This window comes from Pristiophorus japonicus, chromosome X (assembly GCF_044704955.1).
Source record: "Pristiophorus japonicus isolate sPriJap1 chromosome X, sPriJap1.hap1, whole genome shotgun sequence".
Lineage (NCBI taxonomy): Eukaryota > Metazoa > Chordata > Chondrichthyes > Pristiophoridae > Pristiophorus > Pristiophorus japonicus.
Genome location: NC_092010.1, coordinates 33,682,590 through 33,754,678, shown reverse-complemented (window position 1 = coordinate 33,754,678; position 72,089 = coordinate 33,682,590). Strand labels below are relative to the sequence as shown.

At 45.2% G+C, this 72,089-nt stretch overlaps 1 protein-coding gene across 1 annotated transcript; it reads left to right on the top strand.

Annotated features, from left to right (window-relative positions):
• The first annotated feature begins 15,973 nt into the window (after positions 1-15,973).
• On the top strand, positions 15,974-47,148 carry pa2g4a (proliferation-associated 2G4, a). The gene is made up of 13 exons (XM_070869543.1): positions 15,974-16,096; positions 21,854-21,982; positions 23,381-23,486; positions 25,260-25,329; positions 31,665-31,757; positions 35,042-35,105; positions 37,425-37,503; positions 38,919-38,997; positions 40,115-40,248; positions 40,460-40,554; positions 41,702-41,829; positions 43,801-43,860; positions 45,836-47,148. Exons 1-13 carry the CDS (start codon positions 16,012-16,014, stop codon positions 45,899-45,901), a joined length of 1,188 nt encoding a protein of 395 aa, XP_070725644.1. The 5' UTR covers positions 15,974-16,011; the 3' UTR covers positions 45,902-47,148.
• Positions 47,149-72,089: the final 24,941 nt, after the last annotated feature.

The window sequence follows — 72,089 nt, the reverse complement described above, 5'->3', positions numbered from 1 at the left end:
GAACCTGTTCCAATGCCCCAGGAATTTGAATCCCTCCCTGCTGCACCACTGCTCAAGCCACGTATTCATCTGCGCTATCCTGCGATTCCTACTCTGACTAGCACGTGGCACTGGTAGCAATCCTGAGATTACTACTTTTGAGGTCCTACTTTTTAATTTAGCTCCTAGCTCCTTAAATTCGTCTCGTAGGACCTCATCCCTTTTTTTTTACCTATGTCATTGGTACCAATGTGCACCACGACAACTGGCTGTTCTCCCTTCCTTTTTAGAATGTCCTGCACCCGCTCCGAGACATCCTTGACCCTTACACCAGGGAGGCAACATACCATCCTGGAGTCTCGGTTGCGGCCGCAGAAACGCCTATCTATTCCCTTTACAATTGAATCCCCTATCACTATCGCGCTCTCACTCTTTTTCCTGCCCTCCTGTGCAACAGAGCCCGCCACGGTGCCATGAAATTGTCTGCTTCTGCCCTCCCCTGATGAGTCATCCCCCTCAACAGTACTCAAAGCAGTGTATCTGTTTTGCAGGGGGATGACCGCAGGGGACCCCTGCAATACCTTCCTTGCACTGCTCTTCCATTCCCTAGCTGGCTGTGGACCCGTCACCTGCGGTAAGACCAACTCGCTACACGTGCTACTCACGTCATTCTCAGCATCGTGAATGCTCCAGAGTGAATCCACCCTCAGCTCCAATTCCGCAACGCGGTCCGTCCGGAGCTGGAGGCGGATACACTTCCCGCACACGTAGTCGTCAGGGACACCGGAAGTGTCCCTGAGTTCCCACATGGTACAGGAGGAGCATATCACGTGACCGAGCTCTCCTGCCATGACTTAACCCTTAGATACCCTTGAATTGGCAACAACAATGTTAACAGCTTACTTACTGATATAAAAAATAAAAAGAAAAGCTACTCATCAATCACCAGCCAATCACTTACCCCCTTGGCAGTGCCGTCACCTTTTGATTTCTTTCTACTTCTTTTTTGCCTTCTCTCCCTGCTGCAGCTGCACAAGCTAGGCCTTTATAGGCCTCACCAACCACGCACTCCCGCCTCTCGGACTGCTGCCGCTGGGCCTTTATAGGCCTCACCAACCACGCACTCCTGCCTCTCAGACTGCTGCCGCCTCTCGCTGCCGTTGGGCCTTTATAGGCCTCAGCAACGCCACGCACTCCCGCCGCCTCTCGCTGCCGCTGGGCCTTTATAGGCCTCACCAACGCCATGCACTCCCGCCTCTCGGACTGCCACCCCTCACACTCGCCCTCATCCTAGTCCAATCATACCAACTAACAACACACAAGGGTAGGCACTTGCGTGTTTTAGAAACATAGAAAATAGGTGCAGGAGTAGGCCCTTCGAGCCTGCACCATCATTCCCTCAGTACCCCATAGAAACATAGAAAATAGGTGCAGTTGTTCATGTAAAGTTTCTGTTAATGTGGTGTCAAACATTGAAACTTTTATTTGCAACACTTTGCGTTCTAGGAGAGATCTGTGTGCACCTTTGGAAGTGGCTTAGTGAGTTGCAGTAAATGGTGACACATAATGTAACCCCCCACAATGGTGATCAATGTGAAAGGAATGGTTTGGACATTGCAGGGATGCTTTATAGTGTTGGTGTGGAGTGGTGCCAACCTGGTGCATCATGTGGCAGCCAGGGTGTGCAGCGTCCAGTGAAGTAAATGTGGCCACGGTGAAGCCATCCCTGGCATATTGGGCAGCAATATGGTCGGGTGCTGGTGTCCTGTGCAGCTTGCGGAGAAGATTGGTGCGGCTGGGGTGCCTGATGATGCTTGTGTTGGGGATCATCGTGGTCAGATTTTGAGGGCCAAGGTGACAGAGTGTAAATGTTCCCATTCTGATGAAGTATATACCAGTTAAAGGTGAGAGAGGTTGCTGCAATGAGGTGAACCTGGCTGGAGAGTTTGCTGCAAAGACTTGCGGCCTGCATAAAGCACAATCTGTCTTTGAAGGGGAGAAACTAGAGTGTCTCTGGGTTGGAAAGTGTGTAGGTGGAAATTGTGAGGCTTTATACAAGTTTTAACGCTATCAATCAATCATCTGCTTCAGTGGCCACTCAACCTCCGCCTCAGTGAACAGACGGGTCCAGGAGCAGCGTGAAATCCGTGGGCGACCTGGTAAAGTTGAAAGGTGAGTAATGCATCACTTTTGAGGGCTTCTAAACAAGCCAATGATTGGCTCAACTGCCTTCCCCCGTCGCTGCGTGTCGGCTCTGTTCAGTGCTGACGGACCCGACATTTGGGGGGGGGGGGGGGCGTCAGTGGGCGCGACAGCGGGATCCCGACCCACTGTCAAACAAAAAACATTTTCCCACCCAACCAGTCACCAAACGCGCCCAGTGACACCGCCCCCCTCCCCTCCCCTCCCTTCCCCTATGTGTGGATGTTGTGGTGAATTGGGGTAGAGCTGTGTGAACTGTTTTGGGAAGGTGGTTGTGTGGTTTTAATTCAGGGGTTATGGGCATTGACCAGAGACGGGATTACAGCACGGGGAGGGTTGGTTATGGTGTTTGGGAGCACCGGAAAAAGGGGTACCATGGTCAGTGAGGAGTGGAAGAGGTTGGGGTATGGAGGCACTGGGAGGAGTCCTGTGGGGTGACAAGACAAAGAGTGCCAAGGTGTGAGAGCACTGGGAGGGGTGCTGGATTAGACAGTTGTGGGATGATAGACTTTTGATGTGGCAGTGCAAGGATGGCAACAACAGGCCTGTTGGAGCATTGTGTAGAGGGTGCTGGGTGTGGGAGTAAAGAAAATGGATTTATATAGTGCCTATCACCTCAGGACATTCCACAGCACTTTACAATCAATAGATTACTCTTGAACTGTAGTCTGTTGTTATCTCGGGAAGCACAGCAAGGTGCCACAACCAGCAAATGAATAAACTATCAGTTAATCTGTTTTTAGTGATGATGATTGAGGACGCCGGGAGAATTTCCCTGCTCTTCTTTGAAATAGTGCCGTGGATCTTTTACGTCCACCTGAGAGAGCCTTGGTTTAACATCTCATCTGAAAGACGGCATCTCCGTCAGTGCAGTACTCCCTCAGTACTGCATTGGAGTGTCAGCCTGGATCATGTGCTCAAGTCCTGGAGTTGAGCTTGACCCAGAACCTTTTGACTCATAGGTGAAAGTGCTACCCACTAAGTCAAGCTGACACTTGAGGTGGGAGGGAAGTGTGGGCTGCCACTGACAAGTGTGATGATATAGGGGTTGGGGAAATCAGAATACAGGCCAGCAGTAGTTGGAAGCTTTCTTCTCCCGTGCTGCCAGACTTTAGGGCCCCCATCTGTCCAAAGTTGCCAGATTCTGGGATCTCTACAGTTCTCCCAGACCCCAGGATGCCCCTACTGCCATCAGATCCCCCTCGCAGTGTTGTCACAGCCTCAGCATCTACACCCGTCCCTCCGTCCTCAGGCTAACAGCCTCGGGACTCCATCCTAGTCTTGCTGTATCCCAGAACCATACGCCCACCCTAAATCTTAGCAAAGCCCCGTCAGAAATACCCTCCCTCGGTGAGCCAAAACCCACCTTCCAACCCCATGTCTGCCAAATCCGAGGTTCCCCTTCTCAGTCCTGTTAAACGTCCATACTTTCACACCAATTCTGCCAAATCCCAAGGCCACCTCCAAAACTACCAAAGTCCAGGTCCCCCATAAGAACATAAGAATTAGGAGCAGGAGTAAGCCATACTGCCCCTCGTGCCTGCTCCGCCATTCAGAAAACTCATGGCTGATCTTCGACCTCAACTCCACTTTCCCGCACAAAGGGAATCAAGGGATATGAAGATAGAGTCCAAAAATCTATCTATCTTAGCCTTGAATATACTCAATGACTGAACACCACAGCCCTCTGGCGTAGAGAATTCCAAAGGTTAACAACCCTCTTGCTTGAAGAAATTCCTCCTCATCTCAGTCTTAAATGACCGACCCCTTATCCTGAGACCGTGCCCCCCTAGTTCTAGACTCTCCAGCCAGGGGAAACAACCTCTCCGCATCTACCCTGTCAATCCCCCTCAGAATCCTGCATGTTTCAATGAGATCACCTCTCATTCCTCAAGTCCAGAGTATAAGGCCAATGTACTCAAACTCTCCTCCATAGGACAGCCCTCTCATCCCAGGGATCAATCTAGTAACACCTTGACTGCCCACTGCTGCCAAATATGAGCCTAGATCCACCCTGGTACATCTCTCATAAGAACATAAGAAATAGGAACAGGAGTAGGCCCCCTGGCCCTTCGAGCCTGCTCCGCCATTTCATAAGATCATAGCTGATCTGATCATGGACTCAGCTCCACTTCCCTGCCCGCTCCCCATAACCATTTACAAAAACAAAATAAAGCTCTCTGGGGTAGAAAATTCCAAAGATTCAGCACCCTCTGAGCAAAGAAATTTCTCATCTCAGTCCTAAATGGCTGACCTCTTTTATTCTGAGACTGTGACCCCTGGTTTTAGACTCCCCTGCATCTACCCTGTTGAGCCCTGTAAGAATTTTGCATGTTTCAATGAGATCATCTAATTCTTCTGAACTCGAGAATATAGGCCTAGTCTACTCAATCTCTTCTCATCGGACAATCCCCCCAACCCAGGAATCAGTCTGGTGAACCTTCGTTGCACTCCCTCTATATCCTTTAAGGTAAGGAGACCAAAACTGTGTACACTACTCCAGGTGTGGTCTCATCAGGGCCCTATATAATTGTAGTAAGACATAAGAACATAAGAAATAGGAGCAAGAGTAGGCCATTTGGTCCCTCGAGCCTGCTCCGCCATTCAATAAGATCATGGACTCAGCTCCACTTCCCTGCCCGCTCCCCATAACCCTTTAGTCCCTTATTGCTCAAAAATCTGTCTATCTCCACCTTAAATATATTCAATGACCCAGCCTACACAGCTCTCTGGGGCAGAGAATTCCACAGATTTACAACCCTCGGAGAGAAGAAATTTCTCCTCATCTCAGTTTTAAATGGATGGCCCCCTATTCTGAGACTATGTCCCCTTGTTTTAGTTTCCCCTGAGTGGAAATATCCTCTCTGCATCCACCTTGTCAAGCCCCCTCATTATCTGATATGTTTTAATAAGATCACCTCTCATTCTTCTGAACTCCAATGAGTATAGGCCAATGATCATAGAAACATAGAAAATAGGTGCAGGAGTAGGCCATTCGGCCCTTCTAGCCTGCACCGCCATTCAATGAGTTCATGGCTGAACATGCAACTTCAGTACCCCATTCCTGCTTTCTCACCATACCCCTTGATTCCCCTAGTAGTAAGGACTTCATCTAACTCCTTTTTGAATATATTTAGTGAATTGGCCTCAACAACTTTCTGTGGTAGAGAATTCCACAGGTTCACCACTCTCTGGGTGAAGAAATTCCTCCTCATCTCGGTCCTAAATGGCTTCCCCCTTATCCTTAGACTGTGTCCCCTGGTTCTGGACTTCCCCAACATTGGGAACATTCTTCCTGCATCTAACCTGTCTAACCCCGTCAGAATTTTAAACGTTTCTATGAGGTCCCCTCTCATTCTTCTGAACTCCAGTGAATACAAGCCCAGTTGATCCAGTCTTTCTTGATAGGTCAGTCCCGCCATCCCGGGAATCAGTCTGGTGAACCTTCGCTGCACTCCCTCAATAGCAAGAATGTCCTTCCTCAGGTTAGGAGACCAAAACTGTACACAATACTCCAGGTGTGGCCTCACCAAGGCCCTGTACAATTGTAGCAACACCTCCCTGCCCCTGTACTCAAATCCCCTCGCTATGAAGGCCAACATGCCATTTGCTTTCTTAACCGCCTGCTGTACCTGCATGCCAACCTTCAATGACTGATGTACCATGACACCCAGGTCTCTTTGCACCTCCCCTTTTCCTAATCTGTCACCATTCAGATAATAGTCTGTCTCTCTGTTTTTACCACCAAAGTGGATAACCTCACATTTATCCACATTATACTTCATCTGCCATGCATTTGCCCACTCACCTAACCTATCCAAGTCGCTCTGCAGCCTCATAGCATCCTCCTCGCAGCTCACACTGCCACCCAACTTAGTGTCATCCGCAAATTTGGAGATACTACATTTAATCCCCTCGTCTAAATCATTAATATACAGTGTAAACAGCTGGGGCCCCAGCACAGAACCTTGCGGTACCCCACTAGTCACTGCCTGCCATTCTGAAAAGTCCCCATTTACTCCTACTCTTTGCTTCCTGTCTGACAACCAGTTCTCAATCCCCATAAGTCAACCCCCTCATCTCTGGAATCAACCTAGTGTGCCTTCTCTGAACAGCCTCCAATGCAAGTATATCCTTCCTTAAATACGGAGACCAAAACTGTTGTGAATCTGTAAAGCATGCACTCCCATGTTCCACCACCAGGGAGCGCATCCCCTGACGTCCCAAGGGATTCCAGCATCCCTTGGGAGCACTGTATATAAGCCGGCCCCCAAGGCCTGTTCCTCACTCTGGAGTGTCTTCATAAAGACTGAGGTCACTGTTACTTTAACCTCTTGTGTGCAGTCTCATCTGTGTTAGGAACACAACAACTGGTGACGAGTACACGAATCCAATGCAAAGATGCAGCAAACTGGGCATCCTGGAGAAGTTCTCGGAGGGTGAGGACTGGGAAGCTTATGTCGAACGGCTAGATCAGTACTTTGTAGCCAACGAGCTGGACGGAGAAGGAAGCGCTGCAAAAAGAAGAGTGGTCCTCCTCACGGTCTGCGGGGCACCGACCTACAGCGTCATGAAGAATCTTCTGGCTCCGGTGAAACCCACAGATAAGTCGTATGAGGAGCTGTGTACACTGGTTCGGGAGCATCTTAACCCGAGGGACAGTGTGGTATCGGTTCTATACGTACCAGCGATCTGAAGGTCATGAAGTGGCGAGCTACGTCGCTGAGCTAAGGCGACTTGCAGGACAATGTGAGTTTGATGGCTACCTGGAGCAAATGCTCAGAGACTTTTTTGTACTGGGCATTGGCCACAAGACCATCCTATGAAAACTTTTGACTGTCGAGACACCGACCCTCAGTAAGGCCATTGCGATAGCACAGGCGTTTATCTCAGCACACAAGTGCTAGCAATGTTCATAAATTAACTGGAACTGTGTTTGCGAGCAGAAATGTACAGGGCAGAAACCACGAGTCTGCAACTGCCAGCAGGCCTCGGGTGACCCAGATGACTGAGTCCGCAACAAAGGATGAATGCAAGGCAAGTCACACCTTGTTGGCGTTGTGGAGGCTTCCATTCAGCCTATTCATGCCGCTTCAAAAGGTATGTTTGCAAGAGCTGTGGAACAATGGGGCACCTCCAACGAGCTTGCAGACGAGCTGCAAGCTCTGCAAAACCTGCTAACCACCTCGTGGCAGAGGAAGATCGGTCCATGGTGGATCAAAGCAATTTTGAGCCTAAGAGAGAGGAGGCAGATGCTGAAGTACATGGGGTGCACACATTTGACGAAATGTCCACCTATAATGCGAAACGTAAAATTGAATGGCTTACCCGTAGCCATGGAACTGGACACTGGCGCGAGCCAATCCATCATGAGTAAAAAGATGTTTGAGAGACTGTGGTGCAATAAGGCATTCAGACCAGCCCTGAGCCCCATCCACACGAAACTGAGAACGTACACCAAAGAGCTTATCGCTGTCATGGGCAGCGCCATGGTCAAGGTCACCTACGAGGGCACGGTGCACGAACTGCCACTCTGGATTTTCCTGGGCGATGGCCCCACACTGCTCAGAAGGAGCTGGCTGGGCAAAATCCACTGGAACTGGGATGACATCCGAGCGCTATCATGTCGATGAGGCCTCATGTACCTAGGTTCTTAACAAATTTCCTTCCCTTTTTGAGCCAGGCATTGGAAACTTTTCCGGGGCGAAGGTGCGGATCCACTTGGTCCCAGAGGCACGACCCATTCACCACACGGCGCGATCAGTACCTCGCATGATGAGGGAGAGTGTGGAAATCGAGCTGGACAGGCAACGCGAGGGCATCATCTCCCCAGTGGAATTCAGCGAGTGGGCCAGCCCGATTGTTCCAGTACTCAAAAGTGATGGCACGGTCAGGATTTGCGGCAATTATAAAGTAACTATTCATTGTTTCTCGCTACAGGACCAATACCCGCTACCTAAGGCAGACGACCTATTTGCGACGCTAGCAGGAGGCAAGACGTTCACCAAGCTTGACCTGACTTCGGCCTACATGACGCAGGAGCTGGAGGAGTCTTCGAAGTGCATCACCTGCATCAACACGCACAAGGGACTGTTCATCTACAACAGATGCCCGTTTGGAATTCGGTCAGCTGCAGCGATCTTCCAGAGAAACATGGAGAGCCTACTCAAGTCGGTACCACGCACGGCGGTTTTTCAGGACGACATATTGGCCACGGGTCGGGACACCGTCGAGCACCTACAAAACCTGGAAGAGGTCCTCCAGCGTCTGGATCGCGTAGGACTGCGGCTGAAGAGGTCGAAATGCGTTTTCATGGCAACAGAAGTGGAGCTTTTGGGGAGAAAGATCGCGGTGGACGGCATTCGGCCCACAGCCTCTGTCTTGGCGTCTATCAGGAACACGCCCAGGCCACAGCATGTCACGGAACTGCAGTCGTTCCTGGGACTCAACTATTTTGGTAACTTCCTACTGGGGTTAAGCACCCTCTTAGAGCCCCTACATGTGTTGTTGCTGCGTAAAGATGGGAACTGGGTATGGGAAAAAAACTGCAAGTAATTGCTTTTGAGAAAGCCAGAAACATTTTATGCTCCAACAAGCTGCTTGTATTGTATAACCCGTGTAAAAGACTCGTGCTAGCATGTGACACGTCGTCGTACGGAGTCGGGTGTATATTACAACACGCTAGTGTGGCGGGGAAGTTGCAACCTGTCGCCTATGCTTCCAGGAGCTTGTCGAAGGCCAAGAGGGCCTACAGCATGATTGAGAAAGAGGCATTAGCGTGTGTGTTCGGGGTAAAGAAAATGCATCAGTACCTGTTTGGCCTCAAATTTGAGCTGGAAACCGATCACAAGCCCCTCATATCCCTGTTCACTGAAAACAAGGGGATAAATACTAATGCCTCAGCCCGCATACAAAGGTGGGCACTCGCGCTATCAGCGTATAACTATACCATCCGCCACTGGCCAAGCACCGAGAACTCTGCAGATGCTCTCAGTCGGCTACCATTGCCCACCACGGGGGGTGGAAATGGCACAGCCTGCAAATTTGTTGATGGTGGCGCAGCCCGCAGACATGTTGATGGTCATGGAAGCGTTTGAAAATGATAAATCACCTGTCATGGCCCGCCAGATTAGGACTTGGACCAGCCAAGCTTCTCTGCTGTCCCTAATAAAAAAAACTGTACTGCATGGGAGCTGGGCCAGCATCCCCGTTGAAATGCAAGAGCTAATCAAGCCGTTCCAGCGGCGAAAGGGCGAGCTGTCCATTCAGGCAGACTGCCTGTTGTGGGGTAACCGCGTAGTATTGCCCAAAAAGGTCAGGGAGACGTTCATCTCGGATCTCCACAGCACACACCCGGGTATAGTAATGATGAAAGCGATAGCCAGTTCCCATGTGTGGTGGCCCGGTATCGACTCAGACTTAGAGTCCTGTGTACGGCAATGCAGCGTGTGTGCTCAGTTGAGCAACGCACCCAGAGAGACACCACTAAGTTTGTGGTCCTGGCCCTCCAAACCATGGTCGAGGATCCATGTCGACTATGCACGTCCGTTTCTCGGTAAAATGTTCCTGGTGGTGGTGGATGCTTTTTCAAAATTGTCAATGTGAAATAATGGTCTGGAAGCACCGCCACCGCCACCATTGAAAGCCTGAGGGCCATGTTTGCCACCCACGGCCTGCCTGACATACTGGTCAGTGACAACGGGCCATGTTTCACCAGTGCCGAATTTAAAGAATTCATGACCCGCAATGGGATCAAACATGTCACCTCAGCCCCGTTTAAACCAGCCTCCAATGGGCAGGCAAAGCATCAAACAGCGCCTTAAACGAGTCACAGAAGGCTCACTCCAAACCCGCCTGTGCCGAGTACTGCTCAGCTACCGCACAAGACCCCACTCGCTCACAGGGGTGCCCCTGGCTGAGCTACTCATGAAAAGGACACCTAAAACCAGACTCTCGCTGGTTCACCCCAACCTGCATGATCAGGTAGAGAGCAGGCGGCAGCAACAAAATGTAAACTATGGTTGCGCCACTGTGTCACGTGAAATTGATCTGAATGGCCCTGTGTATGTGTTAAACGATGGACATGGTCCCAAGTGGATCGCGGACACGGTGATAGCTAAAGAAGGGAGTAGAGTGTTTGACTACAAACGACACAATGGACAAATTTGCAGAAAGCACCTAACAACCCACAGCAGATACCACCTTTTTCGAGCCCACAACACACACCCAAAGGATCAACGACACCACCCCAGACCAGGAAATCGAACCCAACAGCCCAGCAAGGTCAGGCTCACCCAGCAGCCCTGCAGGGCCAACAACATGCCAGCCCAGCGAGGGCACAGCCAACACACCAGAACAGACATTTGTACCGAGGCGGTTCACCAGGGAAAGAAAGGTTCCTGATCGCCTCACCTTGTAAATAGTTTTGACTTTGACTTTGGGGCGGCGGGTGGGTGATGCTATGTATCTGAAAAGCATGCACTCCCATGTTCCGCCACCAGGGAGCGCATCCCCTGAAGTCCCAAGGGATCCCAGCATCCATTGGGAGCTTTGTATTTAAGCCAGCCCCTAATGCCTATTACTCACTCTGGAGTGTCTTAATAAAGACTAAAGACTGAGGTCACTGTTATTTTAACCTCCCTGTGTGCAGTCTCATCTGTGTTAGGAACACAACAAAAACTGTATGCAGTACTCCAGGTGTGGCCTCACCAATACCCTGTACAGTTGTAGCAGGACTTCTCTGCTTTTATACTCTCTCCCCCTTGCAATAAAGGCCAACATTCCATTTGCCTTCCTGATCACTTGCTGGAGCTGCATGATAACTTTTTGTGTTTCATGCACAAGAACCCCCAGGTCCCTCTGTATTGCAGCACTTTAAATGGAGAAAAATTGCAATTTGCTTTTCTATTTTTACTGCCAAAGTGGATAACCTCACATTTTCCCACATTATACTCCATCTGCCAAATTTTTGCCCACTCACTTAGCCTGTCTATATCCTTTTGTAGATTATTTGTGTCCTCCTCACAATTTGCTTTCCCACCCATCTTTGTATCATCAGCAAACTTGGCTACATTATACTCTGTCCCTTCATCCAAGTCATTAATATAGATTGTAAATAGTTGAGGCCCCAGCACCGATCCCTGTGGCACCCGACTAGTTACTGTTTGCTGGAAAATGACCCATTTATCCCGACACTCTGTTTTCTGTTAGTTCGCCAATGCTAATATATTACCCCCAACCCCGTGAGCTTTTATCTTGTGCAATAAACTTTTATGTGGCACCTTAAATGCTTTCTGGAAATCCAAATACACCACATCCACTGGTTCCCCCTTATCCACCCTGTTCGTTACATCCTCAAAGAATTCCAGAAAATTTGTCAAACATGATTTACCTTTCATAAAACCATGTTGACTCTACTTAATTGAATTATGCTTTTTCAAATGCCCCATGACTGCTTCCTTAACAATGGACTCCAGCATTTTCCCAACGATAGATGTTAGGCTAACTGTTCTATAGTTTCCTGCTTTTTGTCTGCCTCCTTTTTTAAATTGGGGCGATACATTTGCGGTTTTCCAATCTGCTGGGACCGCCCCAGAATCCAGGGAATTTGGTAGATCACAACTAATGCATCCACAATCTCTACAGCCACCTCTCTCAAGACCCTAGGATATAAGCCATCAGGTCCAGGGGACTTGTCCGCCTTTAGTCCCATTATTTTACCAAGTACTGCTTCATTAGTGATAGCGATTGTTTTAAGTTCCTCCCTCCCTATAGCCCCTTGATTATCCACTATTGGGATGTTTTTCGTGTCTTCTACCGTGAAGACTGATACAAAATATTTGTTCAACGTCTCTGCTATTTCCCTGTTCTCCATTATTAATTCCTGTGTGTCTTGTCCTCTAGGGGACCAACATTGACTTTAGCTACTCTTTTCCTTATGTACCTGTAGAAACTCTTACTATCTGTTTTTATATTTCGGCTAGTTTACTTTCATAATCTATCTTCCCTCTCTATCATTTTTTTCGTTGTTCTTTGCTGGCTTTTAAAAGTCTCCCAATCCTCTGGCTTCCCACTAGTCTTGGCCTCATTGTATGCCCTTGTTTTCAATTTGATACCATCCCTTATTTCACCACAGGATGGTTATCCCTTTTCTTAGTCTATCCTTCTCATTGGGATATATTTTTGTTGCGAGTTCTGAAATATCTCCTTAAATGTTTGCCACTACTCATCAACCATCCCATACTTTAATCTATTTTCCCAGTCCAATTTAGCCAACTCTGCCCTCATACCTTTGTAGTCTCCTATAATTAAGCTTAGGACACTGGTTTGAGATCCAACTTTCCCATCCTCCAAGTGAATTTGAAATTCAACCATATTATGGCCACTCATTCCTAGAGGATCCTTTACTAGGAGATCATTCATTAATCCTGTCTCATTACACAGTACCAGATCTAAGATAGCCTGCTCCCTGGTTGATTCCGTAACGTACTGTTCAAGGAAACTATCCTGGATACTCTCTATGAACTCTTCAAGGCTACCCTCTTGCTGTGTATTCTGGGTTTAAAAAAAAAGGTAAGAGATATATACAATACTCAAGGCTGCTGATTTTGTTTTTCCAGAGTAATGGACAGAATCACGGAATTTGATTCCCAGAATATCAGGCAATAAACACACAATTTGACTGATTCAGCCACTGTAAATCAGTGGCCCTGATACAGGTTGAACCTCTGTGGTCAGGCCCCTTCAGGACCTGACCGGTGCCGAAACAGAGAGTTTTCTGGACCATGGGAGGTCACGCCTCGCCTCGTCTTACTGTCGACAGCACCCGGGCTCCTGTGTGTGTGTGCATGCTGGCAGCCTGTGGGTGGCTCCCTCAGCACTCGCGAACACACTCGCTGACTTGACAGCTGCTCCAGCCAGTCACTGCGCACACTCACTGACTGACAGCCGCTCCCAGCGGTGGTTAATGCGCTGGTTTGGTGCTTTTTTTTTAAAACGGGAGTATTTCCAGACAATGACTAAATGCTGCGCAGCGGCGTTCTCCGCAGCGCATGCGCAGAACGCTTATGGGTCATTGCCCACAACAGAGTATAAATCGTCCTCTCCCTCAGGCCCAACTAATGCCGAACCACAGATGTTTCTGGACCAGGGAGGCCCAACTTAATACATTATGCAGTACACCTCTATTGTTATAAAATCGCATACCCTCCAATTTTTGTTTATTCGTTCATGGGATGTGGGTGTATCTGGTAAGGCCAGCATTTATTGTCCATCCCTAATTGCCCTTGAGAAGGTGCTGGTGAGCCGCCGCCGCCACCTTGAACCGCTGATGTTCGTATGGTAAAGGTGCTCCCACAGTCCTATTCGGAAGGGAGTTCCAGGATTTTGACCTAGTGAAGATGAAGGAACGGCGATAAACTTCCAAGTCAGGATAGTGTGTGAACATGAAGAGAAGATGGTGTTCACATGCACCTGCTGCCCCTGTCCTTCTAGGTGGTAGAGGTCGCAGGTTTGGGAGGTGCTGTCGAAGAAACCTTGGCAAGTTGCTGCAGTGCATCTTGTAGATAGTACACACTGCAGCCACGGTGCGCTGGTGGTGAATGTTTAAGGTATGGATGGGGTGCCAATCAAGCAAGCTACTTTGTCCTGGATGGTGTTGATCTTATGTTGTTGGAGCCGGACTCATCCAGGCACGTGGAGAGTATTCCATCACACTCCTGACTTGTGCCTGTAGATGGTGGAAAGGCTTTGGGGAGTAAGGTGGTGAGACACTCGCCACACAATACCCACTCTTGTTACCACAGTATTTATGTGGCTGATCCAGTTAAGTTTCTGGTTAATGGTGACCCCCCCCAGGCTGTTGATGGTGGGGGATTCGGTGATGGTAATACCATTGAATGTCAAGGGGCAATGGCTAGACTCTTGCTTGTCGGAGATAATCATTGCTTGGCACGTGTGTGGCGTGACTGTTACTTGCCACATATCAACCCAAGCCTGAATGTCGTCCAGGTCTTGCTGCTTGCAGGCATAGACTGCTCCATTATTTGGAGAGTTGCGAATGGCACTGAACGCTCTGCAGTCATCAGCGAACATCTCCACTTCTGACCTTCTGATGGAGGGAGGGTCCTTGATGAAGCAGCTGAAGATAGTTAGGCCTAGGACACTGCCCTGAGGAACTCCTGCAGTGAGGTCCTGGGGTTGTGATGATTGACCTCCAATCACCACAACCATCTTCTTTTGTGCTCGGCAACATCACCAAAAGCAACATCATGGGAGATCCGTTAGTAGTATTTTAAAAACAGTAAATCTCTCTCGTGCTCACTAACAATTTCTGAGTCACTTCCTTGTCCCACATTATCTACAAATTTTTAGCAGTAGATTGGATGATATGCAAATTAATTCCAACTCAACACAAAATACTTTCAGCTGATCTGTAAATTTATTCATTGCTTTAAATTTGTGTCATCTTATACAAATTTCTCCTCGGAATCTGCAGTTAAACATCACCGGTTTGTGGCCTCATTGGCAGTGACCTCTGATCCAGTTCATGGGCGTCTTTGCTGATTTGCAGAATATTAAACCAGAGTTGAATACCCTTAAGTGGCGAGACAATGATGGTTAGAGGAGCATAAGCATCTTGATAATCTGGGCCTGGGTGCCAGAGAAAATGCCCATTTTCAACTACGAATGGAACAAAAGAGCTAAATGGAGAATCTTATGATGACCGAGTCAGTGAATGTACACTAATCGGATTGCACTATTTTAATATCACAAAATGTTTGCAATTTTTTTGAAAACAAATAAATAGCACTGAAAAGTTCTTACTGTAGCAGATCTGGTCCTTTGGTACGACAAGAAATAGTGGTAGTTGAGTTTATGGAACAGACTGTTCCTGAATCAGTATGTCAACTCTAACTCTATTCTTTTAATGTGAACTTATTATGGTAGTCACAAAGAAGCAACATTTGTTTTTTTTTATTACAGGACACGCACACATTTTGATGCAATGTAAGGGACTGTATTGAATATTACAACACAGATTTTCAAATGGGGAGCCAGCCCCTGGTCCCGAGCCTGTGAAGTTGTCAAAGTTTGTATTTGTTGATTTACCAACATATTTTTGTTGCTCTAAAATAACTTTTGGGTATCTGGCTCCAAAAGTTCCCTAGGATTGCATCAGTAAGAGGTTCCCATGAGTGTGTTATATTTGCTCCCACAGAAAAGTTTGGGAAAATCACTGTTAATGGGAAAATAAACGTTTTCATGCCGCTCTGGTAAAGAAGTGACTTGGAAGTCAATTGTCCCTTTGGCATCATTCAAACCATAACGAATCTTATTATTGACAAGAGCAGGTTCCAATTTCCAATCCTCCTGTGTAAGACCGGTGTTCCCCTTCAGCGCCCACTTTCTTTGTTACCGACGGTTTTTTAAATTTAAAAATAACTAACTTTCTAAGTACATAGAACTGTTATAATTTTAAATTGGTCTTACAGTTTGTTGTTTGCTCTCACCGCCCCGTGAAGGCCGTTTACTCTCCGGGGGCGGGAGGGGTGGTGGTGGTGGCGGTTGGAACTTCAAGCTCACAAAAAGCGTGAGGTAAAATCAGTCGACGCAAAGGGAGGTATTGCGCCGCTCTCCGCATGCGCGGCCGGCGCGGCGCCTTCTGGGCGTGTAGTTCCGGAGTTGGCGTTGCTACTGCTGGTGAAGCCGAGCCCGGCCGGGCCGCGGAACTACATCCCCCATGAGGCCCCGCGGCAGCGGCGGCGCGCGCGGGTTGCCGCCGGGAAAGAGGCGGCTCCGGCGGGGCACTGTGGGTAACAGGAGGGAAAGATGTCGGACGACGAGAGCCAGGAGCAGACGATCGCCGAGGACCTGGTGGTCACCAAGTACAAGATGGGTGGTGACATCGCTAATCGTGAGTCCGAAGGTCGGGTTTGATCGGGGAAGGTTAATAAGGCGGCTCCGGGCCACAGCAGTCGGGGGAGGAGGAGGAGCGGGGAGAAGCTGAGGCGGCAGGCCCAGTCTGCGAGCGCTGTCTCTGAGGTAACCACGGCGCTGCCATGTGGGGCACATAGGCAGGGAGCAGGCCTCGGCTCCTGGGGCCCCCTCTCACTGGAGCCCCGCCGCTCTCCGACTGCACTCGATCGATCGGCCGCCCGCCGCCGGATTCGCCCGCCCACTGGGGCAGAGTGTAGCTCGGCAGCCCCTTCAGGAGCCTCGGTCTGTCTGGCCACGAGGAGACGGGGCCAAAGAGCCTGAATCTGGCGCCTTCTGTCAGCCTTTCTCTTTCCCATCAGGCATCAGAAGGACGAAAATGCTCTTTTTTAACGGCGATTTTGAAAGTGTAGAAAACTAAAACTCCAATTTGTTTAATATTTCGATCACATTTTGCTTCGAAGGCCGTTGGTTAAAAGTTTGGGGCCAGAATGTGTAGATGCAAAATACTTTTTCCTTTCTTTCCTAAAATATTTTCTGCTGAAGGCATTGACTCCATGCTGGGGCAAAGTACCCCCCGTTCCCCTGTGAGCCTTGATCGTGAAAAGCCATGGGCTATTCGACCACGTGGATATAACGTGTGCCCCTTTCAGCAAGTCTCTCGATCGTGAACGCCCCAGCCCTGCGATGTTAAGGCGAATTGTCGCACTCTTATCATTGCTAAGATCAACCAGCTCAGCACTAACGCCCCAATTCACCAGTGACCTTCCTTAGTGGTGGAAAATATATATTTAAAAATATATATTGTACGTTGAGTACAAATAATTTGAACTTTCAGCATGACCTATAGTTCTATAAATTGCATTTTTTGTTTAAAAAAATATTAATAACTAAGATAAACCTGGGGCAGTGTTTAAACACTTTTCCAACAAACTGCTCTAAAATAGTTTTATATTATGCAGTCTAATGTTAGGTTCTGCAAAACTGTAAATTTATGTAGAGGGCTGGGATTTAAGACCATAGCTTGGGTTTTTGATGAGGTTTCTTCATTTCGAATTGATGTTGTACATGGACATGGCACATGGAGAGACAGGAACTGGCTGTATGGAATCACAGAATTGTTAACTCGGAATCATTTGAAAGTGGAGAATAAAGTAGAAGTTATTTGAGATCAGAATTGCTTAAGTGTAATTGCTCATTTTGCCAATAAAAGGTGCCCTTATGAATTCTTTTTAATAAAAAAACTAATACATTCTGTACAATACTGTGAATTAAAAAAAACTAACCACACTTGTCATGTTTCAGACAATCTTTCAGAGCTTTTATTTATGCATATGTGTGTTCGAGGGTAAATCACAGGCTTGAAGTTTGTTATAAATTTGTAACCTAATTCAGTAGTTCTGATAACTTAAAATGGTCCTGTCACCCTGACTAGTTTATAAAGTTGTTGGAGCCTCTAGGTTATATTACCGTTTTGTACTGTGCCACCTAACCCATGTATTTTATTCTTTGGGAACAACAGTTAAGCATTTTCTGTTTCTAAAGAGTGAGATTTAAGTGCAAGTTGTTGATATTATTGCAGTTCAGATTCTGGGAGATTGATTCCCTTGAATTTCTTTCGCACATTATATAATAAATTGGCACCCTTGTCCAGTGGTAAAATTGCAGACCCAATTGTTTTATGGGTCTACGATTCTGCTCCCAGGATAAAGGAGCCAAATGTAAACATGTAGTATAAGCAGTAAGTCAGTTCACGGATGCTGGTTTTCCAGAATCTGAACTAAGGAGTGCCTATGTAAAAGTGACTCCACAGACTGCGCACGTCTTGGATTCGATACCCAGTTTGTATGGTACTGATCGCGCCTGAGGTGTTGGAAGGAGTCAACAATTGTCAGTGCCTCTGAGTTAGGAGAAAATTGGTCGGGGTTCTCTTGATCACTATCCATTGACTCTTGTGGAAAGCACACGTGTATGGATATTAAGTAAGGACCAGATTGTTTTCAGTTGTAAAGAGTCCTCCCTCGCCATCAAAGCTCGGTGGGGGGGGGTGGAATTGGTCAAATTGGCCAATGCGAATCATTGTCAAAACATGCAGATGAATAATGGCTATTTGGTTGAGTTGCCATAGGGTGCCAGCAGCAACCTTCAGGAGAGGAGGATGTGAGGAGGGGAAAACGGAATCATTTTTAACTTAAAAGCCACTGTGGACAGCTCCCTTGATGACTGAGTTGGTAATGCACTGTGTAACTGAACCATACAGATCAGAAGGTTCCAGATTCAATTCCTGATCTGTACTCTTTTAACTGATCTTGGTATGGCAGTAGAGATGCTCCAATGGACTGAAGCACCCCTGTTCCAGGGGACAAAAACAGCTGGACTTCCTTTTTATTTGTCACTTCTGTGAACCCTGCTTGAAGTGTTCATGTCTGAATGCCAAATAAGGCTGGTTTGGCCCAGATGTGACACCACCCATGATCAACTAGCTGGTCAGTGTTCGCTGTCTAGTCTTGCATGAAGAGTGATCACTTGGGCAAGTTACTGGAGGACTGCCAATACTTGTGAAACTGTACCCCAGCAGAACGCGGGTGGGGGAGGACTAGAATATTGACAAAATGTAGTCGCTGTACTCAGTAATTGACCAGCTGTTTGTACTGTAGTAACTAGACATTACATTCTGCTGATTAAAGTAATACATGTGCCAATGTTGTTCCATAAATTTTTTACGGTGTTTTAAAATTAAAATTGCTCAACATGCTGCTCCTTTACTCATATTTTGCATAGCAGTAATTCAACTAGCTGGGTTTGAGTTGCTTCAGGAAGACTTATTTTGGAATAAATATAACAGCAATTGGAGTTTAATCAATGCATATGTGTTACAATCCAGTGGTGGATACAGGTGTTCAAGTGACTTGTTTCCAAATGTCATCAAAACCTATTTTTCTTTCTTCAAACATACTTGTTCTTTAGAATAGAAGCTAGGAATTGCAGGATCTATATGGTTTGAGAGTGAAATTTGGATGCAGATGTTAAGACAAGTGTATATCTGACAAATGACTCAAACCAAAATGATAGTTTTTAATGTGGTGGAGTAATGTGCATTCTGTAGTATTACTAAGAACCAGAGTAGAAGTGAAATTCTTAGAGCAAAATATTTGAAAAATACTTTCTTTCTTTTGGGTTGCATTATTTTACCAATGAGTAAGTAAATGTCTGCTGATAGGCCTGTGCATAGATTCAGCTGCAAGGTGGTTTGTAAGAACTGCCCTGGATAATGTCAGATTTACATTTAGTTTTGTTCCCTTCCTTGGGGAGAGCAACTAGTTTTAGATCAGCAACTTTCGGAGATCAAGAAATTGGGATGCAAGGGACCGTGGACCCTGTCACCATGATCAAGCGCAGGCAGCGGAAGGAGCGAGCGGCAAACCAGGCTCCCTGCCCACCCTTTCCCTCAACGACTATCTGTCCGACCTGTGACAGAGACTGTGGTTCTCGTATTGCACTCGTGCTTAGAGTGGAAGCAAGTCTTCCTCGATTCCGTGGGACTGTCTGATGATGATTTATGATTATGATTATTATTATTATTATATGCTTTGAGTGCAATCTAAAATAAAACTGTTGCTGTCTTGGGTAGAAATAGTTTACTACTTTTGTATCACTTCCTCTTTCCATCCTATTGGTACTAACCTGAGTTGATCAGGCAGAAGCAGGATAAGTGCAGCTAAACTGGTATGACTTTGGGGATTTAGTATTTGGTTTGAAACTGTGTCCAGGAGATAGCCTTGCAGTGCTTTGGCGTTGCATTTGGCTGCAGTAGCACAGCAGTTGGCATGAAACCAACTTTTTAAACTTTAATTTGCCGAGCAGGCTGCAAGATCGCCATTACATTTTCAATGTTAATGGGCTGACTGCATAGTTCTCTCCACCAGCATTTTTTTTTTTTAAAGTCGCTGCTATTCTGATACTTGAGCTTATGGGTGCACAATGCTCTGCCTTTCGACCCGAGCGCAGTGTGGAATCAATGATATAGCTTAGTGTTGCAGAATTGCATTTTTTTTTAAAAGAGGTACCACTCTTGAAAATTGTGTCTCGTATTAACTGCAGTATCAGATTTCAGTTGGATATAGTCAGATGGAACGCATGGTTAGCCCCCATGTCACTGTTCCAGATTTCAGCTCTCACTCTGTTGTAATCTAGGCATTGAATAGTACTGGGCAATCGAGCAACTAACTGGTGGAGGAGGAGGCTTCGCGAACCTCCCTACCCTCAACAATGGTAGATCCCGAGCACGCAAAAGACAAGGTTGAAGTGTTTGCGGATGATGCTGCTTTGCCTTCTCCTGAGGTCCCCATCCTTACACCGGTGCCCATCTTCAGCCAATTCGATTCACCCGAGTGCACTGGAAACCGAAAAGGCTGTGGGCCCTGACTACATCCTGGCTGTAATGCTGAATGCCTGTGCTCCAGAACAAGCTGTTCCAGTACAACTGCAACACTGGCATCTACCCGACAATGTGGAAAATTGTCCAGGGATATCCTGTCTGTAAAAAGCAGGACAATCCAATCTGGCCAATTGCTGCCCCGTTGGCCTACTTTCAATCATCAGAAGAGCGGAAGAAGCCGTCAAGAGTGCTTTCAAGCAGCATTTTCTCACCAAGAACCTGCTCCGTTTTTATATATCTACCCATATATCAGCTACTTGGGTGGCCAACCAGTTCATAATTTAAAAAAGATGTCTGAAATGGGAGCTGTAAGATCAAAAGAAAATTCAAGTTTATGTTTTCGCTTCAGAATGGGTGCATTATTTGACTTGTACAAACTTTCTTCCCTGCCACCGTTTCCCCATTGTCGTTTGTTTCCAAGTACCTGTCTTTGAATGTGCAGCTGGCTCAAGCTCTTCTCGGCTGTATCCAACTATTGCATGAGCCACTCTTTTTTTTTAAACGAGAAAAATAATTTTATTTTTTAACAAAAACTTTCCCTTTGCATCATTCCACGAATGGGAATGAGCAGGCTATTCAGAGGAGGGAGTCACATGCAATGTTCCCTTTAATTCCCTTTCATTCAAAATACCAAGCATGTGCAGTTTCCCATTTAAAAGCCGATGAGCTGGCTGCGCGGTAGTTCGAGGGCTGCATGGCCTTGCAGCTTAAAGGTAATGTTGGTCACATACCATCTAAGCCCTTTTAAAATAAAACTACCTGTAAAACTTTCTCCTCTTCTGTGCACCAATTCCCGATAGCTAAGTCCAGATTTATTGTGTGGAGGGAGTATCCTTTATTCTACCATAGCGTATTCTGATGCTCAAAACTGCTGTATTATCAGACCGTTTCTTTTACTATTGACCTTTCTAGTGGCACAGCCAAGAATTGACCAAACCTTTCAGGCTTCTAATTTATAAACAAGTTGATGTGGCTTTAACATGCATAAAAACATTATTCTTTGAAGCTGTAATAAATAATTTCTTTTCGAGTACAAGTGGGGAGTCGTTAGTCATAAAATTATTTGCTATGGTAAGAAGTTTTATCAACTCGTGTCACTGATCTGTGCTTCCCCTTCCTGGCTTCTGAGTATAATTGGTAAAATCCTGGGTATTGTTAGCAGAGCCATGCCAACCTTGAAGGTCCGCCGGTTTGACTTCTGCAGTCTGGTGAATTGGCTTATAGATGTTAAAGCTTTAACTCTAATGAATCGTTGTACTCGAGTGTTGCTATTGCCAACGCACTATCCCTTTGTTGCAGGTGTTTTGAAGATGGTGGTGGATGCAGCAAAGGTGGGAGTGTCTGCTGTAGCCCTGTGCGAGAAAGGGGATGAAATGATCATGGAGGAGACGGGGAAAATTTTCAAGAAGGAGAAGGAAATGAAAAAAGGTAAATGACTCAACACTCAACCCAAATTTTGAGTTCAGCATGGTATGTTGTGTGTGTGAGACAAAGCATACGTTTGAGGTTGTTGGGGTTTTGCATTAATATTTTCAGGGGGTTTTGCTCTGGAGCAAATCTTGTATAAAGGTTGCAGTGGAGGATTTTTGAGGTTCAAATGCAAAAATTGCAGCAAACTGGAAGTTGTGATTATGTGAATTACACTTGGTAATTAGGCTTGTTCTGAGCTGTTGCCATTGCCTCCTCACAGGATGGTCTATGGCCTTTAAGTCTGCTGTATGAATTATGTGATCCACTGTAATACATGCTTAAGCCTGTTTATACTATCCATGTAATGAATGTCATGACTGGTAAAGGGTTCATTGTAATGGACTGGCCCATCACACTGATGCATGGTGTTAACAGAAATCCTACCCATTTTCTATGTAAGGATATCAAGCCATAATTAAATTTGCTCCAGTGATTAATCTTCATTCTGAAGACTCACTGGTGGTAAAAGTGCCTGTGTTCCTTGTCATAGACTAATTATAAATAGATGTAATTGCAAAATATGATCCCTGAAATACTGGTAAATGTCCCATGTGATTAAAAAATGACATTTGACTGATTCAGTCACAGTGAGCTAGTGGTCCTGGCTATAATCTTACCAGATCTGTTTTACATCCTGTCGCTGTCCTTGGGATGTGTACTCTATCCGATGAGGCAGAAAGACCTTGTGTCACGATCACTAAGTAACCATGTTGTAGAATGAACTCAATAGCCTGGTGTTTTCTATTGTCTGTTCAGTTTATACTTCCGTTATCGAATGATACAGCACAGAAGGAGGCCATTCGACCCATCCTTCCTGTGCCGGCTCTTTGAAAGAGAGATCCAATTAGTCCCACTCCCCTGCCCTTTATCCAATTCCCTTTTGAAAGTTACTATTTAATCTGCTTCCGCTGCTCTTTCAAGCAGCGCATTCCAAATCACACCAACTTGTTGCATTTAAAAAAAAAATGTTCTCTATCTGAATCACTTGGATGCAGTTAAGGGGAAGCTAGAGAACACATGAGGGAGTAAGGAATCGAAGGTGATGCTGATGGGGTGAGATCAAGAAGGGTGGGAGGAGGCTCGTGTGGCGCATAAACACTGGCACGGACCTGTTGGGTCTGTTTGTGTGTACGTTTTACGTTGTGTGTCATGTAATACCCTATTGAATCCTTTAAACACCTCAATTTGATCACCCCTTAATCTTCCAGTAAGTAGATGATGTCGAATTTAGTCTCAGCGAGCTCCCCGTGTCTTGGAGTTGTCAGAAAGTCAACACTGTAATGACTGTCTCTTTGTAAGACAGAGATAGATTTAATTCTGGACATGGCTCATGTGTCCCTTTTTTTTTATTTAAAGGAATTGCCTTTCCCACCTGTATATCAGTGAATAACTGTGTCTGCCACTACTCTCCTCTCAAGAGTGACCCTGATTACATCTTGAAGGAGGAAGATCTTGTAAAAATGTAAGTACATTTTCAAGCTCACATACTATGTTTTTGATTTAGCAAAATTAAGTTTCTTTCACAACAAATGTAAAATTATCTCAATTGGATAGACAGCTGAATAATTGGGAGTGCTGTCAGTCAGAAAAGGTGTAGAGTATTTTTATAGAACTTCATGTGGTCCTCCAGTCAGATGGCACTACTGTCAAAAAAAAAAATTAGCACCAACCTTCCTGACTTTGGCACCACTGGCCCAGTTGAGAAGCTCAGGTTGGCTAAAGGAACTCCGATCAAGGATGAAACTTGGGATCTTCCTTGCCTGTGTGGTTCAGTACCACATCAGCTGGTGATTTTGCCACTAATTTTCCCTCCTCCTTGCCTGAAGGCATTGACTCTCTTTGGGGTATGGTTCTATAGCCCTCAGTCACCCTCTTCTACCTAAGCCAAGTGACCATTGGATGTGTATGAGTCTTAACAGCAAGTGTCAGGCATTGGGGATAGGGGAAGGGCCTGATCCTATCCTCAGCTGACATTCATATGTGTATGTTCCAGTAGGATTCACTGGATAGTGAGCAGGAACCTTGGCTAGCTTTTCCCTAACCTGGGTACGCTGAGGCCCCTCGTGTTGCCCTGGCGGCTGATATGGGCTATCTTGCAACCGGTTGCAGATTGATCCTGGGTCTTTTCTGGCCTGTACAACTCAGTTGCTTAATAGCCAAACTTGCTTAATGTTTGAAGCAGTCTCTGTTTTCAGTGCCTTCTCTCTCGTCCCCACACCATTTTAGATTTGTTTTTCTAAAAAAATATATTCTTGTATATTATCTGATCGTTATCACATTGCTGTTTGTGGGAGCTTGCTGTGCGCAAATTGGCTGCTGGATTTCCTATATTACGACAGTGACTGCACTTCAAAAAGTTCTTCATTGGCTGCAAATCACTTTGGGACGTCTGGTGGTCGTGAAAGGCGCTATATAAATGCAAGTCTTTTTCTTTATATAGACGGTGAGAGCTTATAGTTTCATTGGGGAGCTAGCTTTGAGGAGCTAATGAGTCTGACAGTGCAAGGAATCAAATTTAACAAACTCCAGGGATAACTGTTATCTACTCCATTCGTACAGTTGGACTCCGTAATCTTTGCAAGCTAGTTTGCCCTGATGTCATTTGCTGTTTGAGCAAAAGGAAGTTATAAATCTTTTGGAAGATATTTTAAATATCAGCCTGACTCAGTTGGAAGAACTCTTGGGTCAGAAAGTTGTGGGTTTAAGTCCTACTATAGGACTTGAGCACATAATGTAGCCTGGCATTTCAGTGCAGAACTGAGGGAGTGTGGCATAATCAGAGATACTGTCGTTCTGATAAGCTGCTAAATCAAATCTGAGTGCTCAGGTGGGCGGAAAAGATTCCACGCTATTATTGGAACAACAGGGAGTTCTGATCTTGTTCTCACTCGACATTCATACACCCACTTTCCAGCTGCGGTCACTGGTTACCGATCAAGGGTGGGAACACTGCCTGATTCATTTCACTTTATTCTTTCCCTGCCTCCTCAAAATCCATGAGCGCTGAAGCTGATTGTAATGCCCCTACTCCTGCCTCGACTGACGGGAATGACCCTGGGATGTTCTTGGCTTGTATGCTTTCACCAACTGAAATGTTAGAGGAAGCTCTTATTCACCCTTTAACTCATGTGTTTGTAGTAATGGACTTTCAAAGTTGTGAAGGAATAGCACACTCGCAGGTGCAATATTCTGTGTACAAGCTGCAGATGAGATTTATGCACATTTTGTTTTTCAGTGACTTGGGTGTCCATGTAGACGGATTCATTGCTAATGTGGCACACAGTTTTATTGTTGGTGTCAACAAGGTATGTTCATTTTGGGAGCACTAGCACTGGGTTGTAACACGATTTCTGTAGAAGGTATCTTCTACTTGATATGGAGGGGGCTGTTCCCAGCCTGGTGGTTAATGAAGCCACTTCGATTAATGAGATGTGAATCCGCAGTGGCTACACTGAGTTTTTGGCAGCATAATTATAATTTTTTCCCATTTCAAAGTTTAAACGCTCTCGCTGTAAGCTGAAGTAATAATTTACTGCCTTAAATTTAAAAATGTTGTATTGGATTACTTTTTTTTTTAAGGACAAGTCTCCCCTTTATTTTATTTTTTTTAAAACCTTGTTCCGAGCAGGGAGGGCAGATGATCTGTTGCCAAGTCTCTTCCAATAGTGATCGGAAACTCCATTAGCAGGTGAACAGCAGTGGCCTGCCCCCACAAGAAGGGAGGGGAACTAGGAAGATGCTCTTGTCCTCCTCAGAACTTCTCCACAACAGTATGGCCAAGATCAGTTACTGAACACGGTGATGATCATGGGTATAAGTCTGCTTCATGACATTTCTTGGCGCCAGAAACTGGCACTCCAATACGCTCTGCAATGAATTAACACTTTAATAACTTAGCGATGGTTTCAAAAATAAACTGGTCCTGATCAGTGTTCCTGTTGAGCTGCGCAGCGGTCTGGAGGTCCTGCGCAGACTGGCTCACCGGCTTTTTAGAAAAACCATGCATGCGCAAAAATTTGAATGGGCCGCGCAGCCCCCTAAAAATTAGAGGGATAAAACGGCGAAAGCAGCGATGCTATAAAGAGAAGCAGTGAGAGCAGCGGCAAAAGGAGCGGACCTCGGATAAAATGGTGAGACTAGCGGCGCTATAAGGTAGCGGAGAGCAGCGGCGGCAGAACATTTGACGATTTCCAAAATACAAGGAGTGACGTCCCAGGGCAGCATGTAGGTGATTGGTTGGTGAGTATTAAGGTTTTTTTCCTCTCTAAACTAGCTCAGTGGTATAAACTAGGACTGGGCAACTATAATGTACTGTGTTAAATTTATAGTTTAACTAGTTAAACTAATGAATATAACTATAAATAATCATTGAATAAAGACTTTTAACTGATTAAATAAGGCTAGACTGAGATACGGCAGGTTGTGTATCTGGACTGCAGTATGTGGGAAAATTGTGGACAGCGAGACTGTCCGAGCAAACAAATCTGCAGGAGATGTCTCCATCTCTAATCTCTCTGGCTCGAGTCATTGAGCTGGAATGCGAATTGGAGACACTGACACATAAGGAAGGGGGAGGAATTTCTGGACAGTTTTATCCAGAATATAGTCATCCCCCCCCCCCCCCCCCAGAGGAAAACACAGGTTCAGGAAAGGGAGGGTGTGACCGTTTGGAGCCAGGTAGCGGGGATTTAGGAGAGGTTGAGAAGGTGGTTCCGCAGGCACTGGTCCTGTCTAACAGGTACGATGAACTCGCTACCTGTGAGTACAAGGGGAAAGACTGCAGGGAGGATAACCACAATGCAGACCAAAGCACCGTGGCTCAGAAGGCTGTCCAGGGGAGGAGGTGGGGGAGAGGAAGAGAGAGCAGAATAGAAATGTGGTAGTGATAGAGGACTCTATAATTCGGTGGATACATATTGTCCTCTGCAGCCAAGAATGAGAATCCCGAAGGGTGTGTTGCCTTACCCGGTGCCAGGGTAAGGGATATTACACGGCGATTGGAGAGGAACTTGGAAAGGGAGGGGTTAAATCCAGTTGTCATGGTCCATGTTGGAACAAACAACATAGGTAGGAACAGGGAGGAGGTCCTGCTGAGGAAGTATCAGGAGTTAGGCTCCAAGTTTAAAAAGCAGGACCTCCAGGTTTTCTGGATTATTGCCCGAATCACGTGCAAACTGGTATCGAAGCAAACCGATCAGGCAAAGTAACATGTGGCTAAAGGGCTGGTGTGGGAAAGAGGGGTTCCTTTTCAAAGGACACTGACACCAGTTCTGGGACAGGAAGGAGCTATACCGATGGGAGTGGCTCCATCTGAACTGGGATGGGACCCATGTCCTAACGGAAAGGGTAAATAAGGAGGTGACAAAGGCTTTAAACTAGTGAGATGGGGGGAGGGATCTACAAGAAACTTAACCAGTCTAAATATAAACAAGCCAGTCTAAATATAAACAAGACAGGTAAAGAGAGCAGAGGAAAGAATATAAAGTAAGAGAGTACATTGATGGCAAGGAAATAAATAGAGTTATAGAACACGAGTCTAAAAAGATAGTTAAACATAACGTGAGAGGAAATCCTATTAAAAAAAGGAGTTAAACTGTCTGTACAGCAATGCACACAGTGTCCATTATAAAACAGGGGCGATGAAGGCAATCATGCGTTGCGAGGAACCAGACATGGGGATTACTGAGACGTGGCTACAGAAAAATAAGGATTAGGATTAAACATTGCAGGGTATGACCTATTTAGAAAAGATAGGGAAAAAAAAGGAGGTGGAGTAGTTGTACTTATTAGGGATATCAATGGCAGTAGAAAAAAGTGACGCAGCTATCAACAAGACAAAAATAGAATCCATATGGATAGAGATAAAAGATAATGAAGGATAAATCACACTCATAGACGTCGTCTACAGACCACCCGATAGTGGAAGGGAGGTGGAGGAAGAAATATGCAGACATTAGGGAAATGAGTTTTTTAAAAAAAAAACAATAATAGTCATGGGGGATTTCAACTACCCCGATATTAATTGGATGGAAGAGGTAGGTAAAGGGGATAAAGGGAATGGCGTTCCTACAATGTGTACAGGACTCCTTTCTAACCCAGTGTGTAAAAAGCCCAACAAGGGTGGATTCGCTGTTGGATCTAATAATGAACCAGAGCAGGTAAGAGAAGTAAAAGCCGGAGGAACATCGAGGCAATAATGACCATAATATAATATTTTTTAAGATGATAATTGAAAAGGACATAAATATGACCAAAACCAGGTTAATAGATTGAAGAAAAGCTAATTTTGAGAGGTGGAGAATAGAACTTGGGGAAATAAAATGGGCAACAATATTGGCAAACCAAGAACAGCAATACGAAACATTTAAAACGGTGTTCAACAGAGTGCAGGAAAAATATATTCCATTGAAAGGAAAGAAGAAACTAAACACTAATGAGACTCCATGGATGAATAAAGCCATAAAGGAGCAATTGAGGATAAAGAAAGAGGCATACATTAAGTACGTAGACAGCAGGGGAGTGCATGATAAGGGAGAATATGAAGAGATTAGGAGAGAAGTCAAAAAACAAAATTTGGAAGGCAAAGAGGAACTATGAAATTAAATTATCAAGGAACATAAAAACAAAATAGTAAAATATTTTACAGTCACATCAATAAAAAAAAGGGAAGTTGGGATGGGAATAGGGCCATTAAGGGACTGATGGGATAATACAGCAGGTAACAATAGAGAGAGGGCAGAAATATTAAATAATTATTTCACTTCAATATTTATCAGGGAGATAGGGACATGACATTGGGTGATGAGATTAGTCATGAGATAAGTACATTTAAAATAAAATGGGGACACATTAAATAAACTAATCAAACTCAGAGGATATAATCCCTGGTCCGGATGGAATGCATCTATGCATTTTAAAAGAATCGAGGGAAGAGATAGAGGCATTACTACACATATTTAATAATTTTCGAAAAAGGTGTAGTACATAATTCGCATTGGCTTATTTTTTTTCCGCCGGCACAGATTTGGGCTCTTGGAGTTTTGAAAACTTGCTGCTGCGGTAACACTGTTCGCGGGGCGTGACGCTCAGTGTTGCGCTAAGCACATCCATGTCGCACTGCTGCCTCACAATGTCCCTCCCCTTTTAAAGCGGAGGGCCGCTACGAACTCTGCAACCACTTTAGTGGCGCCCACTGGGCCACCAGGGAGGTGTCGACTGGGCCAGCAGCCTGGCATCCAAGAGAGTGCGGGGCTGCATGTTGGCGGCCACTGCGTTACCACCTCCCCTTCAAGGGCGGCCGGGGCGCCACATCCACCACAGCTTCTTGCACCGAGAAGCTGCCGTTGTCATCGCCCCACGCCAACCTCGCGTCCCGTGGGGAACTTTCCCACGAAGGGCGCAAAGGGGTCGGCGCGCACGGTGATGTCGTCATCGCTGTGGTGGTGCGTTAATTGCGGAGCGCGGCGCAAGCCACATTTCATCGGGGGCAAATCCGCTCGCTCCGATGTGGCCACCGTGCGCAAACTCATTAGTGCACCATTAATGCTGGCTGGCGGCGCTAACTGGCACTGCGCAAAGAAGCAATTTTGGCCTCACCCTTTCAGAAAAGGATGAACAGGCGGCTGGGAAAGGGAGGGCTGAGGGGTGACCTAATAGAGGTCTTTAAAATTATGAAAGGTTTTGATAGAGTGGATACAGAGAGAATGTTTCCACTTGTGGGGAAGAGCATAACTAGAGGCCATCAATAAAAGATAGTCACCAAGAAATCCAATGGGGAATTCAGAAGAAACGTCTTTACCCAGAGAGTGGTGAGAATGTGGAACTCATTACCAGAGAGTGGTTGAAGCGAATAGTATCGATGCATTTAAGGGGAGGCTAGACAAGCATATGAGGGAGAAGGGAATAGAGGGCTATGCTGATAGTTAGATGAGGAAAGACGGGAGGAGGCTCAAGTGGAGCATAAATGGCGGCATAGACTGGTTGGGCCGAATGGCCTGTTTCTGTGCCACATATACTATGTAATCGGTCCTGATCTGTGTCCATAAAAGCAGATGTCGTCAATCTCAGTGCTGACTGAGCAGCTGTACTCTCTTGGAATTCCCCACCCTACCTAATTTGACTGTCGTCACTTAATCTGTATTAAAATGAGACACTCCCGGGAGCAGCTGTACTATTCTGTTTTACGCATACTATAGTTCTGTTTGAAACATAATGTTGTAGGACACGTGCAGTAGTAAGTATGCATTCCTACATTTACATTCCCCTTTGCTAATTTGGAAATTGGTGTCGCTAATCCAGCTGGCTCTGCTTCCCTTGCCCTGGCTACGTTGGCACTGAGATTCGTAACATAGGGCTAGACTTTCCTATGAGCCCTGATTACCCGCTTAGAAAAACCGCTAACGTTTGGTGAGTAACGCTGGCGAGAATTTCCACTTTTATGTTTAAACTAATTAAAACTAATCGTCCGGCGAGAAAATGGGCGTTGCACCTTTATTGTTGGCGGTTAAGGGAAAACTAAGTAAAATGGGCAGTTGTTACCGGAATGGACGGTAAGTATTTAAAATTTAGTCCGAGGCTGCGGTTGGGCCGAGGGAGGGGGGGAAACTTTTTTTATTTCAATTTTTTTTTTAAACGGAAAAAGCCTTCCCAAGACACTTTTACACCTAATCGCCATTTAAAAATTTAAAAAAATAAAAAAAGAACCTTTAACGTACCTTTCTTTGCAGAGTACTCCCCTACCGCCCTGCTTAAGCAGCATTTACAGGGCAGTTCCCTCGGCGATCTGGACGGGCTTCTGTTGAGGCCAAACTTACGCCCTGCCGATTTTTCTCGGCGTTGCACGTCGGCGGTTTGGTCCCGGTGGGTGTGTTCAGATGTGGGCGATACCATTGAAAAAAAAACTAAGGGGGAAACTTTTGCCAGGTGGAAAAACAGCTGTATCGCCGAGAACCCGCCGAAAATGACAGGGAAGTCTAGCCCATTGGCTTTAATGGACACGGATAAGGATCAATTTGTTTTTGAACCCATTGCTAAGTTATTAAAATGTTAATTGCTTCTCTTGATGTGTCCATGTCATTTGGTATGACACATGTGATGGGTTCATTGCCATTGGTATTATGCACTGCCTTCGAATTGGGACCAGCAACAGATGGATGGAAACATGTCGTTCACTTGACTTGACCACTGACAAACTAGTGAACATGTGGCTGGAGTAGTGCTCTGCTTAAGATTATTTTGTTTTTTTTCAAGCTAATTTTATTCAATGGGTTGGTGGAATTGTATTGGTTCTGCAACCAGAGCTGTGCAGCTACAACATACAGCTCCTTTTAAGTCGGGTAAGAAAATGTTATAGACTAAATGTGTGTTGGAGCCATGCTGGGGATTTTCACTTCGCTAATAAAGCTGTTATCATACAAGACTGGTTCACTAGTCTTTAGTGTTCTTGAGCTAGTTTCTCCCTTTTAGAAATGGGCTGGACCAGCTTTAATGCAGCCCCAGTTGGAATGAAGTCGTCTGGTTCTAATCCAGGCAGAGCGCTGGGGCAAGTTTGGGGAAAAGAATTCTTGGTAAATATTACATTCAGACTAAATGTCTTTCACCTGTCTCTTTTTTTCCTTATTCAAAATACTTTATTTTCCAGGATACTCCAGTATCCGGCCGCAAAGCTGACGTCATTAAAGCTGCACACTACTGCGCAGAAGCAGCTCTGCGACTAGTGAAGCCAGGCAATCAGGTGAAGGACTGGAAAAGGAGACACATTAAAAATAGCATTGCTTATCCCATTGAAACTAACTGACAGTCGTTGCTGAAATTGGCTATTGAAGTTTCTGTTGCCCACTCCCAAGAAAAACAAGCTGAAGTTTGAAAATTTATTGGAGCCATCTAACTTGATGGTTGCAGTAGTTGAGCTTTGGACTCTCAGCTATGCCAGAGTTTACATCTTGCTCTGATATTGACTTGGCTATCCTCTTTGTGGGTGGGGGGGTGGGGGTGGATTTTACTTGTGCTAGACTGCTGAATGGGACGCCAGTAATGGTAGCATTGTTTGAGGCTGGGGGAAGACTGGCTTATTGTAAGACCACTTCCACCCCACAGCGGCATCTGTGATGGCCCATCATAGAGCAGTGATTGCTGTCCTGCTCTCCAATTGACTGGCACTGTGAGTAATCATGGTGGGTTAATGAAAGTGATGCAGATTAGGAACAGGAGCAGGTCATTCAGCCCCTCGAGCCTGCTCCACCATTCAATTAGACCACGGCCGATCTGCACCTCAACTCCATTTAGCCACCGTTGCTCCACATCTCTTAATACCCTTGCACAACAAAAATCTATCTCCGTCTTGAAAACTCCCAATTGTCCTTGCATCTACAGCCTTTATGGGGGAGGAAGAGTTCCAGATCTCGACTAAATAATTAGTAATTAATAACTACTAGCTCTCATCTTATGATTGTCGCCTTATTCTTGATTTCCCCCATGGAATAATTTATCTGTATCCTATCAAATCCGATTAACATTATAAACACCTCGATCAGATCACCCCTTAATCTTCGAATCTCAAAGGAATACAAACCAAGTTTATGCAACCTGTCATAATTTAACCCTTTAAGCCCGGTATCATTCTGGTGAATCTGCACTCCAAGGCCAATATATCCTTCCTGAGGTGCGATGTCCAGAATTGAATGCAATATTCAGATAGGGTCTCGCCAAAACTCTCGACAACTGAAGCATCACTTCCCATTTGTGTTTCAGCCCTCCTTGAGATGTTGAGCTAAGATTTGTGAGACTTTTTAAACTTTTCACCCATAGCCATTGCAACACCAGTCATGGAGCACGTGTTGCCTGGTTTTTCTTTCTATGTGCAGTATGTACGATAAGAACATAAGAAATAGGAACAGGAGTAGGCCATACGGCCCCTCAAGTTTGCTCTGCCATTCAATAAGATCTGATCTGATCATGGACTCGGCTCCACTTCCCCGCCTGCTCCCCATAACCCCTTATCCCCTTATCGTTTAAGAAACTGTCTGTTTCTGTCTTAAATTTATTCAATGTCCCAGCATCCACAGCTCTCTGAGGCAGCGAATTCCACAGATTTACAACCCTCTGGAAGAAAACATTTCTCCTCATCTCTGTTCTAAATGGGTTGCCCCTTATTCTAAGATCATGCCCTCTAGTTCTAGTCTCCCCCATCAGTGGAAACATCCTCTCTGCATCCACCTTGTCAAGTCCCCTCATAATCTTACACGTTTCGATAAGATCACTTCTCATTCTTCTGAACTCCAATGAGTAAAGGCCCAACCTACTCAACCTTTCCTCCTAAGTCAAACCCCTCATCCCCGGAATCAACCTAGTGAACCTTCTCTGAACTGCCTCCAAAGCAAGTATATCCTTTCGTAAATATGGAAATCAAAACTGCATGCAGTATTCCAGGTGTGGCCTCACCAATACCTTATATAGCTGTAGCAAGACTTCCCTGCTTTTGTACTCCATCCCCTTTGCAATAAAGGCCAAGATACCATTGGCCTTCCTGATCACTTGCTGTATTTGCATATTATCCTTTTGTGTTTCATGCACAAGTAGCCCCAGGTCCCGCTGTACTGTGGCACTTTGCAATCTTTCTCCATTTAAATAATAACTTGCTCTTTGATTTTTTTCTGCCAAAGTGCATGACCTCACACTTTCCGACATACTCCATCTGCCAAATTCTTGCACACTCACTTAGCCTGTCAATGTCCTTTTGTAGATTTTTTGCGTCCTCACACGTTGCTTTTCCTCCCATCTTTGTATCGTCAGCAAACTTGGCTACGTTACACTCAGTCCCTTCTTCCAGGTTGTTAATATAGATTGTAAATAATTGGGGTCCCAGCACTGATCCCTGCGGCACCCCACTAGTTACTGGTTGCCAACCAGAGAATGAACCATTTATCCTGACTCTCTGTTCTGTTAGTTAGCCAATCCTCTATCCATGCTAATATATTACCCCCAACCCCGTGAACTTTTATCTACCGTTCTGCCCACTTGCATATCTTATCCAACTCATTCTATAATTCCTGATTCCACTGTCCCATATAATTTGGTATCCTCTATAAATGTGAACAATTTGCATTGGGTCTCTGTTCAAGTCATTGATGTAAGTTAAGAATAGTACCAAACTCACGCAGATCCCTTGGTCCCCCACCCTGACATAACTCTGCCAACAAGTACCTGCAGGTTTCTATCCTTCGGGTAATTTATTATCCTAACTCCAGATTTGCCCTGTCTGCAGCTTTGAGCTTTTTTTGGAACATTGTCAAATACGCTCTATAAGGCTATGTACAACATGTCACGGGGATTACCATTGTACATTTGGGATGTCAGTTCCTCCAAGAATGCAAGGTCTATTTTTCAATCTTCTGTGTCACAAAGTGCATTATTGGATCAAGAAGTTTTTGTGGAATGTATGAAATAAATGGATATCATCAAAACTGGAGCTGAGAATTTTTGGTTTGTTTTGTGGTGGTTTTTGCATTATGTATCCGACACTAGCATAAGTGGTCATTTTGGGTGAGAAAGTGCTATATCTTTTGGCGATTACTTCTTTAAGATTAAGAGTGATTGTGATCAATGTTCAGTGGAAACACCGCGCAGCCGTGGAAATTTGAATGGGCTGTGCACCCAAAAAAAATTAGAGGGAACGTTAATTGTGACCAAAAGGCTTCTTAATTAAGGCAGCAGTTTTCTGGAAGATTAATGGTTAGGCCTTGACTAGTGGCTGTGTTATGGCAGATGGGGATGGAATTTTGTATCTGGGAGAAACTAGTTCTGGCTCTGGTTAAAGGACTTTAAAATAGTTTTTTGATTTGGGTTGACAATTTTTATCCAGTAAAACCGTTTGAAATGAATAGGTTGAGTTTCTTCAAGAAATAGGTTTTATTTGGAATGCACTAAACTATTTTTTGATGCCAGAAATGTACTTATTTATTGACTTTTATAGGAGTATTGTTAGTAATGGGAATATTCTTGATTTCTTTTCAAACTCAGAACACTCAAGTTACAGAGGCCTGGAACAAGATCGCTCAGTCCTTCAATTGCACTCCAATAGAAGGTAAGATGACCAATTCTGATTGGAAGAGATAATTAATGTACTACTTCCAGTGTTCAAAAAAAATCCCACTTTTTTTTTACAACTATACAGTTTTTCATAAACTGAAACAGCCCTTCATTGTAGGGAATGTCACATCCAAAGAACCTGCGACATCCACACATGGTGAGAAGGGAGCAGGTTGCACTTTTCATTAACTACAGGGGGAGTTCAAGATGTGTCATTAGGAGGAAACAGCATTGCGAGGCTGAGTGAACCCAGGCACTGTTCATGCATCTTCCAGAGGCCACATTTAGCATGGGTTTGGAGACTTGGTAGCAGGTCATGAACCTCCCCACTTGACCAGGGGTATGGTGCATACAGTGAATCTGCTTTCCAGCAGGCTGCACATACTCGGCCTGAAGAAGAAAAATCCTGGCAGCTCGAAGGAGTCCAAAAAACATTCCCTGCGGTTATGTGGTATGGACACAATGCAGGCAGGTCCTCCTGCCCATGTTGATCCAACACATCTGCTTCTATTGCCTGAAGCATCTCGATACATGGCTCATGAACAAGGAGGAAAAAAGAGGCCCGAGTGGGTAATCATTATTGGTATTTGCCTGCCAGGATGACTGCTTTCAAATTGAGGAGCAGTAATCTGTTCAATCCGCTCTCCATTTGGAAGAAAAACGATTGGTGCATTTGTAGCCTCCTTTTCCCATATGCTGCAAGTATTAAAATTAATTAACTGGGAATGTTGGCAATAAAGACTCATTAACCATGGCAGCTAAATAAAATAGCATTGAGGTTTGCCATTCACTAATGGATAGGAGTTTGGGATAATTATAAATATGTGAATCCTGTTTTGTTCACCTCTAAAGTAGGAATAGTGAGTCTATTGGTATAGACTGAAATGTTTTTTGAAGAATTCAGATCAATTTTCTGAAACCATGACTCCGATTGAGTTTTTATTGAAATCCCCCTGCAATGCGCACCTCTTTCTCAGCCCCACCCACCAGCCTTTCTGGAAGGCATCAACTCTTTGGACCTGGTTCCATGGATACTGGGGCCCTCTCTCATACATCACCTCAAGTGGTCATTCATCAGATCTAAGCCTTGATGCTATGCATCAACAGACATCATAGATGAGCCCAAATCTGTTTAAAAATGCAGGTTGCCACCAGGTTTCACAAGATAGAAGTCAGGACCAGGATCCCTGGCTGTTGATCTTTCCTCGCTCAACTTGAGGTACTGAGGCCGATTGTAGCATCCAACTCTTGCCCCAGTGGAGATTAGCTGTGATTGCACTTGGGACATTCCTGGTGGTTATAGCTCAGCTACTCTGAAGCAGATTGAACTATCGAATCACCTGGGGTCTTAGTTTAATGTCTCATCTGAACGATTACACCTCCAGCAATGTAGCACTCCTCCAGTATTGCACTGCAGGGGTCAGCCGAGATTGTGTTCAAATCGTCGAGTGAGGCTTGGACCTATAATCTTTCAACTTGGTCAAGAATGCTACCAACTGAGCTAATCTGACACGATTATCTGGCACTGGTGAGAGTGTGCTGAATTCTGTTTTTGGGATGAGATGTTAAACCGAAGCCCCGTCTGTCAGTCCAAGTGGATGTTAATAATCCCATGGCACCATTTCAAAGACCAGTGTCCTGGCCAATATTCCATCATTAACTAATGAAAGAAAGACTTGGGCCTTTCACAATCTTAGGATGTCCCAAAGCGCTTTACAGCCTATGAAGTACTTTTTGAGTGTAGTCACTGTTGTAATGTAGGAAATGTGGCAACAAAATTGCACACAAACATCAATGTGATGATGACCAGATAATCTGTTTTGGTGATGTTGGTTGAGGGATAAATATTGGCCAGGGACACCTCCCCTGCTCTTCTTTGAAATAATGCCATGGGGTGTTTTACATCCACCTGAGAGAGCAGACAGGGCCTCAGTTTAATGGCACCGCCGACAGTGCAGCGCTGGAGTATCAGCTTTGATTTATGTGTTCAAGTCCCTGGAGTGGGACTTGAACCCACAACATTCTGAATCTGAGGCGAGAGTGCTACCCACTGAGCCATGGCTGGCGCTGATAATACCACAAAAATAGATTCGCTGATCCTTCATCTCATTCTCTGACCGTAGCATCTTGCTGTGCACAATTTGGCTGTTGCCTACATAACTACAATACTGACATTCAGAAAGTTATTCATTGTAGTTAAAACTTGCTGATGTCCTGGGGGCACCGTGAGATGCTCTGCAAATGCTGGTTAGTTTTTTTTGGGGGTGTGGGGGTTTAAAACTAGAATTTAAGCTGCAATATTCTTTTATTCCAGGCATGCTGTCACATCAACTCAAACAACATGTTATTGATGGGGAGAAAACGATCATTCAGAACCCGACAGATCAGCAAAAGTAAGTCTGATCAGGGAGACTATTCATGGCAGGTTTTCTTCACTTGTGCTCTAAAAGTTTGGCTTTTCATTACATTTATTTAATTTGTACTTTTATTGAAATGTTTTAAAAAGTTGGTCTTCAAAAGAAGTGGCATTACCCTAAATAGTTTCTGCTCTATGCTGAAAACTTCAGGTACTATGGGCACTTTGTTGCTTGTGGGCACTGCGCTCAGAATTGTTCCTGGCATAGAAACAAGCCATTCAGCCCTTCAAATCTATGCTGCTGCTTTCGCCTCTCCTGATGCGTTAGCTAGTCTAATCCCTGCTCTCGCTCCCCATACTTTTAAAATAATTTTCGAGCAATTTTTAAAATTCCTGCTGGAAAGTACTTGGAACACGACTTCAACAGTAGTTTGTGACATAATTCCGTATTCTAATTACAGTCTGTGTAAATATTTTCTAATCTTCCATTTAATATTTTTCACCTATATCCTTTAATTCCAGTCTCATTGGTCAGTAGAAACAATCGGATCATTATTTCTTATCATAGCACTTTATGATCTTGACTTCTTTCAGGTCACCCTGGGAGGGGTAGAAGGAGCCTAACCTGTTCTCGGCTCTCCTAACTAATTCCTTGCCTTTGGTGACATTTTGTGAAGCTATGCTATATGAGCGTCAGCTGTGGCTCAGTGGGTAGCACCCTCGCCTCTGAGTCAGAAGGTTGTTGTGGGTTTAAGTCCTACTCCAGGGACTTGAGCACACAAATCTAGGCTGACAGTGCAGTGCTGAGGGAGAGTGGAGGTGCAATCTTTCGAATGAGACGTTAAACCGAGGCCCCACCTGCTCTCAGGTGGACATAAAAGATCCCATGGCACTATTTTGAAGAAAAGCCCGAGGGGCTCCTTTACTCCATTTAAAATGTTACTATTTAGGATGCATTTTATTTTCATTTTGAGTTAATAATAGGTATTCCTTGATATTCTGCATTCTATTCTTACACTGAACCAAATTGTATTGTGGTTACTGCTTCCCAAATGTTCCCCAACTTTTAGGTCGCCCACTTTTATTGTCCCAAATCGGGTCACATCGTGCTTCCTACAAAAGTGAGAACATTCCTGGTGATACTGCAGGAAACCTCTCCTTTCTCACCACAAACATTTAAAAAATCTCCGATAATTCTAACTCTACATGGATGTATTTTATATCTGGTGATTTGAGCCTCAGAATTTGATGAATTTCTATTGCCATTCGGTGGTTGGATTTGAGGTCAATGTTGGGTCTGCTCCAAACTACCAGATTAACCTGATCATAAGGAGCATCTCAATCTACATGCCCACAGCAGAAGCATACTGAGACATGGGGAAATCTGATGGTAGGGATGTGCTTAAGTCCCAATGTTTTAAAAAAGATTCTTCTGTTCCTTTTCTTGTATAGGAAAGACCATGAAAAGACGGCGTTTGAAGTTCATGAAGTTTATGCTGTCGATGTGTTAATCAGTACTGGAGAAGGCAAGGTGAGGAATTGGTTCATAAGAGATCTTGAATTTGTTTCTTCATTGTGGGTCAGGTGAAAGATTTGCTAATGGCTAGAATGATGAAGGAAAAATGCTCTGAGTCACTGGCTTGAAAAATAGGGTTGCAAACCTTGCTCACGAGTGAGTGGTAATACAGCGTGGACTTGTAGCGGCAGCTTTTCACCACCAAATTAAAAGCATCTATGGAGGGCTTTTATATTTCTGCATTTGGACATCATGTTGCATTATTACATTTTAACATCTCTCTCCAAAATTATGACTTGATTTGTTTCATGAGATTTAAAACCTTTTTATATAGAAATAATATGCAATATATATATATATGTACAATAAATACACAGGTTTCTAAATATTTATGTAAATGTAATGAGTAATTAGCAATCTTTTCAGAGTAGCAAAGCCATTACAATCCTGGTTCCTGACACACAATTCTAGGAATACTTCAGTTCTAATTTTTCAGAGTGAAAGATCACAAACAGTACTTGTGGAGTTTAATCGCTGCATTGAAGCCTCATTGTTCTCCTACGGCTGTAATGGTTTTTGTTACCATAGCTGGATTAAGGTGATTTAAGCAATTTTGTTCACATTTCCCATGCAACTTATACCATTTTAATATTTGGTTGCTGACCCTTCCTGTTTTTTGATTAAACAGTTGACCTAGCTGCAACAAACACACTTGCAAAGACCTAGCCTCATACTATGATTTTTTTTTAATGTCCATGGATATGTTACTTTGTAAATAATCCCCTGTCTGGAGACCTTTCCACGGCTGCCTTTTCTTGCACTTCTGGTTTGCGACTACAAGGGGTGTTTAATTGTGCTAACAGCTGAGAACAACCTAACCCGCCATTTATGTATTGACCCAGTGCAACCTAAATCCCAGGTGGCCTTTGTTTAAAGAGGAGAAAAATTGCGTTGTGCGTCTGAAAATAAGTGCAGATTTGGTCGGATAGTTTGGAACAGTGCAAAGAAAAAAATAGATTTTAAATATCTGCAAAAAAAATGATGTCTAGTCGATTTGTCTTTTATCTTTTATTGCATGTGGATGTGTGTATGTGTAAACCAAATCTCTTCTAACTGTATGGTTTGTCTACAGGCGAAGGATGCTGGTCAGAGAACAACCGTGTACAAGAGGGACCCAACTCAGCAATATGGTTTAAAAATGAAAACATCTCGTGCCTTTTTTAGTGAGGTTGAAAGGCGGTTTGATGCTATGCCCTTCACTCTGAGGTATGTCTGATGTCCAGCATGTGCCGGTTATTTCCTCTAACCTGGGGTTGAATTGATTACATTAATTTGATCCAACTTAATATGCAGAGTTCTCTTGTCCTTTTTTGAAAAGAAAGTTAAATTGTTGGGTTTTCTCAACCTTGAACAGCGGGCGTAACAATTTGAGACTTCATTTAGAATGCTTGTAAAACAAAGACTTGTCTTTTCAAAGGGCATTTGAGGATGAGAAAAAAGCCAGGATGGGGGTTATGGAATGCGCCAAGCATGAACTCCTTCAGCCATTCAATGTACTGTATGAGAAGGAAGGTAAGACCCTCTGCGCGAACTATCTTTACCTATGAGTAAATTCAAAGTGGAACTATGCTTCACCCGATCGTTTAGTAAGTAAAGGCTCATGAAGGATGGTCACACCACATGGGTGAAATAACACCGGTTTTCTAACCTCTTTGGAACATCATCGAGCAACATTTGCTGCCTTCGGGCGAGGAGGGGGAGATGATAAAAGAATGTGGAACTCCAGCCATTCAAAAAGGTGCGACATGTAATACATTGTACAATAGTACTCTCTTCCAAACTTTTTATAAGGTGCTGGCCATAGTAGATTGAGCACTAGAAGAATCTTCAGGTTTTATTCCTGTTCTTTTCCACCAATTTTTTCTGGTTCCCCGAAACCACTGACCACCTGCTGGGCAAGGTTCCACGGGTGCTGGGCACCTTCTGATGCCTTGTGTAAGTGACCAGTATTCACACGTTGATCTTAAACAGTGAATGTCAACAGGCTATTCCCATTTACACCTTCTAAACCCTTCTTTTGTGTCTTTACTTGTCCCATTACCATCTCCTTTTGCCTTGCACCATTATACCTTTTGTCATTCAATCTTTCCTGCCCTCCACTGTATCACAGACCTTTCCTTTTGTTCTTTCCTCCCCTCCACCCTTTCGCTGCCTCTGTACTTGCTGAAAACCTGTTGCATCTCTAACATTTTCCAATTCTGACCTGAAACTTTAACTCTGTTTCTCTCTTCATAGATGCTGTCCGACCTGCTGAGTATTTCCAGCATTTTGTTTTTATTTCAGATTTCCAGCTTTTGCAGTATCTTGCTTTCGTATTAATGTCAGCAGGTTGTTCACCGCAGTGTGCATCATAGCCATGCCTAACATCCACACACGCACTTTCCAGCAGGGGTCTCCATTTTTCTGCCTTTTCTATCTCCCCGTCCCTCTCACTCCACAAAAGAATACTCTGAGCACGAAGATCAGTTTAACACCATTGAGTGCTGATGATCTCAACAGCAGTGACTAAATTATACTTTTGGTTGGATTAAATACTGGGGATGTTTAGCACTTCCATTTAAATCCGATTCTCTGATACTTGCAATCTTTTACTTGATATCTAAATTTGAAATGCTGCTCTTTCTTCACCTGATATTTGTTCTTCTTTGTGCTTCTCTAGGAGAGTTTGTGGCTCAGTTTAAGTTCACAGTCCTACTCATGCCAAACGGTCCAATGAGAATCACCAGTGGAACATTTGAACCTGATCTCTACAAGTCTGAATTGGATGTGAAGGATCCTGACCTAAAGGCAAGTGATGGAAACAAGTCCCTTTTATAACCTACTTCACTTTAAATTTCTTTTGCAATCAAAAGCAGATTTCAAAATAGTACGAAAAGATCCTATCACTTTTGAAGTTTTTTAACATGTTCTGTTCAGCGTGATTGATTGTTCCCCAGTTTCATCAGAAAATACTCTTCGTTCTCGTCAACTTTCAGTGTTGTTTTTCTCCACCCTCTTGGTGTTGAAGCATAAAATATAGCTTAAGTAAAGCTGTACTCTTACTCTTAACCAGTACTGAACCAGAAGTGTGAAATTAAAGTTGTTTAAGAAACGATTTGCTACCTTTTATAAATAGGCTTGAAGTGGCCTACCAGCAATGTTCCTTTTAGGCTCCACAGCGCTCCAGCTCCCACGCAGCCGGCTCGGCGGCTTTTCAACAGGAAAAACCGCGCATGCGCGATATTTTGAATGGGCCGCGCGGCTCCTTAAAGGGACCATGCATACCAAAAAAATTAAAGGGAACATTGTCTACCACCACCATGATCTGAAGTGGGGGTATCCAATCTTTTGTCACACGTATGTGCCACAGAGCTTTGGGACTGCACATAAAGTTTTAAATCCATGTTCCCATTAATTTGCATATACCTCAAGTTGCTGATACCAACTCGTCTTGGTCCTAATGAGGCAAATAGTATCGAAAGCGGCCCTTTTCAAACTTCCAGGCTGACAAAGTTCAAACAAGACAAACTAACACACTCGATAGCATGATCGCCCGACGGCTCGGTTTCTCTCTCCACAGATGCTGCCTGACCTGCTGAGTATTTCCAGCATTTTCTGTTTCTATCCTAGAATGCCCAGTCTCTCTGAATTTTAAGCAAGTTATAGAAATTCTGCCGAATATTATGTGGAAACCAGAAAAGTTAACTGATGTATGAATAGCTTTTCACTAATTCGCGTCCAAACGGTTCATGAATATCAATAATACTAGATTCTCTCAATTCAAATTCCTACAAAGTCTAATAAGTAGTAGCCGCATTTTTTGGGGGGGAAGACCATAATCAGCACAACAAGGCCATCATTGCCACAGTCCAGTAACCACATCAGGAAATCTTTCATGGGACTTTTTCAGATTTATTCTTTAAGCCAGCTGTCTCTGGGTGTCATTATATTCCCTCAATACTATTTCATAAGCCTATGCTGAACTGTTTTCCAAGCTGGATGCTTTTAAGAAACGAGAACCAGCGTGTACCATTCAAATCCATCGCTGCTGCTGAGTCATGGATAACTTCATGCAGATGAAATAATGAATCCTCCCTCAGTATTTTAATACATGTTTCTTGGGTATTTTAGCTGCTCTTGTCCTTGCATAAAATTTGTAACATGAAGTCTGTATTTCCAATGACAACTATTTTTATTTTTGCTCTGCACTTAAGTTCTAACTTCTTGCACATCAAGAAACCTTTAACGTAAGAATTAGGAGTAGGTCATATGGTCCCTCGAGCCTGCTCTGCCATTCAATGAAATCGTAGCTGATCTTCGACCTCAACTCCACTTTCCCGCCCAGTCCCCATATCCCTCGATTCCCCTGGATTACATAAATCTATCAATCTCCAGCTTGAATGTACTCAACAACTGAGCATCCACACCCCTTTGGCAGTTGAAAATTCCAAGATTCACAACCCTCTGAGTGAAGAAATTTCTCCTCATCAGTCCTAAATGGCCGACTCCTTGTCCTGAGACTATGCCCCCAAGTTCTCGACTCTCCAGCCAGGGGAAACAGCCTCTCAGCATCTACCCTGTCAAGCCCCCTCAGAATCTTGTATGTTTCAATGAGATCACCTCTCATTCTTCTAAACTCCAGAGTGTAAGCTCAATCTCTCCTCTGAGGAAGCCCTCTCATCCCAGGGATCAATCTCGAATTGTATAGCTTTCTCATTTTTGCTTTTCTACCCATGTTGTGTGCATTGAAATTGATTGATTTCCTTTTGCCCTTTTCAGGCCCTACTTCAAAGTTCTGTTAGCCGAAGGAACCAGAAGAGGAGGAAGAAGAAGAAGGTGGTAAGTAGCAAGTTTTCACAGTGGACAGAACCGTACACCGAGCTTGTTGATATTCCAACTACTTTTGCAATCTTTCTCTTGATGTTTTCACTGCAGTGCTTGTAAGTGGATCTTGCTCCCAACAATCTGGAAGCTGTAACTTTTAATTCATCTGCCCTTGTGGAGTTCTATAACCTTGCTGATTCTATTTTTTGTGTAAAAGAAAGAAACCCAATTGCAATAATCTGCTTACTTGGGGTAAATGTAGTCCTGTCCTGCTGCCGCATTCTTCAATTAGGTGGAGCTTGCCCGTGGTCCAGAGTTCATTCAGGCTGAAACAATGAATGCATTTGTTTTATAATTGGATAGAAACATGAAGCAAAATTAATCTGGCAAATACTACCAATACAATACAAATATAATGTACTAAGTATGTTGCATCCCTCTATGGTCTCTACAGATTGAAAAAGAAGTGTGATCTATGTATTCTAAGCCTCCAGTTGTGGAATTTTCCACCTGGCGAAAATCTCTGAAGAACTGCAGCTACTTTCTGTATTTATCTATTCGATTCCTTGCAGTCCGCTAAATTCAACAATAATTACTTTCTTAACTGTGGCGTGTCAACGCAACAAATGCACATCTCCGAATAAGTACCTTCATTCATCTGTGAAATGTGACCAAATTTACTCTTTCCATAGCAGAAAACACAGCCCCCTCGTATTGCAAAGTTTTCAGACCAATTAGCTCAGTAACTAAACATTCAAATGACTGTCATTTTTGGAATGCAGGAAGTTCTGTTTGAATCAAGATGTCGCCATTGGCAAGTTAGTTTTATCACATTTGGTACCCTTCATTTCCTAATCCAGGACATAGAATGGTTACAGCACAGAAGAAAGCCATTCGGCCCGTCGAGCCCATGCCAGCTCGCTACAATAACACTTCAGCTAGTCCCACTCCCCCCCCCCCCCCCCCTAAAAGCCGCAATTGAATCTGCCGCATCCACCCGCTCAGGCAGTGCAATCCAGATCTTAACCACTCGTTGCGTAAAAAAAATAATTTCCCTGTGTCGCCTTTGGTTCTTCTGCCAACCATCTTAAATTTATATCCTCTGGTTCTCGGCCCTTCTGCCAACGGGAACAGTTTCTCTCGATCTACTCTGTCTAAACCCCTCATGATTTTGAACACCTCTATCAAATCTCCTCTCGACCTTCTCTGCTCTAAGGGGAACAACCCCAGCTTCTCCAGTCCCATTATTCCTGGAACCATTCTTGTAAGTCTTTTCTGCACCCTCTAAGGCCTTCAAATCCTTCCTAAAGTGCAGTACCCAGAATTGGACACCATACTCCAGTTGAGGCCGAACCAGTGTTTTACAAGGTTTCATCATAACTTCCTTGCTTTTGTACTCTATGCCTCTTATTTATGAAGCCCAGGATCCCGTATGCTTTTTTAACTGCTATCTCATACAGGTTGAACCTCGCTTATCCGGGACCCCCTTTACCGGCACCATTCCCGGCCGCTCCGACATGAACAAATAGAAGTCTTTCCTCGCTGCCCACTCCAGCAATCGCTGGCCTGACCCCGCGATCCCCTGTCCCCCCACGATCTCTCTTTTGCACTCCCAGTCCCAAGACAGCCAACCCCGATATCCCCTTGCTCAGTACCTGTACCATCCAATTTAACGTGACCTCCCCTCGTCTGGAAAAATCCCTTATCCAAAACAGGCCAGGTCCCGAGGGTGCCGGAAAAGAGAGGTTCAACCTGTACTATGATCACTGTTCCCTAAATATTCACCTACTGGTACTTTCTCCACCTGACCCACCTCATTCCCCAGAACCAGATCCAACAATGCCTCCTTCCTCATTGGGCCTGAAAGATACTGATCATGGGCTTCAAGCTGTGAATCCCCTCTGCAGAAAAAGGCTTGGCTCACAGTGATAAACAGAATGTGTTGGCCAAAGCGGTCATTTAATACACTTGTATGTTTTTCCATCTCCAGGCTTCCCAATCTGCACTCTCTGCCACCACTGGCAGCACCAAAGAGGAGAATGAGGCTGAAGACTGACCTCTCGTAACCATAACCCCAGAACTGACCTGACCTTTGACATAGTGTCTGTACCTGACAGCGAGATCCATCCCCCCAGCGCTGTTTAGTGTGCAGCTCGTGGGACCTTTTCACCAGCTCCTATATTCTTACACTGAGGGAGGACCACAGGACTCGCATTTACGACTGCAGACTACTTCCAAAAAATAAAAAAAAACAAAAAAAACGTTGTGCTATTTGTATGGTTTTATATTTTCTATCCAAACGACAGCATACTTGAGGTGAGAGTAATTGGTATTGAAGATTAAACGGTATCTGTTAGATTTATATTCCCCCCCCCCCCCCCCCCCCCCGACTCAAACCCCCAAGCCTCATTCTTTTGCATTGCAGTAGCTTTCCTCAGGTGTTGGTACAGTCACCCTCCTCGTCAGCTTGTTACTGTTCATTGAGAAGCATTATAGCCACCTGGTGCTGACTGGTCAGTCCTGGGGGGGTGTGGGCAGTCCTGAATTAAACCATTTTAAACTGTATAGATTATTAGACGTCCGTTTCTGCCGTTTTTGTATCCTGTTTTATGAACTGTTGCCAATTTCCCCAAATACCTATTGTGGTTCAAAAGAAACATGCTGCACATTTTGGTAGTCTTTTCTCCAGTAGAGTTTTCCGTAGACTCGAAACAGCTCAGGATAAACTGAAACGTACATTGCAAAACGATTATTAACTATCCCACACTATTCCAAACGAGATCCCCAGGAGATCGGGCACCTTTTTAAAAGATACAATTTGAATTCTAACCCTCTGCGACTAATGGGCCAAGTAATGACCATTGCCCCCAGGCCAGTTCAGAGTCTACGTCCATTGTCTCTGCACTGGGATTTTCTTTCATTGTAGGGGAAGGGAGAACTTTCAGTTTTGCTGATCTGATTTGCAGGATTGTAAGTGCACGCGTGGGCACAGGCTGAATTGATACAGATTTATATTATAATACAACAAATTGTGTGGTTCTGCCTGTTTTTTTTTTTTTGTTGGTGTCTTTTAAGAGTGGCTATCGTTCTGTGGACGTTTGGAAATGCTGCCCCTACCTTTTTTTTTGAACAACCAAAAAACAAAACATGTATGCAGTGTGCATACGAAGCTGGTATAAGGACTCTTGTTGTGCTAGCCCTTGCCGTCAATGACTTTGTGTGTTTGTGTGAGATAGGAGCTCAGTGTAATACCATGATTTGTTTTGGGTCACTGTGGGGATTAAATAAATAACTGAATATTAATCCTGCACTTGGTTTGTCTTGCTTTATGTCCACTGCTACTTCCCCATCATTCCTGCAACGACTTCCCATCATGAAAGCACCCTTGGTTTTAACATGGTATAATGTATGGTTCCTGCCGTTGAAGGATGTTGTTCATTGCAACATTGTGATTGTATCAAACTGTACAGTAACTACGTCTTGCTGCACGTGGCCTTCACAGGCTTTCTTGTTCATGTACATTGGCCTGATAAGGACCCTGGAACTGACACTATTAGAGCAGCATAGCTGGGTACCCTCTGTTTTTGATATTCAGTCTGCATTTTAAGTCATTGCATAAAAATTCTGAGCTTACGATATTTGCAATTAGGGTTTTTGTGTCATTTTAAGGAGAACCAATTTGTGTGAGGTCAGAAGGGAATGTTTGATGTGCTTTAATACTGAGTTGAGACATGGCATCTGGAGGCAGTTAGTCTGTCACAACTCTTTTTTTTTATAGGAATTTCTCCGAACCTCTTGTCTCTTGGTAGCAATTTTAAATTCATGACCTTTCATCGCTAACTCCAACCAGTGGGAAATGGCACAGAATTTTAAACTTCCATTAAAGCTCCCTGTGGCCTTTTCCGCTGCAGTGGAAATAGACGAGTATTTTGAGTCTCTCCTTGTAAGCAGTTTGCCATCCATCCTTGGTGAATTGAACCAGTCTGTCCTCCATTGCTCTAATTGAAAGTGTATCCTTTTGTTGCACTACATCAAAGGCATTCGTTTTATTTATCCAGTCAATTAATTCAAAAAATTCTATTAAATTTGTCATAAACACAATTTACCTTTCACAAATCTACACTGGCGGCCTTCAATTATCGCAAGCATCTCTTAAATGCTTACTAATTTGATTCTGAATTGTGTATTATTTGAATTTGCCCACAACTTATGAGAGACTAACTGGTTTATAGTTGTGTAGTTTATCCTGTTTTCCTTTAAGCAGAGACGTTGCTCTGTTCTAAAATAATTTATATTCATTTTTCCAACCTGATGGTTACAGCGTGGAGTAATTCTGTGCGTATGTTCAGGTTAATGGAATGCAAGCCTAATGCTACCATAATGTTTGCAAACACCCCATCTTGAGGAAGGGCCCCACTGATTTTTAAAACCGCCTCTACAAGCTATAACAGCCAACTCGTGCAATCTATAAATCTGAATTTGGATGTTTGTACCAATAAAGCAATCGGTACCTCGGACCGGCTTTTCCAATGCTAAATTTTATGCATGCGAGGAACTGTGAATTGGCTGCACGCCCCCAAAAAAATTGGGACATTCCCTGCAGTGCCCACCATTCACATCCCGTGTGATTGTAGTCTCTGGCCATCTGGGTGCACAACAGAGATTGAAATGTGGGAAACAGTTGCAAAGGCCCCAGCCCAGTGATTCTACCTACCCCGGGCAGGTCCACATGCAGAACTACTTTTGTCAGTGATTTGTGCACCAGCTTCAAGTACTATTTTGGTCAAAACAGTAACTGATGATGAGATGAACAGTCCTGCCAGGACAATGACCAAATGTCTCCCCTGCCAGGGAAAACCCTAAATGTCTTTTCAGAGTTTTAATAGAAAGTTGTAGCAATCATTTAAATCACTTGGTTTTTAGGAGCCATCCTACCAGACTCATTAAATGCTGACTGACAACATTCTCTGTTTCAGGGTCTGTCCAAATTAAAGGTTCAACAGGGTCTATCCAAACTAAAGGTGCAAAGGAGATTTACAAGAATGTTGCATGGACTGGAGAATTTTGGCTATGAGGAAAGATTGGAAATGCTGCGTCTGTTTTCTTTGGAACAGAGGAGACTAAGGGGAGACCTGATTGAAGTGTCTAAAATTATGAGTGGCCTGGATAGAAAGGACCTGTGTACCTTGGCAGAGGGGTCAACAACCAGGGGGCATATATTTAAAGTAATTGGGGAGAAGTTTAAGGTGATATGAGGGTAACTATCTTCACCCATAGGGTGGGTGGAGTCTGGAACTCACTGCCTGAAAGGGTGCTAGACATTTAAAAGATACTTGGATGTGCACTTGAAGGGCCGTAACCGACAAGGCTACGGACCAAGAGCTGGAAAGTGGGATTAGGCTGGACAGCTCTTGGCCAGTGCGGACATGAGGAGCCAAATGGCCTCCTTCCGTGCTGTAAATTTCTATGATTCTAACAGAAAACCTGTAACAAATTGAATTTAGTCTGTACTTGGGTGAAGAAAAGCTCATCTGACTAACTCAAATAAAAGTACGACTAGACTATGTATTGTAACAGTTAGAAAGAAAGACTTGCTTTTATATGGCACCTTTCAAGACATTGGGACGTCCCAAAACCCTTTATCACTAGGAAACACGGCAGTCAATTACGCACAGCAAGCTCCCACAAACAGCAATGTGATAATCTGATGTTGATTGAGGGATAAATATTGGCCCAGGCAGCGCTTCCCTGTTCTTCAAATAGTGCCATGGGATCTTTTACATCCACCCGAGAGAGCAGACAAGGCCTCGGTTTAACATCTCATAGTGCAGCACTCCCTCAGTGCTGCATTGGAGTGTCGGCCTAGATTTTTGTGCTCCGCTCTCGAGTGGAATTTGAACCCACAACCTTCTGACTCTGCGACGAGAGTGATTCCCACTGAGCCACAAATGACTTTAAGCCCAATGGTGGCAAACAACACTTTCCATCATTAACTGGTTTCTAGAATTAACCTTCATCTGAGGAATGTTTGGTATGCCGAGTCCATTGTAAAGTAGCAACAGCAAAGGAATTGTAATACTTATTTTCTCATTAAAATTGCAAGTACATTGTCTTGACAGTGGCTTAATAGCAGAACCCACAGCAAAGTGCTGAGCCAGACCATGGCAGGAGAGACCTCTTAATCTGATATCAATGGTTTAGGTATTTTCCCACACTTTCACCTGCAGAGATCAAACACACCCCAGGCCTGAGTTGTGTCCAGAAAATGCCTGAACCACCAATATGTCATACTGCCCACAGCCAATGTGTATAGAAGCATAGAATAATACAGCGCAGAAAGGCCATTTGACCCAATGAGTCTCCTCCAGCTCTTTCAAAGAACAATCCAGTTAGTCCCACTCACCCGCTCGTTCCCCATATCCCTGCAATTTCTTTTTCTTCCAAGTATTTTTTCAATTCCCTTTTGAAGGCTACTACTGAATCTGTATCCACCACACTATCTGGCAGTGCACTCCCAAATCTTAACTACTCATTTTTCCTCGTGTCGCCCTCTGATTATCGACCCTTCAGTCATTAGAAACAGTTTCTCTTTTTACTCTATTCCTGCGTAAAGTACAGAGAAGAGTTGGTAAATGAACAAAGATGGGGTTTAGTTCTTGAATAATGTCCTGCTAACTTCAGGTTCTCACATATTATTGGTATCAGTAAAAATATGAAACAAACATTTGGATAACAATTATTCTATTTTATTCATAAAAATATGTATCGTGTAGTTAGCGATAGATAGCCTGTGAGAACACCAACGGCAGGTCGGGGTCATAAAAGGAGCAGAGCTGTGGGCCCTGGAGCAGCGTTGTGGCATACCACCTCCAGGAGCAGCACGGGCTGGTGCAGGAGAGCGACGTCTTGGAGAAGGGCGACTTGGTCGGTGATTGCAGTGTGAGCAGGTACAGCATGAGCGGCGAGAGATTGTAGAGCGACGTGATCGGGGCCAGGAGAGGCGTGAGTTCGGGGGCCCAGAAGAGGTGAGGGCACAGGGGCAGCACGGGCCAGCCCACAATGCGAGATGTGTGCACACCAGGTCTGCAGCAGAGCTGGTCTCCGGTCGTCTTGGTTAATTCTTGCCACTGGACCAAGACCTCGCTCTGTCAAGCCCGTGTGGTGGCTGGTGTACAACGGCTACCACACGTTAAAAAAAATCCACGCACAGGCATCTTCCATATGTAGTTCGGGACTGAAATATTAGGTCCTTCGTTGAAACACCTGTGAACTCCTCCCTTTTTGGTGTGGAATAGGTCATCGTCGACAGAGGGACCGCCTAAGACGAAGACTAGAGGTGGGTGAAAGTGTTTTATCTGTTCAGAACAGCTGCACCAGATGACTGAAAAGATTCACTTTGATTTGTGCACCAGCTTCAAAGCTTCATTTTAGAATGTCTTTTTTGAGCGATCCATGTGGCTACATACTCCAGTTCCCTCAGTCTACAACTTCTGTAGTGCTTTCAATGTAGTAAAAGGTCCCATGGTGCTTTGCAGCAACGTAATCAGACAAAAATTAATACCGAGACAAAGAAGGAATCGCTTGGAGAGGCAACTAAAAGTTTTGTCAGAGGTAAGTTTTAAGGAGAGGGAGGTTTAGGGAGGGAATTCCAGAGTTTAGGGCTCAGGCGGCTGAAGGCACGGCTGCCAATGGTAGGCCGAAGGATGTGGGTGATGCACAATCTAGCATATTGTTTGCCTGATTACAGTGAGTTCTTAGGCAGTCCCATGGAGTAGAGGATGACTTGCTTCCACACTAAAATGAGTTCTAAGGTGACTGATGAGACCTATGACAGTTTCTTTCACAAGTGGGGCAAATGGTGGTTGGAGGGACGGGTGGATGGGGTGCTTGATTTGTTGTACGCTCCTTCTGCTGTTTGTATTTGACTTCCGCGTGCTCCTGGCGAAGAGACTCGAAGTGTTTGGCGCCGCCTTGGATGCTTCTCCACTTTGAGCAGTCTTGGGCCAGCCAAGAGCAGAAGGAGCACTTCGAGGATCTCCTCAACCAAGACTGTCTTTGACGTGAGTGTCCTCAACTCCGTCCCACAGCGTGCCACCCATCACCACATCGGCACAATCTCAGCCCAGGATGAGGTTGGAAAAACAAGAAGACCTCGGGAGCAAATGGAATCTCACCGAAGTGCTAAAGCATAGCGGAGAACTACTCTTGACACAAATCCACAACCTCATCTCTCATCTGGAAGGAGGAGAGCATGCCAGGGGATCTCAGAGATGCTGTAATCGTGATCACCTTCAAGAAATGTGACGAGTCCGATTGCGGCAGTGAGTTATTAATGCACAAAAGTAATACAGAACCACAATGTGGGGCAGGTATGTATAATGTGTGTCTGTGGGTCCCTAACCATTGCAGTAGGTTTCTTTAGCCAGCTGTTATGCTGATTTCTAATGTCACACAAGGAAGCCTGCCTCTGAATCGGGGTGCTCACCCTTCGCTGTTTAATTCTGGAAGCTGTCATACCCCAGGAGAGGTTTCCACCTTCACTTTGTCCCTGGTTGCACGTAGTGAGGAAGATACAAAAATCTTGACTCCACCAGAGGGCCCAGTTGAGCTAAGAAGCCAGCATCTAAGGAATCCTAAAGGAGACGGCCCCTTTGTAAGTGTCCATACTGCATCCATCAATGTAGAGTTTGTGAGGAATCATTAACAACTGCACTTGAGTTGTTTGGGGGGCAGCCAGAGGGGGGCGGTGGTTCCAACATTGCTGATAAGAACAAGTCGGATGCTACAAAATGTCGCTTCCCTTTTATAAGATTCTTCCAGAGCACCATCCCTTCCATAACACTTTCCATTGAATAATGCCTCTTGCTTTGATAACATTTCCTCCTTCTCTTACAACTTTCACCGGACCGATTTGTGGCCCCGATTTTGTGACAAATCCCTTTTGTAACATCCCTCCCTTTATAGCAGCATCCCCTTGTAACATTTGAAAATACATCCTCCATTTGTAATGCCACGCTCCCTGTTGTAACATTTTATAACGTCCTCCTTCACAAAGTAATCAGGTTAGTGCCACAGTTAAAATAACAGAGGGAGATGCTGTAAATCGGAAACAAAAGCAGAAAATGCAGGAAGCATGTCAGCAAGTCCAGGATTCTTTGTCCAGCTCTTCCAGTAACGCCACACCCGAGGATCCCCTTTACAATCATGGCCCATGTGACCAGATCTTGGACCCAATACTCCCTGATGCTTTCACAGCTCAGACCTGCCTCTCACTGCTGAGACACCCAGGACCCCACTGCACAGCGTTGCTGAATTCTGGAATACAATTCCCTGTGCTACAAAATCACAGGCTGCTGACTCCAGTTGCACCAAACCTGAGAACCACTCCCTCTATACTGCCAAAGCCCATGCCCCTCCCCATTGTTTCAAAACCCTCACTACCCCCTCCCAGTGAATCAAGGCCCCAAATGAGCTGCTGCCAAATTCCAGGACTATGTCCTGAGTGTTCCTGAACTCCATTAATCATTCGCTGTGTTGTAATGTATGTATTGCATGTCATTTGTGTAAATATTTTATGCTTGTATATAAATGCGCTATTTGTGACGGTGTCAGTGTGGTGGGGAACATTGTGAGTTGTTGCTGAGTCACTAACAGTAGGTGTGTCAGTAAGTGTGTTTATCGTAACCGCCTATCCATTTATTCATAAATCTTCACCTTCCAAGATATAATTTCATATTTTTGAAATTACATTTATATTCTATAGAATTTCCATCCATTTACTTTATTTTGATCCAACATTGCTTTTGTTCCCCTAGCAACCCTTAAAATGTACCAACACAGTGATCAAAAGAAAAAAAAAAGACTTGCATTTATATAGCGTCTTTCATGACCACCGGACATTCCAAAGCGCTTTACAGCCGATGAAGTACTTTTGAAGTGTAGTCACTGTTGTAATGTAGGAAATGCGGCAGTCAATTGGCACACAACAAGCTCCCACATACAGCAAGCTCCCACATACAGCAATGTGATGTTGATTGAGGGATAAACATTGGCCAGGACACCGGGGAGAACTCCCCTGCTCTTCTTCAAAATAGTGCCATGGGATCTTTTATGTCCATTTGAGAGGGCAGATGGGGCCTCGGTTTAACGTCTCATCCAAAAGACGCTCCCTCAGCACTGCACTGGGAGTCTCAGCCTAAATTTGTGTGCTCAAGTCTCTCGCGTGGGACTTGAACCCACAATCTTCTGCCTCCAAGGTGAGAGTGCTACCCACTGCGCCACAGCTGACACATACATTCTCCATTACGCTATATACTTGTCCCCTCTTTATTATCATCATCACATCATAGGCAGTCCCTCGAACAAGGATGACTTACTTCCACAAGAGTTCACAGATGTTTCAATGAAGGACCTGATGTTCCAGTCCTAAACTCGAGTTGAGGAGGTGGAAGATGCCTGTATGTGGATTTTTTTTAACGTGGGGTGGCCGTTGCACATCAACCACCACACTGGCGTGACAGCTAGGCCTTTATCCAGTGGCAAGGGTTAACCAGGACGACTGGAGACCTGCTCTGCTGCACGGACCTAGTGTGCGCACATATCGCAGTGTGGGCTGGCCTGTGTTATTATCAACACACTAGCTACAATAAGGTACACGGTCATGGAATTCAACCCTGAAAATACCACTGACATTCCCACAATACTCTGAATTATTCAAGTTGCATCTTTATTCAATCACCATAAACTAGTGGCCCTGATAATATCTTGTACGTTAGATGGGATAAAATAGCGTAGCGTCCAACCTACGTTGAGCAAGATTACAGAGGAGTGCTGTGGTTACAACTATCTGGAAAGATTGAAACAGTTGGGGCTTTTTTCTTTAGAAAAGAGAAGACTTGGAGGTGACTGGATAGAGGCCCTTAAAATTATGAATGGGCTGGACAGGACAGCTGTGAAGAGAATGTTTCCACTTGGAGGAGAATCTAAAACTAGGGGCCATAAATACAAGATAGTTACAAATAAATCCAATTGGGAAATGAGGAGAAATGTCTTTACCCAGAGAGTGGTGAGAATGTGGAACTCGCTATCACAGGACGTGGTTGAGGTAAATAGCTTGGATTCTTTTAAAAGGAAACTCGACGAGTATGTGAGAGAAAAGGGAATAGAAAGACATGCTGAAAGGCTGAGATGAGGCAGATGGAATGAGACGTATAAACACCAGCACAGACTATTTGGGCCGAATGGCCTGTTTCTGTGCTGTATTTTCTATGTAATTCTATGATAGCTGATGATTTGTAGTGTTGATATGGACTGTCTAGGGTCTGGGGCAAGGTTATGATTTTAGCTGTGAACCTGGCCTGTTCTTTTAAGGCCATTGCTCAAATGCACTCTGTAAATTGGTTAATTAGAGGCTGGCAATTTGTTTGTCCATCTCTGCCTTCAGCGAACAAGAATCTAAGATGATATGGCTAGCATTCTTTCTCTAAGAGTGACATCGCCACTGTGATGGGCACATGCTCGATAAAGGACTTTGAATTATCTTTAACTTTAATTGTATTCTCGTGGATCTTCCATGATGTTGCTCAGAATAAGTCTGTTCTGTAATAACAGGGGTCTTGCGTCATGTCGCACACAATGTATTATTGGTAGAGCCATTGGTCTCCAGTATAATTATAGAAAGAGAGCCCTATACAGCCAGTGCCTCAGCTAACCTGGCATGTCTTGATGACCCTGAGATGCTGAATGTCCACAGCGCTTGGTCTGCCCTCCAGGCCTCTATAACCAGTGCCAGGCCTGGAGACACTTGGTTACTCAACCAGAAAATATCAGGACTAGTTTGATGAAAATGATCAGGAGATTGAAGAACTAATAGATCGCAAGCGCAAAGCATTTCTGAGCCCTAAGCAATAACCCAACTCGGGAGCTGCAAAACAACATTATAGACGGCTCAAGGCTCGGGTTCAACAAAAATCCTGGGACCTAAAGAACAGGTGGTGGATGGGGAAAGCACAGGAGATACAACAACTGGCCGATAGCCATGATATGCGAGGATTCTTCATTGCAGTCAAGGCCACCTACGGTCCAAACTCCCAAGGCCCCACCCCACTCCTGGACAAGAACGGGGAAATACTCATCAAGGACACTCAGGCTATCTGGGCCCGATGGAAGGAGCACTTTGAAGATCTCCTCAATCAAGACTGCCCTAGACTTGAGTGCTCTCGACTCCATCCCACAGCATGCGACCCGCCCCCAACTCAGTGAAACTTCAACGTTGCATGAGGTAGGCAAAGCCATAAAACAGCTCAAGAATAACAAGGCTATGAGTGCGGATGGAATCCCTGCTGAGGCGCTAAAGTATGGCGGAGAGGCGCTGTTGGCGCGGATACATGACCTCGTCTCTCTCATCTGGAGGGAGGAGAGCATGTCGGGAGATCTCAGAGATGCAGTGATTGTGACCATTTTTTAAAAAGGGGATAAGTCCGACTGCGGCAACTACAGAGGAATCTCCCTGCTATCAGCCACTGGGAAAGTTGTCACTAGAGTTCTCCTCAACTGTCTTCTCCCTGTGGCCGAGGAGCTCCTCCCAGAATCACAATGCGGATTTCGCCCCCTACGGGGCACAACGGAAATGATCTTTGCATTGCGACAGCTGTTGAAAAATGCATGGAGCAGCGCCAGCTTGTATATGGCTGCCTTCGATCTTACAAAGGCCTTTGACACTGTCAACCGTGAGAGTTTATGGAGCGTTCTCCTCCATTTCGGATGCCCCCAAAAGTTTGTCAACATCCTTCGCCTGCTTCACAACGACATACAGGCCGTGATCCTTACCAACGGATCCATTACAGACCCAATTCACGTCCGGACCGGGATCAAACAGGGCTGCGTCATCGCTCCAACCCTCTTCAATCTTCCTTGTCGCCATGCTCCACCTCACAATCAATAAGCTCCCCGCTGGAGTGGAACTAAATTACAGAACCAATGGGAAGCTGTTTAACCTATGCCGCCTCCAGGCCAGGTCCAAGATCACCCCAACCTCTGTCGTTGAACTGCAGTACGCGGACAATGCCTGTGTCTGCGCACGTTCTGACGCTGAACTCCAGGATATAGTCAATGTATTCACTGAGGCATATGAAAGCATGGGCCTTACGCTTAACATCCGTAAGACAAAGGTCCTCCACCAGCCTGTCCCCGCCGCACAGCACTGCCCATCAAGATTCACGGCGCGGCCCTCGACAACATGGACCATTTCCCAAATGTCGGGGGCCTCTTAACAGCAAAGGCTGACATTGATGCGGAGATTCAACATCGCCTCCAGTGCACCAGTGCAACCTTCGGCCGTCTGAGGCAAAAAGTGTTTGAAGACCTGGCCCTCAAATCTATCACCAAGCACATGGTCTACAGGGCTGTAGTAATACCCGTCCTCCTCCTGTACGGATCTGAGGCATGGACGATGTATAGAAGGCACCTCAAGTCGCTGGAGATATACCACCAACGATGTCTCCAAGTTCTTGCAAATCCCCTGGGAGGACAGACGCACCAACATCAGTGTCCTTGACCAGGCTAACATCCCCAGTATTGAAGCACTGACCACACTCGATCAGCTTCGCTGGGCAGGCCACATAGTACGCATGCCAGATACGAGACTCCCGAAGCAAATGCTTTATGCGGAGCTCCTTCATGTTAAACGAGCCAAAGGTGGGCAGCGGAAGCGTTACAAAGACACCCTCAAAGCCTCCCGGGTAAAGTGCGACATCACCACTGACACCTGGGAGACCCTGGCTGAAGACCGCCCAAGGTGGAGAAAGTGCATCTGGGAGGGCGTTGAGTTCTTCGAGTCTCAACGCAAAGAGCATGAAGAGGTCAAGCGCAGGCAGCGGAAGGAGCGCGCAGCAATCTAGCCCCACCCACCCCCTCCCTCGACGAATGTCTGTCCCACCTGTGACAGGGTCTGTGGCTCTTGTATTGGACTGTTCAGCCACCAGAGAACTCACTTTGGGAGTGGAAGCAAGTCTTCCTCGATTCCGAGGGCCTGCCTATGATGATGAGAATGTTACAGCAAGGAAGGAGACTACCTGGCCCATTAGACCTATGCCTGTTCTCTGGAGCTATCTACTTCGTTCCAAAACTGGATACTACGCTCTGTGACCTAAGCACTGACTGAATAAATGAAATTGCATTTTTAATACTACCTGAGTTTTTACCGGTATTTTGGGGATCAATAAAGAACAAGAATTAGGAGCAGGAGTAGGCCATATGGCCCCTCGAGCCTGCTCTGCCATTCAATAAGATCATGGCTGACCTTCGACCTCAACTCCACTTTCCCACCCGATCCCCATATCCCTTGATTTCCCCTAGAGTCCAAAAATCTATTGATCTCAGCCTTGAATATACTCAACGACTGAGCATCCACAGCCCTCTGGGGTAGAGAATCCCAAAGATTCACCACCCTCTGAGTGAAAAAATTCCTCCTCATCTCAGTCCTAAATGACCGACCTCTTATCCTGAGACTATGCCCCCTGGTTCTAGACACTGCAGCTAGGGGAAACAACCTCTCAGCATCTACCCTGTCAATCCACCTCAGTATATTTTATCATATGTTTCAATGAGATCAACTCTCATTCCTCTAAACTACTGAGAGAAGAGGCCCATTCTACTCAATCTCTCCTCATGGGTAAATCCTCAAAATATCCATGACCCTGCTCACTTTTCCATAAAAATTGAAAATCAGTGGCCTTAATTACTCTTGTATGTTCCTTTAGTTGGGTACTCAATTTTATCTCAACATTTTTAAAGTCCATAGTAGACACAATGGGCTAGAAATTGCATCGCGCCCCGTTTGGGGCGATAACGTTTGAGGAGTTGCAAAAGAATCGGCAGGTAAAAATGATTTGCTGCTCCCGGGAACTTCAGTTTGAGCGCTCCAAGAGGGATGTGAAGCACTAAATCAAGCGCTACCACTTCCCCGAGAGCACTAAAGTGTGTGAGAGGAGCGGTATCGGCAGAGCTGAACAATGTTCCGTGCAGTGCTGCCGTCTGGAGAGGAGAGGCTCCTTCCCTCGCTTAAAGGGAACGGCCAATGATGGGTTGAATCAATCTTTATGCTCTCTCTGAGGGGCCACGGGACCTGTGCGACTTGTGTAACAGCCCCAGCACTCTGAGAGTGGAGGGCTGAGGAATTGTGCAGAAATCAGCGGTGAACAGCAGTAGGCACCAGACTGGGGAGAGTAATACATTTTTCCTTACCTGACCCCCATTGCCTTTAACTAGCGGCCCCCAAGCGGCCAGCCGAGGTGACGACGCCTCTTGCAGCTGCCGTTGTTGACGCCCGGCGATGTTGCAGGGGGCGGGAGCGAATATCACATCCGGGGCGGTAACGGGGCGCTGCGCACCGGATGATGTCATGATCTCCAGGGCGCAAGAAAGCGAGGCGGTAAGTGTTAGCGCCAGCGCAAAACTGGCAGGGAAGTTTGCGGGCAATGGTGAATTCACCAACCGCCCGGTCGGTAACCCCTCAGCACCCCGTTACTACCACCAACCCCCCCCTACCTTACTGTCTTCTGCCTCATTATCTGTGTGCCTCCTCCTCTATCTCTCAACCAGTAAATAAACGCATTTACCTTATCCATTTCTCCGCTTTGGCCATGTGTTTGTTGTAAACAGGCCAAGAGGTTACATTGTCACCTCTAACAAGTCGGAAGAACTGACATTACCTTTGCAGTGTTGTCCATTGAGTTTGATAGACCCACATTGACCGAGTGTGGTCTTGGAGTGAAGTAGAGTTGGACCAGGGCACACAGATGTAATTCTGCCCCCACTTTAAAGTCGTATGTTCTGCAATTATTTTGTATCTGCTTTGATTTTTGTAGGATACTTCGGAGCTAAGTAGAAAACATATAGGTGGTTGGGGAAGCAGAGAAGTAGAGCTGGTTGGGACATGGGAGTTTCTCTGTGCTACAGCAAGGAGATGACAAACTAGGGTGCCACCACTGGAGTAGGTACAAGGGTGTAATCCCAGCATGTCAGGATTATCTCGGCAGTTTCCATTCTGAATGTGGACACAACAATTTATAATGGGGAAAAGTTGACAACCAGGAAGTAAGGTTTTGTTGACAGGGTTGTGCGCACATCCCTAAGACTTTTAATATTTATCTACCAATTTTATGGGTAATTTTTCAGAATTGTGCAATTTTGATGTATTTGTTACGTTAACAATATTGCTTCCAGTTGTATGGATGAAAATTGCCAATTGCTAATATTCATTCACGCACACTAATTGGTATGTCCCATACCTGTTCTGTTGAGCTTTGTCACTGTTTTATGAATATGAAATTTGAGCCAGATGACAGCAAGAAATTTGCATTTGAGAATCTGACACCCAAAATGTGACACCTGAATTATGATGGACAAAACGTGGCAGAATGTAATATAAAGAAAGAGAGACTTGCATTTATATAGCGCCTTTCACGACCACCTGACGTCCCAAAGCACTTGACAGCCAATTATGTACCTTTTGAAGTGTAGTCACTGTTGTAATGTAAGAATAGGTATCTATATCCATATCTCTTTATATCTATTTCTCTTTATCTCTAAATCTCTATGCCCCTATATCTTTGTCGATTATATTCCCCATATCTCTATATTCCCCATATCTCTATGTTCCCTATATCTCTATGTTCCCTATATCTCTATGTTCCCTATATCTATCCCTATATCTTTATATTCCTATATCTCTACAGATATGGCAGTAATGGGGAGAGCTTTTTTAGTTATGTGAAGAGTCAGAGAACTATCAAAGACTGTATTGGGCCACTGAAGGGTGTTCAAGGACAGGTTACAAAGGACTCGCTGAGTATGGCGGAAATATTAAATGAGTATTTTGCATTAGTCTTCACTCTTGAAGATGATGCTCAAATATTAGAAGTTAATGATATTAGTTTTACTACTAATAATATTAACATAAATAAGCATATTGTTTTAGAAAGAATTAAGAACTTAAAAATAGATGGAGCAGCAGGGCTGGACGATATCCACTAGAGGGTCCTCCGGGAAATGGGACGTATGCTGTGCGAGCCTCTGGCCTGTATGTTTAATAGCTCACTGCACTCTGGAATGGTTCCCACAGATTGGAAGGAGGCTAATGTAGTTCCCATTTAAAAAAAAAAAAAAAAATGTGACAAGGCAGACCCAGGTAACTATAGACCCATCAGTTTAACATCAGTAATAGGTAAGATGCTTGAACGAATCATAAGGGAAGCAATATATGAATATTTGGATAAGGTGGGACATATTAGGGACACCCAACATGGCTTCATAAAAACGAGGTCATGTCTCACAACTCTAATTGTATTTTTTGAAGAAGTTACAAAGTTGGTGGATGAGAGAAGCCCAGTAGACATTGTCTACTTAGATTTCCAAAAAGCTTTTGACAAGGTACCACACAAGAGACTTCTCTAGAAGATGGAAGCTTCTGGTATTAGTGGACATATAGTGAGCTGGATACAGAACTGGCTGGCAGGATGTTGGCAAAGAATAGTTATAGATGGATTTGGATCTGTTTGGAGACCGGTCACCACTGGTGTCCTGCAGGATCAGTGTTGGGACTGTTGCTTTTTACTATTTTTATTAATGATCTGGATTCAGGGGTTGGCGGCACAATTTGCACATTTGCCGATGATACCAAGATCTGTGCGAGTGCTAGAACTGTAGAAGAGGCTCGTCTGCTTCAGGCAGATCCTAATGTGTTGGGAGACTGGGCTCATGACTGGAAAATGATGTATAACTTAGATAAGTGCGGTGTTATGCATGTGGGCAGGGCAAATGCTCAACATTCATACACCCTCCAGGGAAAGGCATTAAAGATGGTGGAGATAGAAAGAGATTTGGGCATTCTAGTGCATACATCCTTAAAGGTACATGAGCAATGCTGTGCAGCGACAGCTAGAGCAAATAGGGTGTTGGGTGTATCCATAGGACAATTGAGTATAAGATGAGGCACACTGTTTTGTCCTTATACAACACCTTAGTCAGGCCGCACTTGGAATACTGTGTCCAGTTTTGGTCTCCTCACTTGGTGGGTGATGGTGAGGCTCTGGAAAGGGTGCAGAAGAGGGCCACTAGACTAATTCCAAGTATAAAGCATCTTAGTTATCAACATAGGTTAAAAGAGTTGGGACTCTTTACCTTAGAGTAGCGTAGACTTAGGGGGGATATGATTGTCTATTCCTTTCATTATCTTATAAACCTCAATGTTCCAGCTGACCGTTTATTTCAACTAAATAGGTTAGGCAGGATCAGGGGGCACAAATTTAAGTTGTTTCAGGCCAGATCTAGGTTAGATGTTAGGAGATGGTTCTTTTCACAGAGAATAGTAGACCTCTGGAACAAGCTGCCCTCTCGTGGTGGATGCAGAATCACTGAACTCCTTCAAGCAAAAGCTGCATTTGTTTCAGGCTGTGGCGGAGATTAACTCTTAGAAGGTAGGTACTGCACGGAATTTAATGGCTAGAGTGATCTCTTGGATTAGCTTTAATCGCCTAGATGGGTCAGAAAGGGGAGGGCAGCAGCAGCCAAGTTCATGGCACTGTGGCTGGCTCTGCTGCACAGGAGGGCAGGAAAAAGAGTGAGAGAGCGATAGTGATAGGGGATTCGATTGTAAGGGGAATAGATAGGCGTTTCTGCGGCCGCAACCGAGACTCCAGGATGGTATGTTGCCTCCCTAGTGCAAGGGTCAAGGATGTCTCTGAGCAGGTGCGGGACATTCTGAAAAGGGAGAGTGAATAGCCAGTTGTCGTGGTGCACATTGGTACCAACGATATAGGTTTAAAAAAAAGGGGATAAGGTCCTACCAGATGAATTTAAGGAGCTAGGAGCTCAATTAAAACGTAGGACCTCAAAAGTAGTAATCTCAGGATTGCTACCAGTGCCACGTGCTAGTCAGAGTAGGAATCGCAGGATAGCTCAGATGAATACGTGGCTTGTGCAGTGGTGCAGCAGGGAGGGATTCAAATTCCTGGGGCATTGGAACCGGTTCTGGGGGAGGTGGGACCAGTACAAACCGGACGGTCTGCACCTAGGCAGGACCGGAACCAGTGTCCTAGGGGGAGTGTTTGCTCGTGCTGTTGGGGAGGAGTTAAACTAATATGGCAGGGGGATGGGAACCAATGCAGGGAGACAGAGGGAAACAAAAAGGAGACAAAAGAAAAAGACAGAAAGGAGATGAGTAAAAGTGGAGGGCAGAGAAACCCAAGGCAAAAAACAAAAAGGGCCACTGAATGTAAAGGGGCTACAGGAGGGGTCAAAACTAAAAATCATGGTTTAAAAACTAGTATTAAAACACTCTACCTAAACGCACGCAGCATTCGAAATAAAGTAAATGAGTTGACGGCACAAATCATTACAAATGGGTATGATTTGGTGGCCATTACAGAAACGTGGTTGCAGGGTGGCCAAGACTGGGAATTAAACATACAGGGGTATCTGACAATTCGGAAAGATAGACAAGAAGGGAAAGGAGGTGGGGTAGCTCTGTTAATAAAGGATGATATCAGGGCAGTTGTGAGAGACGATATTGGCTCTAATGAACAAAATGTTGAATCATTGTGGGTGGAGATTAGAGATAGTAAGGGGAAAAAGTCACTGATGGGCGTAGTTTATAGCCCCCAAATAATAACTTCACAGTGGGGCGGGCAATAATCAAGGGAATAATGGAGGCATGTGAAAAAGGAACGGCAGTAATCATGGGGGATTTTAACCTACATATCGATTGGTCAAATCAAATCTCACGGGGTAGCCTGGAGGAGGAATTCATAGAATGCATATGGGATTGTTTCTTAGAACAGTATGTTACAGAACCTACAAGGGAGCAAGCTATCTTAGATCTGGTCCTGTGTAATGAGACAGGAATAATAAACGATCTCCGAATAAAAGATCCTCTCGGAATGAGTGATCACAGTATAGTTGAATTTGTAATACAGATTAAAAATAAAAAAGTAGTGTCTCAAACGAGCGTACTATGCTTAAACAAAGGGGACTACAGTGGGATGAGGGCAGAGTTGGCTAAAGTAGACTGGAAACACAGACTAAACGGTGGCACAATTGAGGAACAGTGGAGGACTTTTAAGGAGCTCTTTCATAGTGCTCAACAAAAATATATTCCAGTGAAAAAGAAGGGCGGTAAGAGAAGGGATAACCAGCGTGGATAACCAAGGAAATAAAGGAGAGTATCAAATTAAAAACCAATGCGTATAAGGTGACCAAGGTTAGTGGGGAAAATAGAAGATTGGGAAAATTTTAAACGACAGCAAAGAATGACTAAGAAAGCAATAAAGAAAGGAAAGATAGATTACAAAGGTAAACTTGCGCAAAACATAAAAACGGATAGTAAAAGCTTTTACAGATATATAAAACGGAAAAGAGTGACTAAAGTAAATGTTGGTCCCTTTAGAAGATGAGAAGGGGGATTTAATAATGGGAAATGTGGAAATGGCTGAGACCTTAAACAATTATTTTGCTTCGGTCTTCATAGTGGAAGACACAGAAACCATGCCAGAAATTGCTGGTCACAGGAATGTGGGAAGGGAGGACCTTGAGACAATCACTATCACCAGGGGGGTAGTGCTGGACAGGCTAATGGGACTCAAGGGTGACGAGTCCTCTGGTCCTGATGAAATGCTTCCCAGGGTATTAAAAGAGATGGCGGAAGTTATAGCAGATGCATTCGTTACAATCTACCAAAATTCTCTGGACTCTGGGGAGGTACCAGCGGATTGGAAAGCAGCTAATGTAACGCCTCTGTTTTTAAAAAAAAAAGGGGGCAGACAAAAGGCAGGTAACTATAGGCCGGTTAGTTTAACATCTGTAGTGGGGAAAATGCTTGAAACTATCATTAAGGAAGAAATAGCGGGACATCTGGATAGGAATAGTGCAATCAAGCAGACGCAGCATGGATTCATGAAGGGGAAATCATGTTTAACTAATTTACTGGAATTCTTTGAGGATATAACGAGCATGGTGGATAGAAGTGTACCGGTGGATGTGGTGTATTTAGATTTCCAAAAGGCATTCGATAAGGTGCCACACAAAAGGTTACTGCAGAAGATAAAGGTACGCGGAGTCAGAGGAAATGTATTAGCATGGATAGAGAATTGGCTGGCTAACAGAAAGCAGAGAGTCGGGATAAATGGGTCCTTTTCGGGTTGGAAATCGGTGGTTAGTGGTGTGCCACAGGGATCGGTGCTGGGACCATAACTGTTTACAATATACATAGATGACCTGGAAGAGGGGACAGAGTGTAGTGTAACAAAATTTGCAGATGACACAAAGATTAGTGGGAAAGCGGGTTGTGTAGAGGACACAGAGAGGCTGCAAAGAGATTTAGATAGGTTAAGCGAATGGGCTAAGGTTTGGCAGGTGGAATACAATGTCAGAAAATGTGAGGTCATCCACCTTGGGGGGGGCGGGGGAAAACGGTAAAAGGGAATATTATTTGAATGGGGAGAAATTACAACATGCTCCGGTGCAGAGGGACCTGGGGGTCCTTGTGCATGAATCCCAAAAAGTTAGTTTGCAGGTGCAGCAGGTAATCAGGAAGGCAAATGGAATGTAGGCCTTCATGCGAGAGGGATGGAATACAAAAGCAGGGAAGTCCTTCTGCAACTGTATAGGGTATTGGTGAGGCCGCACCTGGAGTACTGCGTGCAGTTTTGGTCACCTTACTTAAGGAAGGATATACTAGCTTTGGAGAGGGTACAGAGACGATTCACTAGGTTGATTCCGGAGATGAGGGGGTTACCTTATGATGATAGATTGAGTAGACTGGGTCTTTACTCGTTGGAGTTCAGAAGGATGAGGGGTGATCTTATAGAAACATTTGAAATAATGAAAGGGATAGACAAGATAGAGGCAGAGAGTTTGTTTCCACTGGTCGGGGAGACTAGAACTAGGGGGCACAGCCTCAAAATACGGAGGAGCCAATTTAAAACTGAGTTGAGAAGGAATTTCTTCTCCCAGAGGGTTGTGAATCTGTGAAATTCTCTGCCCAAGGAAGCAGTTGAGGCTAGCTCATTGAATGTATTCAAGTCACAGAGAGATAGATTTTTAACCAATAAGGGAATTAAGGGTTATGGGGAGCGGGCGGGTAATCTCCTATTCCTAATTTTTATGTTATCTTATGTTATGTAAAGGAATTTCCCAGATTTTTTTCCCCAAATTGTCCTAGGTTTATTAATCTGTTTTTTTGCCTCTCCCAGGAGATCACATGGTCACAGGGTTTTGGGTGGGGTGGAGTATATATGTTGTGATACACAAGTATCGCAATTGTGTGGGACAGGCTCGATGGACCAAATGGTCTTTACCTGTCCATCATTGTTTGTATGTTCGTATCTCTCTATCCCTATGGGCTAGAACCTCCACTTGGGCGATATTTCCGGCGTGGGCGTTAAAAAAAGGTTTTCAGACCGCCGGCTTCGCGCCCATTCTCAAAGTACCTAGTTTCCACTTTTGAAAATGGGCGTTACCGCGAGCGATATAAAATGGGCAGTAGTGTTAAATTTTTTTGACCTTCTGCCGTAAAGTGTGGCCGTTCTTAGCAACGGCATGGCAACGCTCGATTCCTGCGATTCTGGAGGTCAAGGGTCACCATGACATGCGCAGAAGAGGAGAGAGGGGGAGCTCAGAGGGACTGAAGGCGTGGCTGGGTGTGGTGTGGCTGCTTTGGGAGGAAGGAGGGAGACATTAGAGCTTCACAGCAAGTAGGCCAACAAAAAGGTAGCTGTTACCAACCACATATTTGACTGAATTTGGCCTGAATGGAGGCATCACAGCACGCTGTGGAGACTGACGCTGGAGAGAGCAGTGAGGTGGGAGAGGAGCACATTGGAGGCCGCAAAAGAGCCAGGAGGTTCTCGGATGAGGCAAATGCCTCCCTCCTGCAGGAGGTCGAGTCACGCTGGGGTGATTTGACACAGGGAGGGCGTGGGAAGCCCACCCCAAAGGCTTACCAGAGGATATGGACCGAGATAGCAGAGATGGTCTCGTCAGCAACCAACGAGGTTCGTGAGGGCAACCAATGCCGCAAACGATGGAACGACCTTGTGGGATCCGCAAGAGTAAGTATTACATTAATTTACATGTACTTATGTATTTATATAATTTGATTTGTAACAGTCATGAGTGACTATCATCAGATGTGAGGTCTTTCACTTTTACCGGGAATGTTTTGCTCAAAGCCTGCAGTCACGGTGTACATCTTTCGGTAAATAATGATAATTAGCATAATAATCATGATTATATCTGTCGGTTATGTGCTGTATCAATGTCTGTGACAGTACCTAGCAATTATATCACGCAATGATCTCATGCCATGTCGTCCTGTCACCTTTTACAGAAGAAGTTATCGACGCTGAGGTCCGTGCAGAGGCGAACGGATGGAGGCATCAGTCCCCAGAGACATCACTGACATGGAGGAACGTGTGCTCGCACTCGTGGGGAAGCACACCCGGACAGCCACAGACGCATCTGCAGACCCTGAAGTGATGCCACGTGAGTAAAGTTTACACCATTGCGTGATGTTAAGTCAATTGATGCCACACCAACTCGTATCCGAACAATCATATATGATAGATCATTTCTAAAATAGAAATAATGGCCTAATGAAAATCATTGCAATGCAAATGTGTTGATGGTCATGAAATGTGATGTCCGCGATGATTTTGAGAGCAGTGGTGCTTTTGTCGTGCATATGCTGTGTGTAGCACTGGACTCACCTTGTCACCCTAGCACCCCCTTCTCCTCTAATAACCTCATTTGTGTTTTGCAGCTCAGCCAGCAGCGTGGCCCCAGGCAAGACCTCAGAGGCCAGAAGGCAGGAGTCGGTGGACAATCCTACATCTGATGCTGAGGAGCTCCGATTCTCATCCGTCAATCCGCTGGGGGTCTGTTCTCCACGGATGAGAGACGGACTTCGAGGAACCTGCATCGCCACGCTCCAGAAACCATTCCACCCTAAGGCCATCTAGTGGTCCTCCGGTCATTCCCGCCTCCACTCTGGAGGTACCGGTCCAAAGCACCTCGCCACAAAGCACCCCATTTGTCCCCAGGATGGCGCTGACCCCATGGCAGGTCTATTCCACGAGCGCCACATTACGGCAGAGAGATGGTACAGTTGTCCAGAAGGGCTGTAGACGTTGGTGACCGTACCCGTCGAACCAACGCATCTGCCTTCATCCCCCCGCCAATGAGGCACCGCCTGAGGAGCTCCTCGGCCAGGCACCATGGAGCGAGGAGGGGAAGGGATAGAGGTGGGGAGAATAAGGGGATGGGGAGGCGGGGAAGGAAAGTGAGGTGCATGTGCGCAGGTGATGGCTGTGTTATATCTCCATCTGGGTGTATGCAATTTGTTGCAATGTATCGGGGCTGGGGACCACGCTCCTACTTTGCCTTTGTATTCTGTGTTGCTGGACATGTTGAACATGTGATTTATGTCAATGGTGGAAAAAGTGGGGTGTGGGCGGGGGTTGGGTGTTATTGCTTGTGATACTTATGATTTCAGACCAATGTTGGTATTAAACTTTTTGTTATTGAACATAACCTTGTTGCGCATTGTCTCAGATAGCTGCACCGTTACACACTGGTGATTCCTTAACATGAAAGGGTTAAATACAACTTAACATCAATCAACGTAAACTTTAATTGGCACCAAGTTGATGGGCACCATTGATGTCTGAGCTGCACACACACAGCAGTGTGTCAGCGTTGTTACTGACATCAGCGCTCTTTCAGGCAAATCGTTCCGATATCAGCTCCTCACGTAAGAGTGGGATTTTAAAAATGTCAGCCACACCGCTGGTGTTCGTTCCACTTTTTGTGGGCGTTTTTTTGGGTGAGCGATATTGTGGACGATATGTGTGCGAGGTGGTGAAATTGACGCTGGGCGATCTGCTGAGCGTTCGTTTCGGTAAATATGCTCTTCACAACAACAAAAAAGTGGGCGGGCGGTATTATTGAATCTCGGCATTAAATCAGTGCAGAAATTAATGCTGGCCGATATTATGGGCATTGAATTCACCCATTCTGCTGATTCCGCCCAAAAAAAGTGGGCAGGCGGTAATATTTTTTCCTGGCGTTAAGTACATGGGGAAAGTAACGCTCGGCGATAAGTTTCCTAAAAATGGGCGTCAGTTTCCATTTTGTGGCTAAATGGGCGGTATCTGGGAATTATATGTAATTTCAGCAGTAAAATGAGCATTAAGCATGCAAAAAAAAGTGCAGGTTCTAGCCCTATATCTCTATAGCTCTGTATCTATATATCCCTCCTGCGCCAGTGGTGAGTCTGAAATGCACAAAGCATGAACAGAGGTGACTTGCCCATACTGGGCTGTGAAGGTATTTAGGGTCAGGTGAGATCTCCACTATAGCATATTGGGTCAGATATGCTATCCAATCTTAGTGACTGTAATCAGAGCCATCAAAACAGCAAATGAGGCAGGAAATGGAGCACTGGCTGAGGGCCACAACAGAGGCTTGGAAGGGTCGCAGTTGGCCAGCAGGCAGTATAACCGGTACCCCTGCCATAAAGTATAAAGCCGTGATAATATATTTGAGAATGTCATTGTGCAGACAATCTGCAGTTTCTTGCTGCCATTTCCTGTTTCCACTCATTTCTGCAGGATGAACTGCAGCGGATTTGCCAGAGCTAAAAACTGGTGTGGAAAATGTGATTTGAAATATCAGAATTATTTTGGATTCTATTCCATGTTACTGCATGGATAATAATATAAAAATACTTGTTTTCTGCTTAGGGGATACTCGTAAACATCTGAACCGAATAAGCCCAATGTCTTGGTAATGAGACTCTACAGACAACCGCAATTAGAATATTTATTTTATTCGTTCCTGGGATGTGGGCGTCACTGGGAATGCCAGCATTTATTGCCCATCCCTAATTGCCCTTGAGAAGGTGGTGGTGAGCTGCAGCCTTGAACCGCTGCAGTCCGTGTGGTGAAGGTACTCCCACAGTGCTGTTAGGGAGGGAGTTCCAGGATTGTGACCCAGTGACGATGAAGGAACGGCTGATATATTTCCAAGTCAAGATGGTGTGTGACTTGGAGGGGAATGTGGAGGTGATGGTGTTCCCATACGCCTGCTGCCCTTGTCCTTCTATGTGGTAGAAGTCTCGGGTTTGGGAGGATACACATGAAGTTTGAAAATCGCACTTACATCCATGAGCTCATCGGTGGCACACACTTTCAATGTTTATTTCTGAACCATTTTATTGTATCTGTAAGCAGTCTAGTAATGACTCCACGAGGTAAGGTATTGCACTTGAACTGTTGTGACCGTAGTCCATTTATTGCAGCTTTTGAATGAGGGTACAGTAAGGTGAGCCCCCTTTTATACTTGGGTTACCTGCAGTGTGCAGGTGACCTCTAGGTCTCCACCAGTTGCACCCTCTGGTGGTACAGGCATAGTGTATACAGTGTGAAGATACATTCAATCGTCTTATGTAACTGTACATTGAGTGTACAGGATATATACATACACAACATCACTCCCCCCTAAGTCTTGTGCCACTGGCCTTTGCACTGTGTGCTCTTGCCCTCGACTTGAGTGCCCAAAGCCCTTGCACTTTGTCTGTGCTTGGGAATGGCTCTCTCCCTGTAGACCCCCAAGTCCTTATTGCCACGACATTGGGAAATGGTCAGCAGTGGACCGTTGGAGGTTGCAGTGGGGTTTGAGTGGGTTCTGGGTGTGATCCATGTGTGTCCATGGCTACATACATCCATTCCCCCCCCCCCCCCATACATAGACCATGTGTGTGGCTCGACATCTGTATTTGCATACATGTACAGAGAACGAAAAAAAGTAGGGTTGGTTACATCACTGTTTGGGTTTTACAGAAGTGAAACGAGTACATATGACAGGTAAGGTATATACATGGTATAACAGTCTTGCCCCTGGGGTGTACATGGACGATGTATCGAAGGCACCTGAAGTCACTGGAGATATATCACCAACGATGTCTCCGCAAAATCCTGCAAATCCCCTGGGAGGACAGGCGCACCAACATCAGTGTCCTCGACCAAGCTAACATCCCTAGTATTGAAGCACTGACCACACTCGGATCAGCTTCGCTGGGCAGGCCACATAGTACGCATGCCAGATACGAGACTCCCTAAGCAAATGCTTTATACGGAGCTCCGTCATGGTAAATGAGCCAAAGGAGGACAGCGGAAACGTTATAAGAACACCCTCAAAGCCTCCCTGGTAAAGTGTGACATCACCACTGACACCTGGGAGACCCTGGCCGAAGACCGCCCGAGGTGGAGAAAGTGCATCCGGGAGGGCGTTGAGCTCTTCGAGTCTCAAAGCAAAGAGCATGAAGAGGCCAAGCGCAGGCAACGGAAGGAGCGCGCAGCAAACCAGCCCCACCCACCCCTTCCCTCGACGAATGTCTGTCCCACCTGTGACAGGATCTGTGGCTCTCGTATCGGACTGTTCAGCCATCAAAGAACTCACTTTGGGAGTGGAAGCAAGTCCTCCTCGATTCCGAGGGACTGCCTATGATGATGAGGTGCAGGTGGGTGAGGACGCTAGTTCCAGAGTAACCGGACTGTGTCCAGGTTGTCTGATGGCGGCGCAGCGCCCCCTGCCAGCTGGGCGGGCTCAGATCGCTCCCCTGGCTGAGTCTCAGGACCTTTGCCGTTGCCTAGTGGTAGGCAGAGCTACAGGAATGTGTGGCCTCCCTGTCCTCCTTTGAGGGCTGCAGGGTCTCCCTGCTGCCCTTCAACGATAGTGGGAGCCTGGTCATCCCAGATCCTGTCGGGAGGGCTGGAGGGTGCTGGTCTCTTGCTCGGGAGGGTACTGGCCAGAGAGGTAGGGCCGATCTGGGGCACGGTGCTAGTAGTAGTGCCTGTGCCATCCGCTGATTGCTGGCCCTGCAGTGGGTATGCTCCCACTGTGTGTGTCCACACTCCCTGGGGCATCACATTGGTCCCGGAGGCACAGGCTACATGATCGGGTAGCCCAATGGACCTGGGTGCTTCCCACGGGAGGTTGCCCTTGGTTTTGTCGGCATACATGTAGAATCCGGCATCACACATTATTCCATCATTAACATTCATGATACATTGGCTCCGACCGCAATGTATCGCTGTACAATATTACATTTAGATACTTGTATTCATCAATTACATCTTTTCCATGTATCCTACTGGCATCGCTGTTCAAAGGTACATTTAGATACTTGC

Bases quoted from the DNA above. Each gene is read 5' to 3' on its own strand.
- pa2g4a (XM_070869543.1), top strand. From the start codon at position 16,012: ATGTCGGACGACGAGAGCCAGGAGCAGACGATCGCCGAGGACCTGGTG. The intron at 38,998-40,114 runs GTGAGGAATTGG...GTTTGTCTACAG, and splicing joins TCAGTACTGGAGAAGGCAAG to GCGAAGGATGCTGGTCAGAG. The intron at 43,861-45,835 runs GTAAGTAGCAAG...TTCCATCTCCAG, and splicing joins GGAGGAAGAAGAAGAAGGTG to GCTTCCCAATCTGCACTCTC.